This window comes from Rana temporaria, chromosome 3 (assembly GCF_905171775.1).
Source record: "Rana temporaria chromosome 3, aRanTem1.1, whole genome shotgun sequence".
NCBI lineage: Eukaryota > Metazoa > Chordata > Amphibia > Anura > Ranidae > Rana > Rana temporaria.
Genome location: NC_053491.1, coordinates 459,520,155 through 459,581,227, shown reverse-complemented (window position 1 = coordinate 459,581,227; position 61,073 = coordinate 459,520,155). Strand labels below are relative to the sequence as shown.

General features: G+C 44.9%; 1 protein-coding gene across 1 annotated transcript; it reads left to right on the top strand.

The window, feature by feature from the left end:
• The first annotated feature begins 25,606 nt into the window (after nt 1-25,606).
• Nucleotides 25,607-51,839, top strand: LOC120933508 (NXPE family member 3-like). The gene is made up of 5 exons (XM_040346749.1): nt 25,607-26,244; nt 26,331-26,551; nt 43,095-43,165; nt 45,638-45,853; nt 51,210-51,839. The coding sequence occupies exons 1-5, from the start codon at nt 25,798-25,800 to the stop codon at nt 51,740-51,742; spliced, it is 1,488 nt and encodes a 495-aa protein (XP_040202683.1). The 5' UTR covers nt 25,607-25,797; the 3' UTR covers nt 51,743-51,839.
• The last annotated feature ends 9,234 nt before the right edge of the window (nt 51,840-61,073 follow it).

The following is a 61,073-nucleotide window of genomic DNA, read 5'->3' as shown; positions in this document are numbered from 1 at the left end:
ACTTTGCTTTTGTTTGAATCCTCAACGAAACCGCGCCATAAGTTATGGCGGCGTTGCGTATCTCTCACGGTGTAAGGGCGCGGAATTCAAATTCGGCGAGTAGAGGGCGTGTTTCATTTAAATGAAGCTCGTCCCCGCACCGAACGAACTGCGCATGCGCCGTCTGTAAAAACTCCCAGGGTGCATTGCTCCAAATGACGTCGCAAGGACGTCATTGTTTTTGACGTGAACGTAAATGGCGTCCAGCCCCATTCACGGACGACTTACGCAAACAACGTAAAATTTTCAAAATTATACGCTGGAACGACGGCCATACTTAACATTGAGTACGCCACCATATAGCAGCTTTAACTATACGCCGGAAAAAGCCGAATGGAAACAACGTAAAAAAAGCGACAGCCGCTCGTACGTTCGTGGTTTGTCGGAAATAGCTCATTTGCATACTCGACGCGGAATACGACAGAAACGGCACCTAGCGGCAGCCGGAAAATTGCATCTAAGATCCGACGGCGTACTAAGGCGTACGCCTGTCAGATCTAACCCAGATGCTGTTGTATCTTGTTTTGTGGATACCAAAACATAGATACGACGCGCAAAATTTGAAATTACGCAGCGTATCAAGAGATACGCCGGCGTAATTTCTTTGAGGATCTGCCCCAGTGTGTATACTGCCTTAGTCTTACTAGTGATTTATGATATGGAAGGACATTCTCGCCCCATACCTTGTGAAGTACCATGACGTCTGATATGTATATACAGTCAGGGTCGTCTTTAAGGCTGGGCAAAAGGGGAAGCTGCCCTTGGCCCTGTCATTGTTGTGGGGCCAAAAGCAGATGCCTCATACTTGCCAACTATCCCAGTTTAAATTCCCTTGTCCCTTGAAGTTTTAGTCCTGTGATGTGTCCTGATATCTCAGTGTGAAGTGCTGCTACTAATGCTGCCCAGCTCTGCCCTATTGTTGTGTACAGATGACTCACCTGCAGACCCTGGCCCAGATTCTCAAAGAAGATACGACGGCGTATCTCCAGACACGCCGTCGTATCTCTGAGTCTGAGCGGTGGTATCTATGCGCCTGATTCTTAGAATAAGTTACGCATAGATTTGTATTAGATCCGACCGTCGTAAGGCTCTTACGCCGTTGGATCTTAACTGCATATATACGCTGGCTGCTAGGGGCGTGTACGCTGATTTACGCCTAGAAATATGTAAATCAGCTAAATACGCAAATTAACGAACATACGCCCGACCGATGCAGTACAAATACGCCGTTTACGTTAGGCTTTTCCCGGCGTAAAGTTACCCTTGCTATATGAGGCATACATGCGGCGCACCAATGTTAAGTATGGACGTCATTCCCGCGTCGAATTTTGAAAATTTTACGTCGTTTGTGTAAGTCGTTCGCGGAAAGGGCTGGGCGTCATTTACGTTCACATCGAAAGCATTGGCTTCTTGCGGGTTAATTTGGAGCATGCGCACTGGGATACTTTTACGGACGGCGCATGCGCCGTTCGTAAAAAGCGTCATTTATGTGGGGTCACATAAAATTAACATAACACATGCCCACATCTACCACATTTGAATTAGGCGGGCTTACGCCGGCCTATTTACGCTACGCCGCCGCAACACTTCGTTTGAGAATACGGCACTTGCCTGTAAAAGTTGCGGAGGCGTAACGTAAATAGGATACGTTACGCCCGCACAAAGATACGCCGTTGTACGTGAATCTGGGCCAGTGTGTTTACATTTAAATAACCGTCATTCATATGTAAATAACGGGAGCGTTCATATGTAAATAGCGGTCGCATTTATATGTAAATAGCTGAGGACGGTGGTATTCATATGTATATCATGCCCCTCTGCAGTGAAGAGATGATGTGGTGTAACCTCTAGCAACCAATCAGTGAGCAGTATTACTGTACAACCAATCAACAAGAAGAAATCATGCGCTGTAAACTCTAGCAACTAATCAGTGAGCCGTAATGTGTGCTGTAACCTCTAGCAACCAGTCAGTAAGCGGTAATGATATGCTGTAACCTCTGGCAACCAATCGCAATCACTGCCTGATCTGATACAGAAAACTGAGTTTAAGTCTAGCTGATATTTATTGTATGTCTCAGAGCAGGTGGAGAGCGAAATTGCATGGGGGGGCAAGAATTTTTTTTGTAGACCAAATACGGACTGGGACTCGGCTCTATACGGCGCTATACGGCGCCTGCGCACAGACTAGGAGCTGACTGCGCAGGCGCCGTATATAGCCGAGTCCCAGTCCGGCTATTTTCGGAACGCGGGACGCCTCTTCATAGGAACGCCTATTCCCCGCGGGAATCTGGAAAGAAAAAGAAGTATAAAACGGTATACAGCGAAAAAAAACAAAACAAAAAAAAATAGCATACTGTACATGTCGGCAGTATGCTGGATGGAATGGTATATAATTGTTTTAGGGTGAACCTCCGCTTTACTGTAATCTGCATATAAATAACATGATAAAAGCAGTAGGTAACTAAGTTATTTATATGTTCATAATATCACGTTTACATATTAATGCATATTGGATGTTTGAACAGCATTTCACATGAGGTGCACATTTTCTTTTTGTTTTTTACACGTAAGTTTACAAGGCTTTTTTTGCACAGGTACGTATGCACTTTGATAAAAAGAAGGTATTCAGCGCTGAAACATATAGTGAAATACAAAATATGCAATAAGAATGCTTGCCAGCACTTGGGATAAATTCAAATAAAACATCCCAAAAAGACTTGTGATATAAAAAGTGCAGCGCAAAAATTAATAATAATGATAAGAAATAAATAAATAAAGTCCATGGGGTAGATTCAGATAGATTTCGGCGGGCGTAGCGTATCTCAGATACACTACGCCGCCGTAAGTTAGAGCAGCAGGTCATGTATTCACAAAGAAGTTGCGCTGTAACTTATGGCGGCGCAGTGTAACTGGGCCGGCGTAAGCCCGCCTAATTCAAAATAGGCTGGTTGGGGGCGTGTTCTATGCAAAATACTAGTGACCCCACGTATTTGACTTTTCTAACGAACGGCGCATGCGCCGTCCGTGGACGTATCCCAGTGCGCATGCTCCAAATGACGTCATCAACTCGTCAATGCTTTCGACGTGAACGTAAATTACGGCCAGCCCCATTCACGAAAGAGTTACGCAAACGACGTAAAATTTGAAAAATTCAACGCGGTTGCGACGTCCATACTTAACATTGCCTGCGCCATCTTTTTGGTGGTTTATCTTTACGCCTGAAAACCCCTTACGTAAACGGTGTATCTTACATGCGACGGCGAGCGTACGTTCGCGAATAGGCGTATCTACGTCATTTACATATTCTCTGCGTAAATCGACTTACACGCCCCTAGCGGCCAGCGTAAATATGCAGTTAAGATACGACGGCGTAGGAGACTTACGCCGGTCGTATCTTCGCAACATTTAAGCGTATCTCAGTTTGAGCATACGCTTAAAGTTGCGACGGCGCGGATTCGAACTTACGACGGCGTATCTACTGATACGCCCGTTGTAAGTCTTTATGAATCTGGCCCCATAAGTGAATCAGTGTGAGAAAAATCCAATAATTTCATAAATAGGTGCGAATCCAGAAAAAGTGACCAGAGTAAAGATCCTCCACCAGAGAATAAGGATGGCCTCTCACCTCCTTACTTCGACCTCCAGGAGGTCACAAAGCGTGGTATGCAATAACACAGGTCCTGGTATCAAGGGTCAGCAGGTATCTGATATCTCCGTATCAAAACAAACGGCCCCAGGTATGGCAGCAATAGGACATATGGAACAAAGAGGAAAGGGATCTAGTGCTCTCTGTAGCAAAACCAACATTTATTTGAGATAAAAACAATAATAAACTCACATTGTATGGCACTCACAGCCGAGTGCTAGGCTCCAAGCAGTGTAATCCAACAGTGAGCGGGCGTGAACAGCCAGGAACATCATGAGGCGGCGATCGTGGGTGACGTCACACGTAACTCCTCCCCATCGTACGCGTTACGTCCCAGTGGACAGGACTTCCTCAGTGTAGGGTCAGGAGATAGCGTGGATGTCCCGCTGTCTAAGAAAATATATAGCCATGGCAATCCAATACTTTAATGATAACCACTACAATAACACACGTCAGACCAGATGACAGGATTCTTTCTAATTATCTGTGTTATTTTTATGGTTTTATGCATTTATTATTATTATTTTACACACCATTGCACTTTACTCTTATCAGGGTTTAATAGAATAGCGCCACTCCTACTTTTTAACCCAATTTACATTCCTCCTGAAGAACAGAGTCTACAAGTCAAGCCGTGTTTTCCTTTTTATGGAATCATATGGACTGTAAGGACTGATTCATTTCAAGGTGTAAGAAGAAGATCAAGATTCGTCGAGGGACAATGGGAGCATATGACAAAAGAAGAGGGACTGTTGTGGAAAGTTTATTAAGATGCAGTGCTTTTTTTCAGGGGGAACTTGGGGGAACTCAGTTCCACCACCTTTGGCTCAGACCCTTTGGTGCCTGCTCACCACAATCACTTGTAAACACAGAAGTCTGGTTTCTATGTTTACAAGTGACAGCTCTGCACTCTGTGTGTAACCCCCATGAACTCTGCATTATGTATGTAATGCAATCCTGGTATTCAATGCCCCTTTAAGACCCTTCTACTGTTTGTGAAATCTGAACGGGGTCTTGGTTGAGTTCCTGCACCTATTTTCTGAGAAAAAAAACTCTGTTATCCACTTAAGGACCCCCCACTGTATATGTACGTCCTCTTTTTAAACATGGATATCTCAGTAACGGCAGCAGCTGCTGCCACAACTGAGATATCCATGTTTTCAGCTGGCGGCCGTGTAAACGATAACGGCGGTCTCCGCGGCGGATTCGCCGCGAGATCGCCGTTATCGGTGGCGGGAGAGGGCCCCCCCCGGAGCCGTCGGTAGCGGCGGAGGAGATCCGATGCTGCCGCCAGGAGAGTGAGGACTTGAGTGAGGGCAAGATGGCCCCCACCCGTCCTCATAGCTCTGCTGGGCGGAAGTGACGTCAAAACGTCAGTCCCGCCCAGCCTCTTAAAGAGACAATTTTTTTTCTGTCATTTTTTTAAATGACAAATTTTCCTTTTTTTTTTTTTTTTTTTGCATTTAAGCCTAAATATGAGATCTGAGGTCTTTTTGACCCCAGATCTCATATTTAAGAGGACCTGTCATGCTTTTTTCTATTACAAGGGATGTTTACATTCCTTGTAATAGGAATAAAAGTGATCATTTTTTTTTTTTTTTATATTTTAGTGTAAAAAATAATAAAATCAATAAAATTAAATAAGAAAACAAAAAAAAAAATTTTTTAAAGCGCCCCGTCCTGACGAGCTCGCGCGCAGAAGCGAACGCATACGTGAGTAGCGCCCGCATATGAAAACGGTGTTCAAATCACACAAGTGAGGTATCGCCGCGATCGTTAGAGCGAGAGCAATAATTATAGCCCTAGAGCTACTCTGTAGCTCAAAAAATGCAACTTATAGAATTTTTTAAACGTCGCCTATCTAGATTTTTAAGGGTAAAAGTTTGACGCCATGCCACGAGCGGGCGCAATTTTAAAGCGTGACATGTTGGGTATCATTTTACTCGGCGTAACATTATCTTTCACAATATATAAAAAAATTGGGCCAAATTTATTGTTGTCTTATTTTTTAATTCAAAAAAGTGAATTTTTTCCAAAAAAAGTGCGCTTGTAAGACTGCTGCGCAAATACGGTGTGACAAAAAGTATTGCAATGACCGCCATTTTATTCTCTAGGGTGTTAGAAAAAAAAAATATATAATGTTTGGGGGTTTTAAGTAATTTTCTAGCAGAAAAAAATGTTTTAGTCTTGCAAACACCAAATCTGAAAAACACCTGAGGTCTTTAAGTGGTTAAGATGTATTTAATATGTATTGTCACAGTGCCTCCCAGTTAGGGTGACCACGTGTCCCGGATTGCCCGGGACTGTCCCTTAATTAATGCTTGTGTCCCGTGTCCCGGACACACTCATTACGGGACAATACAGAGTCCCGGAATTGGCCTGGGCAGATCTAATGCCCCCTAAAATAGCCTTTGCATACATCCTCTCTGTCTCAGCCTGTGGTGGACCCCTAGCTGACAGAGAGTGAGACCCCTATTCACCACGGCTGGCTCAGTGCCCAAACTGGTTGCTACCTGGCTGCCTCCCGCTTGGCGTGTAGCAACCAGTGACGTCAGAGCAGGAGAGATGCAGAGACCTATCACAGCGGAGGAGAGTTTAACTTCCTCCTCCGCGCCTTCTGTTAAGCTCCACCCACCTCCTCGTGTATGTTCTGGAGTCCAGCCAGGCAGAGGCATGCAGAAGAAACATTGGACTGTGAGACAGACTGCAGTGTAGAAACTAAGGCAAGTAACATTGCAAAGCACTGACCAGCAGATCCATCGGTGTAATAATCCTGTCAGCTCTCCCTCAGCAGTCAGAGTTCAGTAAGAAAGTGGAGTGGGTGTCTGCACAGGACACGCAGAGGCTTGCTCCAGGCTGAGTAAGATAAGGCAGATAAGGGTCGGCAGGAGAGGACACTGACACATGACACCCTGGATGGAAGGAGGAAACATCCTCAGATATCAGGGCAGGGTTCATGCTGGGACTTGTAATCCTTCACTTTTGGGGATGTGACTCCCCCCCAAAAGTGAAGAACTACAGGTCCCAGCATGAACTCCTCAGAGCTGAAGATGTTTCCTGCATCCCTGCACACATGATATCTCCTCACACCCAGTCCTGTCCAGCTGCTCAATGTCTCTTCTCTCCCACTACTTGTTTGCCTCTCACTGCAGCCCCCTCCCCCCTCCTCCTTCACCCTCAGCCTTTCATGTTCTGCCACCTTTTCACCTACTAGTCTTGTTACCCCCTCTGTATACCAAGCAATCCTCTCAGGAGTGGCTCATCAGCGACTATCACAACCTCAGAGTCCTGCCAGCATTCCATTCATTGCTCCTTCAAACTGCCAGAAATGTTTTAGTTACTCCGCTGCAGCGGTGTAACTACAGGGGGCGCCATTGCAACCCAGCCTCATACTCCAGGATGGTCCATGCAGCTTCCCTCTAAACCTGGATAAGAGGGGCGGCATATAGAGGAACCGATGCCCCCCATGTTCTTCTTGCAGCCACTGAATGCCTGCAGGAGGTAAAGGAGGAAAAGCGGGCATTCAGTGGCTGCAAGAAGAACATGGGGGGCATCAGTTTCTCTATATGCCACCCCTCTTATCCAGTTTCCTTCTGCTGCCCACAGGTCCCTCAACACTCTCCTGGCTGATCTTCCCCAGTAACTTCTCTGCTCTCTCCCACCTCACCCCCCATTCACCAACCCCCTGCTGTCCTCTGGTCCCACCTGTGCTGTTCTTCAGTCCCCCCCTCCTGTGCTGTTCTCCAGTCCCCCATCATGTGCTGTTCTTCAGTCCCCCCTCCTGTGCTGTCCTCTGGTCCCACCTGTGCTGTTCTTCAGTCCCCCCTCCTGTGCTGTCCTCTGGTCCCACCTGTGCTGTTCTTCAGTCCCCCCTCCTGTGCTGTCCTCTGGTCCCACCTGTGCTGTTCTTCAGTCCCCCCCCTCCTGTGCTGTTCTTCAGTCCCCCCCCCGTGCTGTTCTCCAGTCCCCCACCCGTGCTGTTCTCCAGTCCCCCTCCTGTGCTGTTCTTCAGTCCCCCCCCCGTGCTGTTCTCCAGTCCCCCACCCGTGCTGTTCTCCAGTCCCCCTCCTGTGCTGTTCTCCAGTCCCCCACCCGTGCTGTTCTCCAGTCCCCCACCCGTGCTGTTCTCCAGTCCCCCACCTGTGCTGTTCTCCAGTCCCCCACCTGTGCTGTTCTCCAGTCCCCCACCTGTGCTGTTCTCCAGTCCCCCACCTGTGCTGTTCTCCAGTCCCCCACCTGTGCTGTTCTCCAGTCCCCCACCTGTGCTGTTCTCCAGTCCCCCACCTGTGCTGTTCTTCAGTCCCCCACCTGTGCTGTTCTTCAGTCCCCCCCCTCCTGTGCTGTCCTCTGGTCCCACCTGTGCTGTTCTTCAGTCCCCCCTCCTGTGCTGTCCTCTGGTCCCACCTGTGCTGTTCTTCAGTCCCCCCCCTCCTGTGCTGTTCTTCAGCCCCCCCCCCCCGTGCTGTTCTCCAGTCCCCCACCCGTGCTGTTCTCCAGTCCCCCTCCTGTGCTGTTCTTCAGTCCCCCCCCCGTGCTGTTCTCCAGTCCCCCACCCGTGCTGTTCTCCAGTCCCCCTCCTGTGCTGTTCTCCAGTCCCCCACCCGTGCTGTTCTCCAGTCCCCCACCCGTGCTGTTCTCCAGTCCCCCACCTGTGCTGTTCTCCAGTCCCCCACCTGTGCTGTTCTCCAGTCCCCCACCTGTGCTGTTCTCCAGTCCCCCACCTGTGCTGTTCTCCAGTCCCCCACCTGTGCTGTTCTCCAGTCCCCCACCTGTGCTGTTCTCCAGTCCCCCACCTGTGCTGTTCTTCAGTCCCCCACCTGTGCTGTTCTTCAGTCCCCCCCCTCCTGTGCTGTCCTCTGGTCCCACCCTGTGCTGTTCTTCATCCCCCCCCCCTCCTGTGCTGTTCCTGATTTGGAGGAACTGTCCCTCATTTAGAGCATTGTCCCTCTGCCCCTCTGTTCCTCTTTCCTCCTTGTGTGTCCCTCAAGGAGCCAATATAAGAGAATAGTAGTGGTAAAAAAGCACCTGTGGGTTTAACCAGTTTTTCTTTGTTTATAATTCTCCTACATATATTTGCTAATAGGTGTCCTTAATTCCCATCTCAGAAAGTTGGGAGGTGTGCCTCTATCCATCCCACTGCCCCTCTGACTACTCTGTGCCCCGACCACTCAGTTGTTTTTCTTGATGCCTAGGGCCCACTTTTGATCTCGCACATGGGCCCGCTGATTTCATACGCCCCTGCCCCAAAAATCTGCAAAAAATGGGGGGGGGGGGGTGTCCCTGAATGGCAGTTTGGAAATGTGGTCACCCTACTCCCAGTGTTACTTCTCCTGCAGCCTGCTCTAAAGAGCAGACTGGGGCAGACTGATGCTGGTTGAGACCCGTAGTGGAAAGTTTCTTGAGGATGCAGAGAAGTGTTTCCAGAGTGGGGACATGCCGGAGCTTGATAGGCTCATTGTGAAGCCATCAAGCTCTATTGTCATCGCTATTGTAAATAAACAAAGCACAGGCTTTTGAGTCAAGTCTGCCTATGGAGCTAAGGATGTGAGGATGGGGGTCATGTCTGTTTTACTCAGGAAGCAGGAGTTTACTAAGATGCATTATACCAAATGGCTGAAAAGGCGCTTTATTAGCACAGGAGACATGGATTATGTGTAGCATATAGTGAAATTTCCACGTCAACAGGCAGCCACACTAAGGGCCAGATTCACGTAGAATCGTGGCGTCGTAACGTATCGTAGATACGTTACACCGCCGCAAGTTTTCATCGCAAGTGCCTGATTCACAAAGCACTTGCGAGAAAACTTCCGCCAGCGGCCTCCGGCGTAAGCCCGCATAATTCAAAGGGGCATGTGCCATTTAAATTAGGCGCGCTCCCGTGCCGGACCTACTGCGCATGCTCCCTTTTGAATTTCCCGCCGTGCTTTGCGCGAAGTGACGTCATTTTTTCGAAGGGCGACGTGCGTAGCGTACTTCCGTATTCCCGGACGTCTTACGCAAGAAGGAAAAAATGTTTACATTTCAACGCGGGAACGACGGCCATACTTTATACAGCACATACGTGTGCTGTGTAAAGTTAGGGCACCTAAAACGACGACTAACTTTGCGACGGGAAACTAGACTAGCAGCGACGTAGCGAACGCGAAAAACCGTCGTGGATCGCTGTAACTACTAATTTGCATACCCGACGCTGGTTTACGACGCAAACTCCCCCCAGCGGCGGCCGCGGTATTGCATCCTAAGATCCGACAGTGTAAAACAATTACACCTGTCGGATCTTAGGGCTATCTATGCGTAACTGATTCTATGAATCAGTCGCATAGATACTCTGAGAGATACGACGGCGTATCTGAGATACTCCGTCGTATCTCCGCTGTGAATCTGACCCTAAGTCTCTGTTTCCACTAGTATGATTTGTCATGCGAATTTGGACACATAAACATGACAAGTCACAGCCCATTGATTTCAACGGCACCTGTTTCCATCTATGCAACTTTAAAAATCAGCGACTTTGAAAAGATACCTGCACTACTTTGATGCAACTTTTGATGCGACGTTGATCCAGAGAGTATAGAGTTGGATCAAAGCTGCACTCAAAGTTGCATCAAAGTCACACTCCATAGTCCCATGATTTAGAGTGTGACTTTGAGTGCAGCTTTTTTATCCAACATTACACTCTGGATCAAAGTCACATTAAAAGTTGCATTGAAATCAGCAGCTTGGCGTGTGTCACACCATGCACACAGTGCCCATCACAGTGCCACACCATGCACACAGTGCCCATCACAGTGCCACACCATGCACACAGTGCCCATCACAGTGCCACACCATGCACACAGTGCCCATCACAGTGCCACATCATGCACACAGTGCCCATCACTGTGCCACACCATGCACACAGTGCCACATCATGCACACAGTGCCCATCACAGAGCCACATCATGCACACAGTGCCCATCACAGTGCCACATCATGCACACAGTGTCCATCACAGTGCCACACCATGCACACAGTGTCCATCACAGTGCCACACCATGCACACAGTGTCCATCACAATGCCATGCAGAAACAACCACGTGTTTCCACACTGTAGAAAATCTGCAGCATGTTGCATTGTAATCTATTTTACAGTTTCTACCAAACATAGCATACTTGCCAAGCCTTCCCCCCTCTCTCTCTCCCTCTCTCTGTCTCTTCTCCCCCTCTCTCTCTACCCCAATCTTTCTCTCCCTCCCCCCTCTCCCTCTCTGTCTCCTGCTCCCCTCTCTCTCCCTCCCCCTCTCTCTCTTTCTCCCTCTCTCCCTTCTCCCCCCTCTCTCTCCCTCTCTCTGTCTCTTCTCCCCCTCTCTCTCTACCCCAATCTTTCTCTCCCTCCCTCCCTCCTCTCCCTCTCTGTCTCCTGCTCCCCTCTCTCTCCCTCCCCCTCTCTCTCTCGCTCTCTCTCACTCCCCCTCTCACTTTTTCTCTCTACCTTCCCCCTCTCTCGCTTCTCTCCCTGCCCCCTCTCTCTCTTCTCTCCTTCCCCCTCTCTCTCTTTCTCCCTCTCTCCCTTCTCCCCCCTATCTCTCTCCTCCCCTCCCTCTCTAACCCCCTCCCCTCCCCCTCCCTCCCTCCCTTTCCCCTCTCCTTCTCTCTCTTCTCCCTCCCCCTCTATCCCTCTCTCTCTCTCTCTCTCTCCCTCCCTCCCCCTCTCTCTCTCTTCTCTCCCACTCTCTCCCCCCTCTATCTTTTCGCTCCCTCTCTCCCCCTCCCTCTCCCTCTCTATTCTCTCCATCCCCCTCTCTTTATTTTCTCCCTCTCTTCTCTCTTTCTTTCTACCTCCCCCTCTCAATCTCTCTCACTCTTCCTCTCATCCCTTTCTAGCTCTCTCTCTTCTCTCCCTTCACCCTCTCCCCCCTCTCTCTCTCCCTTTCTCCCCCTCTCTCTCTTCTCCCCCTCTCTCTCACTTTCCCCCTCTCTTTCTCTTTATCCCTCTTTCTTCTCTCTCTCTATCCCTTTCCCACCTCCCTCTCTCTCTTTCTCTCTCACCCTCTTTCTCTCTTGCTTTCTCTCTCTCTCCTCTTCCTCTACAACCACCTCCCCCTCTCTCTTCTCTCTCTCTCTCCAAAATGGGTGTCAGAGAACTGGGGATACTCAGTAAGACTTTATTGATAATATTGATTACATTAAGCCAATGTCACATCATTATGTAATACAATTTTGAACAGAACATCCATTCCCTTTAAGTGCTCAGCGAGAGGTTGTTAAATGTTAACAAGAGCACTGGGAGTAAGATGCAGTACACAGGTGGGGCTCAGGTATGGTACAATGTACAATGCATAATCCAACAGAGAGCAACAGGTGACATAAGCTACAAGGATGGTGACTTGGAGACACTGTTTGCTCGCCTTCTGCTGTCTTGTCTTCTTTGCTGGGGTGAGTAACATTTTTGAATGGGGACTTTTAGAAGGGCGCTTTCCAATGACTGTGTTGGAGGGATCTAGGTGGGAAAAGGGAAATCTATAATCCAAGACATATTACTGAATACTGACTACATACCGTTTTACTAACCTGAGCTCTGAACTTTCGGTGGGCGCGATCCTGCGTTGCTTTCCAAACAGCTTGTCGGCTCTTTATTAGACATGTGCATTCGTATTCGTCCAAATGCATTTTCGTCCGAATTTCAGGTATTTTCATTATAGTTTTAACAAACGATAACGAAAGCACAGACAACGAAAACCGAAAGATCCGACATAAACAAATGCTTTATTTTTGTTTTTGGTTGCGGTCGAATGTGCCTAACCTTAACTCTATTAGTCCAATATTATTATACATAAAGAGAAAAGATTCGACATAGAGAGAAAAGATTCGACATGATAGAGACATGAAGAAGAGTCGACATAGAGAGAAAAGATTCGACATAGAGAGACATGAAGTGTTGAATCTTCTTTTTTTTTTTCTTCTTCTTAGAACATTCGACAGACACCATAAGCCTTCAATGACAGATTCTACCTTAATTGTGCCTAACCTTAACTCTATTAGTCCAATATTATTGTATATAAAGAGAAAAGATTCGACATAGAGAGAAAAGATTCGATATAGAGAGAAAAGATTCGACATAGAGAGACATGAAGAGTCAATTTTTTTTTTAAAGATTCTGTCAAATTTTTTTTTTCTTCTTCTTCTTAGAACATTCGACAGACACCATAAGCCTTCAATGACAGATTCGACCTTCATTTGGATTTTCGGACGAATGCATTTTTTTAACGAAAAACAAAATAAATAAAAACGAATTTCAGGAGTAACTAAATAAATTTATTTTTCGGACGAAAACGAAATTACGAAACAAAATATTTCAGTGTGCACATGTCTACTCTTCATTGGTTAGATTGATAGCAGTGCAGCCATTGGCTCCCGCTGCTGTCAATCAAACCAATGATGCGGCGCAACGGGGGGCGGGGACAAGTCATACACTCAGCAACTATGGCCGCCGACTGAATCATATGGGAGCGTGCCCACAAGGTAACCCCCTCGGGAGAGAGCTTCCCAGAGGGGGGTTAGCTCATGCGGGGAGGAGCCAGGAGAGCCGCCGTGGGACCCCAGAAGAGAATGTTCAGGGCCACTCTGTGCAAAATGAACTGCACAGTGGAGGTAAGTATTACATGTTTACAAAATTAACCTATAGTACCACTTTAATGCATTCAATCTACTGTATACTGTCTTTTGCTTTGGAATGGATATTTTATAAAAAACAAAATTTAGTGGTCATTAGAAGGCAAGGGCTTTAAACCGACCAGTCAACACCTTTGTTTAAAAGTGGTCACATTGAAGTGACTATCTCAGGATTCTGAAAAGTTCTTCTGATTGTCATCACTAAGGATGAGTTCCAGCGTGTTCGCACAGTACACGTGCAGAGCCCGCCAGTGGTGATTAAATACCACCAAAAGAAAGCTCTATTTTGTAGTGATCTAGATGTGTAGTGCCCAGTACTCCGGTTAGATAATTAATATCTTAGATGTTAGTATGATGACCATAAATTAAGTTGTTTCACAGCAACTCACTCCAGGTTCTCCAGAGAACGCAAATTTAATTAACTTCCAAAAACATACAAAGTCCAAAGTCCACAGATGATACAAAAGTCCAACAGAATATAATTCAAATCTCTTCAGAGCCCTATGTCTCCAAACCCATACAGAGAGAAAACCGTGATCACATTCTCTCTGTGACAAGACTGAACTTCCAAGATTTTTATTGCTTGTTTTACTGAATAGCTGAGCAATTTGATTGGTCATCTTTTATTTGAAAGGCAGGAAACACATCCTGTAGCAGGTAGCAGGTAGCAGGTAAATGACTTCAGCCAAAGTCACTAATTAGTATGCATCCTTGCATACTAATAAGCCCCCCTCTAATAAGTAATTAGATTGCATGTGATCTGAGTAATGGTTTGATATGTAAAAACGACTCCATCCTGTCTCTGCCTATTTGACAATAGACCTCTTTTGACTTGTAACATGTATTTACAGGTCTGATGTGTAAACTAGACTTATCATTTAATTTAATTCAACTGATTGAGTAGTGGTATGAGACCCTTTCTGTCTCCCCACCCATTGACAATGGACACGATTCTTTTGCCTTGTAACATGTAATTACAGGTTATTGAGATCTGGCCTGTATATGTTAGACTTATATAATATAGATACATATATATATAAATATACATATATATATTTATATATATATATATATATATAACACCCAACATATTACCACATATACTACTACATATTTGTGGGAAAAAAGGACAAACATTTTATTTGGGTACAGTGTTGTGTGTCTGGGTAATTGTCATTCAAAATGTGAGAGCACCGAAAGCTGAAAATTGGTCTGGTTATTAAGGGGGTTTAAGTGCCCAGTGGTCAAGTGGTTAAGAAAGGCACCACCAAATTGAGGACATGTGCCATACATGGCACATATGCCAACTTTTCCTGTCTAAGGGCTGAAAGGAGGTTTGTACCATTAGAGCCACCATTCCTGGCTCTAGCTGGCATGGCATGAACCACCTCTGGGTCTGTCCCTACAGAGCTGTAAGAATCTCTGCTACGGTGTGTGTCTTGTCCCCTAGACAGACCAGCTGAAGCACTGCGTGACACCTTTTTGCCTGGCTCATTGAATAGCCCTTGAAAGGTTAGGGGGTATAGGTATTTCATAGTACAATTCAGCAGAGGAAGGCATGGAGGGGGTGTAGCTGACCAATCTCTCATCATCCCCACTAGCTGTATGGAGACATGGCGGCACAACAAGCTGCAGCACTGAGCCCTGTCCTGCATCCTTCTGAGTAACAAGCAGAGTTACCCAGTGTGCTGTGAACTAAATATAGCATCTCTGACCATGCTTGCTGGACCACGTGTCAGCAGTAACGTGGACCTTACGGCTAATGCCGCGTACACGCGACCGTTTTTCGGGTTCTAAATTTTTTTTTTCAACCCGATCATTAAAACGACCTTGCCTACACACGATCGTGAAAAAAAATGCTCTAGCAAAGCGCGGTGACGTACAACACGTACGACGGCACTATAAAGGGGAAGTTCCATGCGGATGGCACCACCCTTTGGACTGCTTTTGCAGATTTTGTGTTAGTAAAAGACGATTCACACTTTTCAGTCTGTTATTGCGTGATGAATGTGCTTACCCCATTACGAACGCTAATTTTACCAGAATGAGCGCTCCTGTCTCATAACTTGCTTCTGAGCATGCAGGGTTTTTTCACGTCGTTAAAGCCCACACACGACCATTTTTTACAACCTTAAAAACGACAAGAGCATGTTCGAAATTTTTAATGCCCATTTTTTAGATTGTGAAAAATGCTCTGGAGCCCACACACGATTGTTTTTAATGACAAAAAAAACGTAATTTTTTAGAACCCGAAAAACGGCCGTGTGTATGCGGCATAATTGTCTTGCCCAACGATGCCATAACATTGCCTTCACATGTCGGTACAGAGCTGGAATGCCCTTACGTGCAACAAAATAGTGACTGGTAGGGATGAGCCGAACACCGCCCCCGTTCGGTTCGCACCAGAACCTGCGAACAGACCAAAAGTTTGTGTAAACTTTAGAAACCTATTAAAGTCTATGGGACTCGAACGTTTGAAATCTAAAGTGCTAATTTTAAAGGCTAATATGCAAGTTATTATCCTAAAAAGTGTTTGGGGACCTGGGTCCTGCCCCTGGGGACATGTATCAATGCAAAACAAAGTTTTAAAAACTGCAGTTTTTTCGGGAGCAGTGATTTTAAATGACTTTTTATCCTTCAGAAATGACACTGTGTGCAGGGACAGTTCTATTCACGGGAAACAAGCGCTGATTTACAGGCATACTTTACACACCCCCTAGGTACGAAATTTAAAGAAATATTCCACTTTTATTGTTTCACTTTAAGCATTATTAAAATCACTGCTCCCGAAAAAAATGCATTTTTTTTAACTTTTTTTGCATTGATACATGTCCCCTGGGGCAGGACCCAGGTCCCCAAACACTTTTTACGACAATAACTTGCATATAAGCCTTTAAAATTAGCACTTTAGATTTCTCCCATAGACTTTTCCAGGGTGTTCCGCGGCTTTTCGAATTAGCCGCGAACACCCCAAATTGTTCGCTGTTCACCGAACACACAATGTTTGAGTCAAACATGAGTTCGACTCGAACTCGAAGCTCATCCCTAGTGACTGGGAACCTGCCACTGTGGTACAGCACATTCTGCTGCAAATTCATGGAAAGGGGCAGAATCCACCAGACGGAAAGGCAGCCGGTTTGACAAGATTTAATCTAGAAGCTGCACATGTGGGTAGCAGTGACTATAAAGTGATTATTGCACTCTTCTTAGTCATATAACAGTATTTTACGTGATTCCACAAGTGCACACCGCTCCGTGTAATAAAAAGGAGAGGGCTTACCAGAAAAGTTTAACCCTCACTTTAGAGTGATCAAACATATCTTCATATTATTTGCCCGGATAATTACTGCTTCATCCAAAAGGCACCAGCATATAACCACAGATAGTACTCTTATCCACTGTTTACATCCACAGCTTGCAAGAGGTTAAATCCTCCAGACTCGACATGCAGGAAACAGACACATTTATTTAAAAAGCGTAAAACAGCGATGTACATAACAGAACCTCAATGTTGCCCACATCCAATATAGCCACCGCTCAGCATGCATGTGAGGTGATGTACGTCCTGGCTCCTCTCAACCTGTTTTATCAAACGTGACATCATTCGGGGTTCAGGATGTACATCTGTCACTGTGCTCTTATATAGGGATACCCTGAACAAAAGATTGGCACTGAGTGGCGTTTCGCTGATGGAAAAAAAGGCTTTTGCTAAGATACCAAAAAGCCTTGCAACAGCCCCCACCATAATATATTCACGGGGCGACTTTTAGTCCCTTAGAGGAGGATACAAATCATAGAGGATATCCATGCAATCGTAATCTAGTCCCAAAAAAAAAAAATTTTATACGGGTAGAAAAAACTTTAATTACGGTAGTCAAAAATTAAAAAAGGACAAATAATTAAATCAAGATCCAATCCTATTCAATCTTTTTTGCCGATCTAATCCTCCAGAAAAATGTACATCATAAATAAAAATATAAACATATAGAAACAATACATTAAGAATTCATAAAACTATTAATGAATTGCATAAAAAAATACATAAAAAATTCTGTCAGCTTGTCATATGTAACCTGGGTGAACCTAACCAATTTAACTATTATTAATGAAGGCATTGATAGTCTATTCTATATTGAGGCCACAAGGCACATATTTTCTCAGGTCATAAATTCATTTAATTTCAGTACAGAATATTATTTGTCCCTCTGTCCCACCTACCACGGCCTCCCTCTGTCCCTCCTCCCACTGCCTCCCTCTGTCCCTCCTCCCACGGGGTCCCTCCTCCCACAGCATCCCTCTGTCAAACAAAAAAAGAAATTACTCAAAAACGGTAATCAATGGTCGGACTTTGGAAGCAAGACAGACAGGAATATCAAAAAGTAATTTTATTACAAAAATTGAAAATATACAAAACAGATCAATTAAAAACCATACAGGTTGTAAAGTATGGAAATTATCCTCTGTGTGTCATCTACGCGTTTCGCCATGAGGCTTCTTCAGGACGGGCAGAAAGTAATAATGGAAAAATACATTTCACTATCTTAGAATAATCCAGACCACATAAATATATGTCACGAAGCTCATAGATAGAAGGATACCATGCATAGTAGAAAGTGGCCAAAAATCTCCAAAAGCTCCAAGGAAAAAAAAAAACTCTACACAGAGTATTACTTGCAGTAGGGTACCATATACTAAACGAGCCAAGCCGGTTCCATTTGCTCTGGAGTAGAGAAACATTTATTCCGGGGGGGATCCAAGGAGAGAACAAAGGAGGCTAATGCCCCGTACACACCATCACTTTATGTGATGAAAAAAAAGACATTTTCTGTGAAGTAAAAAATGACGTTTTTGAAACTTCAATTTTCAAAGACGAAGTTGCCTACACACCATCGTTTTTCTCACAATGTTCTAGCAAAGCGAGGTTACGTTCTCACCACTTTTTCCATTGAAGCTTGCTTCATAAGTAGCTTCTGGGCATGCGCGGGTGAAAAAACGTCGTTTAAAACGACGTTTTTTACTACACACGGTCAATTTCTGTGAAGTAAAAAATGACGTTTTGAAAAACGACACATAAAATTGAAGCATGCTTCAATTTTCTTTGGTCGTTTTTTACAAGACATAAAATGACGTTTTCCCCCACACACGGTCAATTAAAGTGACGTTTTTAAAAACGTCGTTTTTTTTCATCACATAAAGTGATGGTGTGTACGGGGCATAATAAGCGCCCAATGCACTGCAACTAAGTATTTTGATCCTGGATCCAGACATTTATATACTGGAAAGCTGAGGCAATCAAGCCAGAGTAATATGGTGGTATATATCAAAAGATTTCCCCCAGGGGATAGCCTGTGCATCCCTCTGTCCTCATCCCACGGCGTCCCTCTGTCCATCCTCCCACAGTATCCCTCTTCCCATGGCGTCTGTCTGTCCCTCTTCCTACGGCGTCCCTTTGTCCTTCCTCCCATGCCATCCCTCTGTTCCTCCTCCCACAGCGTCCCTCTTCCCATTCTATCCCTCTGTCTTTCCTTCCACGGAGTCCCTCTGTCCATCCTCCCATGGCGTCCCTCCTCCCACAGCATCCCGCTTTCCATTCCATCCCTCCTCCCACAGCATCCCACTGTCCTTCCTTCCACAGCGTACCTCTGTCTTTCCTCCCATAGCGTCCCTCTGTCCCTCCTCCCACGGCGTCCCGATCCTCCCACAGAATCCCTCTGCCCTTGCTTCCACGGAGTCATTATGTCCTTCCTCCCATGGCATCCCTCTGTCCCTCCTCCCACGGTGTCCCTCTTTTCATTCCATCCGTCCTCCCACAGCATCCCTCTGTCCTTCCTTCCATGGCATCCCTCTGTCCCTCCTTCCACGGAATTCCCCTGTCCTCATCCTATGGTGTCCCTCCTCCCACGGCATCCCCCTGTCCTCATCCTATGGCGTCCCTCCTCCCACAGCGTCCCTCTGTCCTTCCTCCCACGGCGTCCCTCTATCCTTTCTTACACGGCGTCCCTCTGTTCCTCCTCCCACGGTGTCCCTCCTCCCATGGCATCCCTCTGTCCCTCCTTCAAAGGTATTCCTCTGTCCTCATCCCATGGCATCCCTCTGTCCCTCCTCCCACGGCGTCCCTTCTTAGGAAATTACATAAGACCAATAAAAAAAAAGGATTTTTAATACAGAAATGTTGGCTTACTGAAAAGTATGTCCATGTACAGGATAGTATGCACACAATACTTGGTGGGGGCTCCTTTTGCATGATTTACTGCATCAATGCGGCGATCAGCCCATGGCACTGCTGAGGTGTTTTGGAAGCCCAGGTTGCTTTGATAACGGCTTTCAGCTCTTCTGCATTGTTGGGTCTGATGTGTCTCATCTTCCTCTTGACAATACCCCACAGATTCTCTATGGGGATTTTTTTTTGTTTAATCAGATTTTATAAGGTATTTTTATGGGGTTTAGGTCAGGCGAGTTTGCTGGCCAATCAAGCCCAGTGACACCATGATCGTTAAACCAGGTATTGGTAATTTTGGCAGTGCGGGCAGGTGCCAAGTCCTGCTGAAAACGAAAATCAGCATGATTTTGGACTTGATAAAACACAATGGACAAACACCAGCAGATGACATGCCTCCCCAAATTTTTTTTGCATTTAATTTGGAAATCAAGGTCCCAGAGACTGGTCCTGGTCTGGAAAAGTGATGATTTGGGGAACCATGTTATCTGCTGGTGTTGGTTCACTGTGTTTTATCAAGTCCAAAGTCAGTGCAGCCGTCTACCGGGAAATTCTAGAGCACGTCATGCTTCCCTTTGCTGACCAGCTTTATGGAGATGCTGTTTTTATTTTCCAGCAGGACTTGGCACCTGCCCAAATTGGCAATAGTACCAATACCTGGTTAATTAATCATGATGTAACTGTGCTTGATTGGCCAGCAAACTCGCTTCACCTATACCCCATAGAGAATCTGTGGGGTATTGTCAAGAGGAAGATAAGAGACAACAAACCCAACAATACAGACGAGCCGAAGGCTGCTATTAAAGCAACCTGGGCTTCCATAACACCGCAGCAGTGCCACAGGCTGATCGCCTGCAGTAATACTACCCTGTACATGGACATACTTTTCAGTACGCCAACATTGCTGTATTAAAAATCCTTTTTTTTATTGGTCTTATGTAATATTCAAATTTTCTGAGATGCTGAATTTCTGTTTTTCACTAGCTGTAAGCCATAATCATGAAAATTAAAAGAAAGAAATGCTTGAAATATATCACTCTGTGTGTAATGCATCTATAGTAGGTGCATGTGCGCTGCCGGAGGCGCACGCCCGATGCATGGCAGGGGACCCGATGCACGCGGCTGGCGGCGTGATCGACGCTAGCCACGCACGATCGCGGGCATGAGAGCCAGAACCGGGATTTGTGTAAACACACAAATCCCTGTTCTGACAGGGGCGAAGAGACACATCTGCTGTTTGTAGTAGTTATGAACAGCGATATGTCCCCCAGTTAGTCCCATCCCCCCACAATAAGAAACATTATATTTTTTATAGCAAAAAGTAAAAAATATAGTTTTTTTTTTTCAAAATTGCCACTCATTATAATATTCATTGTTAAATGTTAAATGTTTAAATCTGATAGGTGATTGTCATTTAGTTTCTGATAACATTTGTACAGGAAATAGCATTTCAAAGTGTAAACTTGAGATCACTATGTACATTTTTTTTCATCTCATTAAAGCGGGGGTTCACCCTATAAAAAGAAAAAAACATTTTTTTTTCTTCTAGCATAAAATTCGGCATAGTAGCGCGAGCTACAGTATGCCTGTCTTAATTTTTTTATCCCCGTACTCACTGTTATATCGTACATAGAAGATTCCGACTGCCCACGGGGAATGGGCGTTCCAATCCAGACGGAAGGTGATTGACGGCCGGCTCTGGCGCGTCACGCTTCTCCGGAAATAGCCGAAATAGGCTTGGCTCTTCACGGCGCCTGCGCATAGTCTGTGCGCAGGTGCCGTGAAGAGCCGAGACCTACTCCGGCTGTCTTCGGGGAGCGTGACGTGCCAGAGCCGGCCGTCAATCACCCTCCCTCTTGAAAGGAACGCCCATTCCCCGCGGGCAGTCGGAATCTTCTATGTACGATATAACAGTGAGTACGGGGATAAAAAAATTAAGACAGGCATACTGTAGCTCGCGCTACTATGCCGAATTTTATGCTAAAAAGTTGTTCTGCAGGGTGAAACACCGCTTTAAGTAAACGAGCTACTGGTTTAATCAATTCTGGTGTATTTACTTACCTCTTGTCATTTAAAAAGGGAAAATGTATGAACCCAGGGTGTCAGAGGTGGCAGAGGACTCGCAGGGTCAGAGCAACCTGGGGGGTATTGGTAATACAGAAAAACAAATACTCCTGCGCACGAGTGGATTGTCCAACCAGGGCCGATCCTAGGCAGGGTGCACGGGGTGCTCCGCACCCAGGCGCCGCAGAGGTGGGGGCGCCGAAGCTCCAGAGAGCTCCCCTCCCTCCTCCTTGTGTGTGTCTAGAGGCAGAGAACATGTAGCGGGTGCTGCGGTTCCCCATCCTGCTTGCTCTCTCTGCTGGCAACTGACAAGAGTGCATACCTCCCGCTGTCCCCAAAATCTGGGCTGGGTACTGCAGCAGAGCCTAGTACTGGAACACGTTCCGGTACTAGGTTCCACTAATTATTCTGTCCGGTGCGCGTGGAGCAATCTCTGACTATCTTTTTTAGTTTGTCTGCAGTCCCCCCTCCAGGCCCCTATTAGTGTACTAATTTTCTTTATTGTTAAAAGATCATGGGAGGATCCCAAGGTAATGAAGACTTCTTAGGGGAGCATCTCTGTGTTTGAGTCATAGCCATAGAAACATTTGTAAAGGGGAGGAGTTCGTAAGATGACCACGCCCATGTGGGGCGCCAGAAATATTTCTGCACCCAGGCATCTGTGACCCTAGGATCGGCCCTGTGTCCAACAGTCAGTGTTCCATAGAAAAAGTGCCAAAAACGGTAACAAAGGCCTTGCTGCCCTTCATGGATGAGGAATATCCTGGTAGTAAGAGAGAGAGAAGAAAAGGAAAAGGCGCACCAGCCTAGTGTGTTACCGTAATAACAATTTAATAGAATAAAAATGTAATAAAAAACTACTCACAAAGAAAGCAGCATAATAGGCTTGTCAACAACGCTGTAGTAAATACCCCTCGAACCACACTCCAAATGGGGGGATGAAGGTGTATCACTGCCGGCTGACGCGTTTCGAGGCTCAAAGGACCTCTTCATCAGAGCCCAGCCGGTTATTGGTATTACTTGCGACCCAACGTCCTTTATTCCCACTGACTCCTCCGGTATGCGGAGAAGCTGCCCAGACCCACCACCGGTGTTTCGTCAGATTAGACGACCCATTAGAATAGAGGTTTCATTTTAAAAGCAACAAACTGTCTAGCAAACCTATGGGATGAGCACGCTTGCTGCTGCTTTTAAAATTCAACATCTAACCAGTCAGACAGAGTTCTAAGTTCTGTATTTCACTTTATAAACTCAGTGTACAGTAAAAAAATAAGTGTAGAATGCAAAACTCAGTTGGGTGTACCAAGATATCCGCTTTCCCCCTTCTCAGTGTATCCTTACTATGGAGGCGTGTGGGGTGTGGCAAGATGGCGGTGACGATATGTCACTTCTGTTACACATTCTGACTGGTCACCTAATTGACAAAAAACTGGTTCAAAAACTGTTGGCTTTCTATCCGACGGTGCAGTGCTGGGTTCACCAAAATGGCGGTGAGAGACATACCACACACCTGGCTTCAGGACCTCTACAGCTCGAGCAGCAAACACAGGCTCAGAAGATGCTGTAAAAATAGGTGAGCAACTGCAACAGAACACCTTAGAAGTTAACTCTTCATCTCCTACTACTGTACAAGAAGTCCAGTTAAGTCTAAACCCTGTATAGACTCTGAAGACCCAGACAACCCCCCCCCCCTCTTATGGATGTGGCTAATCCTTCTTCACCACAGCACTCTCCTGATGCTTTCATAGATTCCATTGCACAATTCCCTACCACAGGTCAGCCCATTTCAAATGTTACTATGAAACACATGCTTATGTGTACTGTAAATGTGTCAGAATAAGGGTACTCACAAGGCCGAAATGCCAAGAGCTTTTCGCTGTTGCGACTAAGTGCACTCCGCCCCCTGGAGGTAATACAGAGGGTGGATGGCATAAAGAGGCGCAAGCTACCAGCCAGCAGGGTAGAGCTTGCATTGAGGTCCTGTAGAACTGGAGCAGGAACCGATGGGTATCAGGATCCAGCAGGAGAAGTCGGGTAGAATGTCCGGAGCAGGCTAAGGGTCAAACAAAGGTAAGCAGACAATCCAGGTCACAGGCTGGGGGTCAAGGCACTGGAGAAAGGAGGCAAGACTGGGTCACAAGCAGAAGGTCAAGGCACAGGAGACTGAAGGTGAATCAGGGTCACAGGCAGAGGGTCAAACAAAGGAGACAGGAACAAAGTCCAGGAGAAGATCAGAGTAGGTCAGGGTCAATCCGGGTCGCAGCAGGTAATCAATCAACAGGAAATAGGAACTTAGGTACAGGAAGCTGAAGACAAACCAGCAATTCCTCTGAGCACTTGCTCAGCTTTTATAGGCAGCCAGGAAGTCATGCGGAAGTCATGTGGTGTGTGTCATGTGACAGCCAGTCTGCAGCTGAAGGTTTCTCTGACACAATGGTTGTGGAACGAAATTTCCCCATAAGAAGTAATGGAAACGTCTTCTTATGGGGAAATTTGCTTTGATATACAAGTGCTTTGGATTACAAGCATGTTTCTGGAACTAATTATGCTCGCAGTTCAAGGTTTTACAGTATTCACTTATTCATGTATACATATTGAGTATTCAATAATGAGTTGGCCCACCCTTAGCAGCTATAACAGCTTCAACTCTACTGGGAAGGCTGTTTAAGAGTGTGTCTATGGGAATGTTTGATCTTTCTTCCAGAAGCGCATTTGTGAGATCAGGCACTGATGTTAGACGAGAAGTCTCCACTCTAATTCATCCCAAAGGTCTTCTATCGGTTTAAGGTCAGGACTCTCTGTAGGCCACCCCAAACTCACTCATCCATGTCTTTGTGGACCTTGCTTTGTGCACTGGTCCAAATCATTTAGTGGAGGGGTTGTTTGTCAGGGGTTGGGCTAGGCCTATTAGTTCCAGTTAGGGAACTTGTAAGGCGTCAGCGTAACAAGACATTTTGGGCAATTTCATCTTGTTGGACTGTTCAACTTTGTGGGAACAGTTTGGGGATGGCCCCCACCTGTTCCATCATGACTGCACACCAGTGCAGAATTACAGTAAATGTCCATAATAACATGGATGAGCGAGTTTGGGGTGGAGGAACTTTACTGGCCTGCACATACTGTGTTTCCCTGAAAATAAGCCCGGGTCTTATATTAATTTTGGCAACAAAAAACACGATAGGGCTTATTTTCGGGGTAGGTCTTACCATGTAATGTGCTGTCTTCTCTCCCACTCCCTGCCTGTCAGGAATCCCCAGTGTGAACTGAGTTAAAATGCTTGTAAAATCCTATAATCCACTCTATTACAGTATTACATAATGTACAATGTGCGCATTTCTGTAAATTTTAAAAAATGGCACAATAAAAATTGTGCCAAATACCTTCGTTATAGAGCCGCTCCGTGCTTCTGTGACCCGCCGGAGCTCTCTTCCCCACAATTATATTACAGAAACACACACATTGTACATTATATAATACTATAATAATACTGTAATAGAGTGGATTATAGGATTTTACAAGCATTCCAAACTAGGGCTTATTTTCGGGGTAGGGTTTATATTGCAGCCCTCCTAAAAAATAGCGATAGGTCTTATTTTCGGAGTAGGTCTTACTTTCGGGGAAACACGGTAGTCCTGCCCTCACCCCGATAAAACACCTTTGGGATGAATTAGAGCGGATACTGTGAGCCAGGCCTTCCCATCCAACATCAGTGCCTGACCTCACAAATGGCTTCTGGAAGAATAGTCAAACATTCCTATAGACACACTCCTAAACCTTGTGGACAGCATTCCCAGTAGAGTTGAAGCTGTTATAGTTGTAAAGGGTGGGCCAACTCAATATTGAACCCTACGCACTAAGACTGGGATGCCATTAAAGTTCATGTTAGTGTAAAAGCAGGTGTCTCAATACTTTTGGTAATAAAGTGTATATCTTTGCATGAATTTTTTGTTTGTTTACATATTATGTTATGTAAAAATTACCCTCGCTGGTACATTTAAAAGACTTTCGCCAATGGTAGATTTTAATCTATAATGTTTAGTCTTAGCGAAGTGTATTCATTCATGGAGCTGTTTAATTTTCTTGTTTCATTGACCTTTTTGATGATTTATGATACTGATAGTTTATTTACAGATTCCTAACAGCAGATTCGTCATATAAATACCGACCACCCTCTCCCAAGATGAAGCAGCATCAGAAAATGACCTCTCCAACCTCCTCTTCTACTGTTAATCCTAAAATTAAGAAACTTCTCCAAATGATTGACTGGCCAACACCTCCATCTACTGTGGAGCATTTCAATTTTTCAACCAGTCCCAAGAAGTCCGAATACCGTCTGTGGAATCCTCAAGAATCTTACAAGGTTGGAGAAAAACTACAAGTGGTCATCACAGCTCGGGATCATTATGGTCACCCAAAAGAGTACGGTGGAGACTTCTTCAGGGTCAAGTTGCATAACCCAGTTTTGAAGGCTGGAGTCACTGGACAAGTAAACGACTATGGCAACGGCAGCTATCTGGCTACCTTCTTGCTTCCATGGCCAGGAGAAGCCCACATCCACATCATACTCTTCCACTCCAGTGAAGCTGTGGATATTTTAAAGAAGAAAAGGGAGAATTATCCAGAAAAGGTGAATTATGATCATTTAAAATTAAAAGCATTTTTTTTTATTTTGGCCAAAAAGATCTAACACCTGCACTTTGTCTTACTTTGAAGGTGTATTTTAAAGGCTATTTTTACTATAATGGGAGCGGCGAGGTAGTGGAATGCAACCTGGAGATTAAAGGAAAGGATGTGTGCAAGTACCGAGACCCAGTTAGTGGTGACACATGGCAGTGTGTGAGGCCAAAAAAGCTCCCCTGTGACTCCTGGATCCATCACTCAATGGGTGGGACGCGAACAGTGACCAATGCCCAGGAAGATTCTCTTCTAAGTGGGTAAGCAAGACTATAACCATTTATATATTTTATGCCTGTACATTGTATAATTTGTTAAATGCATATTAAGTCTGCAAATATACTAAATAATGAAAGAAAAACCCTAGAATAACAATAATCAAATAATGAAAAAGGGGTATTGCTAAGGCAAATCCTTAACACAAAAAGTTCTTATATGACAACGGTTGAAAAACCAATCCAAATCTGTCAATGTGAATGGTGCATACACAAATACTGTAGTATCAACAACCATCAAGACAATAATTATTCATCAAGGAAAATGAATCAGTGAAAAACAGTGAAATTGGAATATCAGTCCGTGTGCAAAAAAACGAAATATAAAAATGAAAATGAAAACACAGAAAAAACCTCAGTGATCACAGTAAAGTCAATATCAGTGATTGGAGATTATGAACAAAAAATAGGAAAAAGTCCATGTAAGTCATGGGTCTTCAAACTATGGCCCTCCAGTTGTTCAGGAACTACAATTCCCATCATGCCTAGTCATGTCTGTGAATGTCAGAGTTTTACAATGCCTCATGGGATGTGTAGTTCCGCAACAGCTGGAGGGCCGTAGCTTTAGGATCCCTGATGTAAGTAATAGCCTTGAAGCATCCACGGTGACAAATACTCCACAGCACTCAAGGAAAAGTGATAATAGAAAATGCCTCCACCTGAGTACACACTGCCGCTTACCGAATAGATGTGATCTCTTAATTACAGATCAATTACGTATCTCTGCGTCCAGCCGATTGTATCTATGCGCCTGATTCTTAGAATCAGTTACGCATAGATATCTATTAGATCCGACAGGCGTAAGTCTCTTACGCCGTCAGATCGTAACTGCATGTTTACGCTGACCGCTAGGGGCGTGTATGCTGATTTACGCTTCGAAATATGTAAATCAGCAAGATACGCAAATTCACGAACGTAGGCCCGACCGACGCAGTACAGTTACGCCGTTTACGTTAGGCTTTTCCCGGCGTATAGTTACCCCTGCTATATGGTGGCGTAAGTGCGGCGTACCAATGTTAAGTATGGCCGTCGTTCCCGCGTCGAAATTTGAAAAAGTTACGTCGTTTGCGTAAGTCGTCTGTGAATGGGGCTGGACGTCATTTACGTTCACGTCGAAACCAATGACGTCCTTGCGGCGTACTTTGGAGCAATGCACACTGGGAAATTCCATGGACGGCGCATGCGCCGTTTGGGAAAAACATCAGTCACGTCGGGTCAAGCCTGTTTTACATAACACACGCCCACCTCTTCACAATTTGAATTAGGCGGGCTTACGCCGGCCTATTTACGCTACGCCGCCGCAACTGTTTTTTGAGAATACGGCACTTGCCTGTAAAAGTTGCCGAGGCGTAACGTAATGGGCGCTTGGTCCTGCCCACATACTGCAGGCCGCATGGACACTGGAGCATATAAACCACTCCCACCGTGGAGTAAGTAATGAAAGGCTCGATAGTGAAACTCTTATGCCCTGTACACATGATCGGATATCTGATGGAATCTAATCCGATGGATTTTTTCGTCGGATATCCGATGAAGCTGACTTTCATCAGTCTTGCCTACACACCATCAGTCAAAAATCCGACCGTGTAAAACACTACGACGTGGTGAGAAAAACAAAGTTCAATGCTTCCGAGCATGCGTCGACTTGATTCTGAGCATGCATGGATTTTTTTCCGATGAAGTTCCACACAGACGATTGTTTTTTTTCTATCAGTTTTTTATCACAGGAAAATTTTAAAACACATTCTATTTTTTTTTACCGCTGGAAAACAAACCGATGGGGCCCACACACGATCGGTTTGTCCAATGAAAACGGTCCTTTTTTATCAGACAAACCAGTCGTGTGTACAGGGCTTCAGAGGTGCAACTAGAGCTAAAGTTGATGGTTCTTCTAGTCCTGCAGCCATTTAAAGAACAAACCTGACAATTCCTACATTGGTAGTAGCCAGTAAGTCCTGGAAAGAACATAGATCTTATAGCTGGGGGGTTGAGGATGTTGGGGGCTAGTTTCTCTTTCAAAGAGGGAGCCCCCCTGAAGACCACCTGGGGTCTGTCAGGTAAAATAGTTTTTAAAATGTTATCATTCTTTAGAATATGCCAATGTTTATTCACAATTAGCCAGATTCAGGTAGATCGGCATATCTTAGATCGGCGTAGCGCATCTCATTTGCGCTACGCCGACGTAACATAGAGAGTCAAGTACAGTATTCTCAAAGCACTTGCTCCGTAAGTTACGTCGGCGTAGCGTAAATTGGCCAGCGTAAGCCCGCCTAATTCAAATTAGGAAGGTAGTGGGCGTGTTGTATTAAAATTAACTGTGACCCCATGTAAATGAATGGCCGAACGAATGGCGCATACGCGCGCATGCTCAGAATCACGTTGCATATACTCCCTAAGATACGCCGGCTCAATTCATATGACGTGAACGTAACCTACGCCCAGCCCCATTCACCTACGACTTACGTAAACAACGTAAAATCCGACGGCAGTTCCGAGGTACATACCCTAACATGACTTAGACCAGCTTTTTGGTGGTTTATCTTTACGCCGGACGTACACCTTATGTAAACGGCGTAGCTTACTGTGACGGGCGCAAGTTCGTCCGTGAATCGGCGTATCTCGCTCATTTACATATTCAACGCGTAAATCAATGGAAGCGCCCCTAGCGGCCAGCGTAAATATGCACCCAAGATACAACGGCGTAGGAGACTTACGTCGGTCGTAGGAAGTCAAAATTCAGGCGTATCTTGTACTGTGAATTAGGCGCATAGATACGACGGCACATCCGTAGACTTACGCAGCGTATCATTAGATACGTCGGCGTAAGTCTTTGTGAATCCGGGCCAATATGTTTAATATTGGAATGCTAACAGGAATAATTAGTAATAAATGGATTACGAAATGCGTTACTCCCACAGCCATCAGTTTTTTGTTTTAGTAAGTTAGCTCTATCAACACTTTTTACATGATCAAGGGTACTAGTAAGGAACTCTAGAGAGTAATCTTTATCCACAAATCTTTGTGTAAGAACCTGTGCTTGTGCCAGAAAAGTTGTCTGTTCCGTGCAATTACGCTTCAATCTCAAGTACTGGCTTTTCGGCACTGACTTAAGCCAGGAGGCATGATGGCAACTATCATTCGGGATAAACGAATTCCTGTCGGTGGATTTGAAAAAAGTAGATGTGACAAAACTATCTCCACCGACAGAAATCGTCAAATCCAAAAAAACTTTTTTTTTTCTGGCTGGCTTCATAACTTAGATGGATACCTCTATTGTTGATATTAAGAGAGTCCATAAACACAGAGAGATCACTCTCGCTGCCATCCCATAGGAGGAGGATGACGTCTGTGTGCATTTACCCATGCACCCACATATGTCCTTTCAGATTAAATAGCCTTACATATATGCAGGGGAGGGCTGGCAGCCTTAGGCCTGGGGGGCAAGTCCAGTCAAGTGGCCCATGGAGAGTGGAAAAGACCACAAGAGTCCGCACAGAGCCTCCCCTTACATCAGAGTCCACACAGAGGCCCCCCTTACATCAGAGTCCGCACAGAGGCCCCCCTTACATCAGAGTCCGCACAGAGGCCCCCCTTACATCAGAGTCCGCACAGAGCCTCCCCTCACATCAGAGTCCGCACAGACCCCATATACATCAGATCTGATGTAAGGTGTGTTCTGGGAAACTTGATTTAAGGGTGCATGCTGTGGACTATTGTGTAAAGAGGGTCTCTGCTCACCAAAGCCTGCCCCCCCTCCCCTTTAACAAAGTCCACAGAGCACCCCTTTTTATACACTGGGAGGCAGGAGAGACTAGAGAGGGTGAGCTTTCCAGGATGGAGGCTGAGGGGCAGGCAGGCTGTCTGATGCTTTTTTGGGTTCAAACTTCCTGTGCAGTGCCCACATATGTCCGGGGAGTGTGTGTGGGGCAGACTCAGAAGGAGGAGGAGCAGATGAGCTCTATCTCTCCTCGTGTCTGTGCAGAGAGAGAAGGGGATGTCAGCGCTGGTGTGCGCTGAGGCAGAGCTATGTGTGAGACGAGACATAGCTCAGCTCTGCAGCCATCTACCTCGGAGCTGACACAGGCAGGGCTGCACAGCGGGAGGTGAGCAGCGGCCGTAACCTGTGTTAACAGAGCTCCAGCAGGCATATTCCTGCTCTGCAAAAACAGCATTTGGTAGTGGCAGCCAGTGGCTGTGCATAGTGTCACCAGCCCAGGGGGAGATTTCCACCCTGCCCCCCCTGCCAGCCCTCCCCTGCATTAATGCATGTATTCATGCACTCATGTATACATATTTTTGATAATTTATTTTGATAATTCTATATATATTTTTATTCAATATATCTGTGCATTTTTGTTCTTTGCTGTTAGTCGACTTTCAATGGTGTTCACTGTCGTGACCCAGCTTGAATTTGCATGAGATATACAGTTTTTATTACTGGGTAGGTCTTTAGCGCCGGTTTTAAATGTCCTATATGGATTTTTTGATGACTTCAGTGCATGATCCATATGAGGCTTGATGATTAATTATTTTCTTGGTGGTTGTTGATATACTATTGTATTTGTGTATGCACCATTCACATTCTCATTAAAAGATTTTGATAGGTTTTTCATCCTTTGTCATATAAGAACTTTTTGTGTTAAGGATTTGCCTTAACAATACCCTATTTTCATTATAATATTTGACTGTGAGTTACTTAATGGTAACATATCACACAGGTTCAATTTATAGCACAGCTTTTTCCCGTTACATATATGTTCTTTGGTGTTTGTATAACATTTCAGTTGCCGCTTGTTACCTCCATTTAAATAGCACAGTTTTTAATTCTTCCAAACAATAAATAATAACCTTCCTTTACTGAAAAGGATTACCAGAGCACTATGTTTTTTCTTAGGGCTCGTTCACAGTATGGTCACCGCTATGGCATATAGAAAAACTTGTTTTCTATGTGCCCCATGCATACCACAATGCAGCGGTGATGTGTGATACAGAAAAAAGGAAGACATGCTGCATTTCTCAGGGTCACACGGCTTTAGATGCAACTGCAGCACATCACAATATACTGCTCTGCAGAGGACTGAATTAAAGGGATGTCCGCCCACCGCTGCAAAAATTAAAAGCCAGCAGCAGCACATACTGCAGCTGCTGACTTTTAATAATCGGACACTTATCTGTCCTGGAGTCCAGCGATGTCGGCACCCCAGCTGATGTTTCCATCAGCTGTTGTGTGCAAGCCGCCTCCATTACGAGTAAGGGAACCTGGCAGTAAAGCCTTACGACTTCAAGCCGGGAACCCTACTGCGCATGCGTGAGGCTACGCTTCTCTTACCTACTGGCCCGGCGGACGTGGAAGGAGGAGGGAGTTCGGGCGGTGATGTCAACACCTGCGGCTGAGGCTCCCAGAAGTGGAAACAGGATACCTGTGAAAGACAGGCATGCTGTTTCCCCCTCCCCCGAAAGGTGCCAGATGTGGTACCGGAGGGGGGGGGGTACAACAAGCAGAAGTTCCACTTTTGGGTGGAACTCCGCTTTAAGTGTCACTTTGTGACACGTCAATAAAAAGAAAAAAGGTATACAGTGCCTTGCATTATAACAATGCAGGGCACCACATGTCAATTCTGCAGCGGACACCAGCCTTTAGTATGTAGCTGGTGTGAGCAGGCCCTAAGGCTCCATTCACACCTAGGCGTTTTAACGCCTGAAGCCCATAGCTAGTGCAGCCTGCAATACGCTGGAGGGGTGATTTAACATTGTCGGCTATGGAGATGGTTCACGCCGTACACCTGAAGCTCAAAACAAGTCCCGGACCCTTTTTTTCAGGCGGCTTTCGGCGTTCGGCATAGCCGACAATGTTAATCACCCCTCCAGTGTATGTTAGGCTTAAAAAACGCCGCGTTTTGTCGCGGCAAATCGCGGTAAAATACGCCGTGTTTGTCGCGACAAATTGTGGCGTTTTGTCCCGCGATTTGTCGCGACAAAACACGCCGTTTTTTTAGCCTACAATACGCCGGATGGGTGATTTAACATTGTCAGCTATGCCGAACGCCGAAAGCCGCCTGAAAAAAAGGGTCCGGGGACTTGTTTTGAGCTTCAGGCGTTTCGGCGTTCGGCGTTAGGCTGTGGAGATGTGACCCATCTCCATAGCCGACAATGTTAATCACCCCTCCAGCGTATTTCAGCGTCAGGCGTCGGGCGCCTAGGTGTGAATGCAGCCTAGAGAGGCAGCACAGTAGTCACTACTTGCCTTGGGAGGTCGCTTTGTTTGACTCTAGGCCTGCATTCATACTGTAACGCCGCGTACGAGGCGTATTTTGCCGCGATTTGTTTAACTTTTTTTATTTTTTCTCACAAATTATTTCCATTGCCGTCTATGCCGAACGCCAATGCCGCCTGAAAAAAGGGTCGGACTTGTTTTCAGGCGGCCAGGCGTACGGAAATTCACCCCTCCAGCGTATCGAGCGTCGCGCTTCAGGGCGTTTTGTCGCCTATTTGTGAATGCAGCCTTAAACTTCAGACAAGGGATGAGTCACTGTGATGGGCCATTCAGTTTTGTGTAAATTTCATCTTGAGCTGTTGAAGTTTGTAAACAAGGTGCATTTTTCAACAAACAACACATGTGAGCTAATCTTAGGCCAGATACTCCCACCATCAAATTGTCTCTTGTGGTACATTTATCCAGACACCACTCTTCATGAGATATTTGAAACTGAGGATAGATAGGGTATCCTCCACTTATTATACATTTTTTTTTTTTTTTTTTTTATAAAATATTAGATTATTATAGTATGAAAACCTTACCTTTACATAAACAAAAACCTAAAACTGACCTCCATGTTTTGGTGAACTTTAAATAGTTATTTTGGCCAAACTGGTTCAAACAAATGAGTTTGTTAACAAACACATGCAACCACTGGCCCAGATTCAGGTACGACTTGCGCGGGAGCAAGTGTGATTTGCGCCACGCAAGTACGGATTTGCTCACAGGCAAATTTGCGGGTGACCCAGAAAGCAAGCTAAGCCTGAAATGTGGCATTTTTGCACGGAGGCAGTTTCTCTGCCCCGGCGCAATTAAGGGGCAATTTTGCTCAGGGAGCAACTTGCGCTCTCATGGTTTTCCCTCAGCAAATATGCAAATGAACTGCCACTGATTCATAAACTTGCGTGGTGAGGAGCATTTTGCTCCCAAAGCGCGCAAGCTGTTTGGCCGGGGCAAATTTGCACTTTATAAAAGCAGGGGCAAGTTAGCAACAGATGGCCACAGGTCAGCTGGAGAGCAACTACAGCACTCCTCACCGTGTGTAGGGACTACAAACAAACAAAAAAAAAAAAACTTTGAGCATAAACTAAATATAGAAAAGCTCCTAATCTGAGCAAAAAAAAAATATCCCCCCAAAAAAATAATATAAGAATAATCAAAATAAATTTAAAAGGCTCATTATATGAGCAGCAAGGGATAGGTAAAAAATACAAAAAATAAAAGGAAAATATATATATATATTTTTTTGGACATCCTTGTGCCAAGGGTGCCCCGGCTCTGGCTCCTCAGTCTGCAGGGTTGAGCCTGTGGTGGGGATGGAGCCTGGGCTTAGGATGGAGCCTGTGGTGGGGATGGAGCATGGGGTGGGGGAGCATCAACCCCTACTTCCTCACTCCTGGCAGGTGGTGCCTGCATGCCCTCCATGGCGTTGGCCAGGCGGGTGAGCACGCTGTTGGTTTGGGCCAACATCCGCAGCTGCCGGGTGGTATTGGTCCTCTGCTGCCGCCGGGTTAATCTCCCCTCCTCCCGCACAGCAGCAGTGTTGGCCTCCACCGCACCTGCCAACCTGCTCACCTCCGCTGTTAGCAAAGCGATGGCACCCTGCTGCTCGACCATGCAGGTGACCATGGCTCCACAGTTGGCACTGACTTCCTCCAAGCTCTCAGTATCTCGTATCCCCCGGTCAGCATGCAGGGTGAGGGCCTGCTACAGAGAGGAGGAGGAGGATGCCTGGCTGTCCGCCACCCGCCTCAAGTCTCCCACCATGTCCCCTATATGGCGGGTCTGCCGGGCCTGCTCCTCCTGCAGACCTTCACGGAGGCTGGAGGTTACACCCCTCGTTTTACATAGAGCCTTCCTTGGAGGAGAGGCTGGGACACGAACTGAGGGAGAAGGGGAGGGGGCCACACTGGAGGGGGGACACTGGAGGGGCTTGCCCTGGAGGGGGATGACGTTATGGTCGGGGGGTGGTGGGGAGGTCAGGGATGGTGGGATCCCCCTGGAGGTACACAGATTCATCCAGGTTGAGGATAATGGACTCCTCCACCACTTCCTCCTCCCTAGATGGACTATGGGCGATATCCTCCTCCACCAACATGCCCAGTATCTGCAGGGGGCCTGACTGGACCCCATGATGTTCTGGGGATGGCGTGGGGTGCCCTACAGCTGACGATGGCCCAGCCTCATCATCAACAATATGTTGCTGGAGCACCACACTTATCACATGTTCCCTTCTACCCCCTCCCATGATACACAGCATATATGAGAAATAAAAACTTTTTACATCTTCCCTTCTACCCCCTCATGTGTTCCCTTCTACCCCCTCCCATGATACACAGCAAATATGAGAAAAAAAACTTACCAGTCCCCAAGTCCCCAACAGTGGAGTCATAGCCTGGGAGTCCCTCCACCTGCTCCAGCACTAAACTCTGTGCGATAACCTCCTCCTGTGGATTTAATCGTAAAGAGCAGGCTGGTCCTCCTCCCTTGCCCCTGCTATGCTTTCTGATTAGGACAATTTTGTCCCTGACTCGACGACGCATGTCAGTAAAAATTTTTTGGATGTCCTCCCAGGACCTCTCCTCAATGCCCAGGGCATTTATGTCCAATGTAATAGCCTCATATATTGCCCTCCTTTGGGCTACGGTGGTATTCTTCCGCTCTGAATCAAAAAGAACGGCAGTATGGCGCGTCAGTGCCGCAAGCAGTATATCCATCTCAGCGGAGACAAAATGTGCTTTTCTTTTTTTTTTCTTATCAGGAGGTGCCATCTCAGAAAAAAGGGCAAAATTACCTTGCTCAGGGGGGGGGGGGGGTGGAACAAGCAGGATGTAATTTTGCACAGGACCTGCGCAGGTCTGCCCCTATTTATTTGCTCAGTGCAAGCAGGTGGGCAGAATTTGCCCTGAAAATAGGTGCAAACCACTGCTGAGTGGAAAAAAGATCATTTGCATAGGGCACACCCACTTTCACTTGCGCTGCCTTAGGCCCTGATTTTTGCCTTACAAAGGAGCAAGTTAGCAGACAAAAGGAATGCTGAATCAGGTAGCAATCTTTCCAATTTGCCCCAGCGCAGAGCAAATCAGCTGCTCTTCACATGTGCAACTAATGGGCAAATCTACCTGAATCTGGGCCACTGTGTCCAACTGGATGTACCCTCAGCTACATACAGTATACGGTGCTTTGTTCTGCCAGTGGGACTGGGACTTCCTGTCATGTTTCCAGAACAACTTCAATTTTGGTTGAGCGTTTGCCTAGCTTTTCACAGGATCAAATTGTCTCGTATTTGTATTTTTTGGATGAACACAAAGCTTCCTCAGATTGGCTGAGGTGGAGAGCATGATATCATCTGCCTGCTTCAGCCAGGGAGAAAAGGTGATTTTCAAGGCACTGTGTGAATTAATTCCATATGGTAATAAATATTTTCATTAGAAATAATTCCTAAAGGGAAAAAAAAACATACGTTTTTACCTTTGTATCGTGACCATCAATGGCCATGAACCATGACCATATAGTATCTTGGTAGGTCAGGACATACTCCAGACCAGTCCATCCCCGTGTGATATGCGCAAAAGCCTGAAGGTGGGTTAGAGGCATTATGATTTATGTGATGCCAGTGGACCATTTAGATTGCATTGCCTGCCGACTTCATCAACATGAAGAGACCACCCCTTCCTCCTCAGGTGGGCAATGACAACAACAGAAACAGGTAGCCAATGCAGTAAATCAACACTATTTTCTCTGTACTATCCTTCATCGGAGTCCGATTGTCCGTGGATTACGACACAATGTAATGCCTCTTAAAGCAGGGATGCCAAGTCTGAGGCCCTATTCACACGTCAGTGTTTTGTAGCTGGAAGCTTAAAGCTCCAAAACACTTGAGGAGAAAAAAAAAAATTCTATGAAGACGGTTCACATCTCCACTCCAGGTCGCCTGAAGCCAGACGCCTGAAGCTCAAAAAAGTTCTGGAGCTTTTTTTGTCGCTCGAATTGGGCAGATTTAAGCTTTTGTGGCGCGTTTTTATTTAGATAGAAATTAATAGAAACGCGCCATTCGCAAATAAATAAAAATAATCATAAATAAATAAAATAATTTAATATAATGTAATAAGTAAAAATTTATGTAGCGGCCTGCTACTTTCATAGCTGGCGCTGCCTTAAATTTAGAGGGTAGTCAGAGATTTAACTACCTCCGACTGTATTGTTTTACCAAATTTGGGCCTCTGTTCCAGCCGTGGCTTTACTGTGAGTGACCACTATTGTTGTCTGGGGTGTTGGTCCCACCCCAGGCCGAGGGTGGCAGCAGTCGTGTCAAGGTGTATTGGGTGTTTTTCCTCGGCAGCCAATCAGTGGGGGTTGATCACCTCGCTGTGCATGCTGGGGGAGAGTACTTAAGGGACAGACGTCATTAGTTCTGGGTCGTCGTGGTCCGTTCCTGGTCAGTCGTCTCACCACCCCCCGAGTGTGGCCCTCATGGTCGGGGGGTGCGTGTTCAAGTGTTCCTGGCTCTGGGACCACGTTGGTCTGGAGCTGTATTCTATCAAGTAGGTCCGGTAGTTAGGCTGGGTCTACGCTTGCAGAGTGGTCCTGTGCTGTCCGTCCTAGAGGGAGAAAGCCACAGAATGAAGCACCTATTCTGGAGAGCACTGAGCAGAAGGCTGGTACACTCAGGAGAAGCCTTGAACTTCATTGAGGGACGCACTAATACTGAGAGGCCAAGTGAAGGTCGCCTGTCAGCTCTGATTTCACAACAATCTATTTCAAGAGGAGATCAGGGTGCTTAATCCTATGCTGAGAGGATTCTGGACCGAATATATCTCCACCTTTGGGAAGGTCTGTGACAGAGACTTTGCTAAAGTTCCGTGTGACACCCTGGCTGCTAGGCTAGTGAGAGAGGTGCGCAATACCCAATCTGGTTAGAGTGGCGACGAGAGTTGCGTTGCTGAAAGCAGGAGTGCTTCCGAACAAAAGTTATACATATGTACCTACTACCCTTCCACCTCTTCAACTATTACTTTTATTCCTTTTACCACGTTGGGTAAATAAAGCACAGAAAAAGAAGACTAAAGTGTGGACATTGAACTCTTTTCTCAACTCTCATCAAGTACCCTAGGCTAAGTAATAGAGGTAACATGCCACTCAAAACAAACCAGCAGCTCCTTCGGGGGTAGTGCTACATATGTAATATGTAAAAAAGGAACAAAGGCCCAGATTCAAGAAGCAAGGGCGCCTGCGTAACCATAGGTTACACAGCGCAATTGCTTACTTGCTCCGGCGTTACGAATGCTCCTGATTCAGGAACATCGTAACACCGACTGCAGCCTAAAATCTGCGTGGCATAAGGCTCTTATGCCACGCAGATTTTAGGCTGCATTCTTGCGATGACCGCTAGGGGGCGCTCCCATTGTGCTCAGTGTATAGTATGCAAATTGCATACTAACACCGATTCACAATGTTGCGCGGGCCCTGTGTACGCAAGTTACGGAGTTTCCGTATGGCGTCTTTAGCCGTTCCCGCGTCGTGAAATTTGAATTTCACGTCGTTTGCGTAAGTGATTTGTGAATGGCGCTGGACGCCATTCACGTTCACTTGGAAGCAAATGACGTCCTTGCAACGTAATTTGCCGCAATGCACGTCGGGAAAGTTTCCCGACGGAGCATGCGCTCTACGCTCGGCGCGGGAGCGCGCCCAATTTAAATGATTCCCGCCCCCTACGGGATCATTTACATTAGGCGCCCTTACGCAGGGCAATTTTAAAGAGCGCACACGCAATTTACGGAGCTACTGCTCCGTGAATCGCGCGCAGCGCAGATAATTTGCGGGGGCGCAGGGCAAAAACGCTGCCCGGTGCCTCCGTAAAAAAGGGGCAAATCGTACCTGAATCTGGGCCAAAGTCTTTACCATGTAACTATAGACCTGTTAGTTTAACTTCTATAGCTGGGAACATACTGGAACGTTTAATAAAAGACCACATAGATGAGTTCTTGCTGGAAAAAACTATTTAAGCAACAGACAGCATGGATTCATGAAAGACAGAAGTTGTCAGACAAACCTGATTTCTTTTTATGAGGTAAGTAAAACCTTGGACAAAGGCGTGGCAGTGTACGTGGTATACTTGGATTTTGCAAAAGCGTTCGATACAGTTCCGCACACACGGCTCATGTGTAAGGTAAAGTCTACAGGAATGGAAATATCAGTTTGTAAATGGATAGAAAACTGGCTAAAATACGTAATTCAGAGAGTCGTGGTTAATGATTCTTACTCTGAATGGTCCAATGTTATCAGTGGTGTACCCCAAGGTTCAGTGCTGGGACCCTTACTTTTTAATATCTTTATAAATGATATCAGGTCTGGGATCAAAAGTAAAATTTCTGTCTTTGCAGATGACACCAAGCTATGCAGTGGAACAGGGCTGGACTGGGACAAAAATTCGGCCCTGGACTTCATCCAGACTGGCCCACTTTGACAGGTCTCTCTCATGGCGGCCGGACAACTCCCGCACCCGCCCCCCCCGCCACCCAAGCCCCCTCTCCACCTTCACTAGCCACTCTGCTTTATTAGAGTAGAACAGCTGGTACTCTTACTCTTATAGGCAGTACCAGTGGGGAAGCTAGACATTATTTCACCCGGGGCAAAGTATCAGTTTGGCGCCCCCCCTTATGGGACAAGATTAGGCAGAAGTGAGAAACTCCCAGGCCATAGCTGTTGAGTCAGCTGTCTGTCCCCTCCCCCATGCTCCTCTGTCCCCCCTGCTCCTCTGGTCCTCCCCCTGCTTCTCTGTTCCCCCCAGGTGAGCGCTGCAGGGATGGAGAGGAGGTGAGCGGAGGGGGGGCGGCGGTCCGCTGTCACTGAAGCTGGCCCACTGAGCCATCGGCCCACCGGGAAACTCCCTGTAGTCCCAATGGCCAGTCCATCCCTGCAGTGGAATATCGTCCTTACAGGATGTCTCCAATTTACAAGCCGACCTCAATGCTCTGTCTAATTGGGCGACTATGTGGCAGATGAGGTTTATTGTTGATAAATGTAAAGTTATGCACTTGGGGGCTAAGAATATGCATGCATCATACATACTAGGGGGAGTACAACTGGGGGGATCCGTAGTGGAGAAGGTTCTGTTTTTTTTTGGTAGATCATAAGCTCAATAATAGCATAAAATTCCAAGCTGCGGTTTCCAAAGCGAGCAAAGTCCTTTCTTAAAAGCGGTATGGACTCCAGAGAGAGAGAGAGAGAGAGAGAGAGAGATAATTTTTCCCCTGTACAAATCATTAGTAAGACCTCATCTGGAATATGCAGTTCAGTTTTGGGCACCAGTTCTCAAAAAGGACATTGGGGAATTGGAGAAAGTGCAGAGAATGGCAACCAAACTGATAAGAGGCATGGAGGAGCTCAGCTATGAGGAAAGATTAGAGGAACTGAATTTATTCACTCTTAAGAAGAGGCGATTAAGGGGAGATATGATCAACATGTACAAATATATAAGGGGTCCATATAGTGAACTTGGTGTTGAGTTATTCACTTTACAGTCAACAAAGGACTAGGGGGCACTCTTTATGTCTAGAGGAAAAGAGATTTCATCTCCAAATACGGAAAGGTTTCTTCACAGTAAGAGCTGTGAAAATGTGGAATAGACTCCCTCCAGAGGTGGTTCTGGCCAGCTCAGTAGATTTCTTTAAGAAAGGCCTGGTTACTTTCCTAAATATACAGAATATAACTGGGTACTGACATTTATAGGTAAAGTTGATCTGGGAAAAATTCGATTGCATCTCGGGGGATCAGGAAGGAATTTTTTCCCCGGCTGTAGCTTGTGTCTTTTTTCAACCTGTGTAACTATGTAACTATGTAATAATACATAAATAAATGATAATTAATCCCTAACCTTAAAAAATATTACATACATTATTATTTATAATAATAATTTATTTATTTATTTTGTGCTAGGCTTAGGGAGTTTTTGATATTTATTATTATTATTATTATTATTATTATTATTATTATTTTAAGTGTTAGAGGTTAAGTATAGGGGTTAATTATTTATATACTATTCCTTAGCTTAGGCTGCACTGACACATAGGCTTCTCCTGACCACCCTGTTGTCCTACCGTGTATGACCCCGACTCACCTTGAAAACTTCCATGACTGTGGCAGTCATCTGCTATCAAGCTACCTACACCTGTGCTTCTTTGAGCCATGTACCTCTGTCACCACATTCAGGGGTGCTCGGACCAGAGCCGAAAGGGAAGCCCTTCAGTCAACTCGGCCTCCAACCAAGGTACCTGACACCTTAACCCCTAACCCCAACCCTCTAATCTGAATCCTAACCTTAACTCTAACACCTTAGGCCCCATACACACCATAGAATCTATCCGCAGATAAATCCCATCAAATGGGTTTCTGCGGATAGATTCTATGGTGTGTACACTCCGTCGGATATTTATCCGCAGATAAATCTCCCCTGGGATGGATTTCCAGCAGATGGATATTTGCTGACATGCTCAACAAATCCATCTGCTGGAATCCATTCCAACGGATGGATCCGCTCGTCTGTACAGACTTAACGGATCCATCCGCCCAAAGGGATTCCCCGCACGCGTCGTAATGATTTGACGCATGCGTGGAATTCCTTATATGACAGCGTCGCGCCCGTCGCCGCGTCATAATAGCGGCGACGGCGCGACACGTCATCGGCAGAGGATTTCAGCGGGGATTTCAATGCGATGGTGTGTACACGCCATCGCATAGAAATCTTCTGAAATCCTCGAGAGGATTTATCCGCGGATACGGTCCGCTGGACCGTATCTGCGGATAAATCCTCTCGTGTGTATGGGGCCTTACTCTAACAAAAAAAGTAATAATAAAATGAATAATAACAAATAAAAAATAAATAGAAGCTAATGGAAAAGCAAATAAATAAATAAATAAAAAAAACTAGCAAGAAATGATGCAACAAATGATAGTTTTCACTATTGGCTAATAGAAAAACTGCAAAGCTCAAAAATGTGTGCAAGTCGCGCATAAGAACGTGTGAAAAAATTCCGGAAAAATGTCAAAGGTGCTACTCTCAGGTGTGAATACAGCCTTAAAAGAGGGGAGGGTTCTGGGCATGCTGTGCAGACGAGGACACACTCATTCTGGGGACTGTCCTGGAAACTAGGCATGTGAAAAAGGGAAAAATGTGTTTTGTTTCGTTTTAATTCGTTATTTAATTAATTTCGTTAAGTTAGATTTGTTACATGTGTTAAATTCGTTTTCGACCGAATTTCGAAAAATCCGGTCGAATTCGATAATATTTCAATCGGATTCGAAAACAAATTCTATTTGAATCGAATTCGAAAACAATTCGATTCAAAAACAAATTTGAATGAAAATTGAAAGCAAATTTGAATCAAAATCTAAAAAATATAAATCGATTTCTAAAAAAGAATACAATAAAATAGAATATAAAATAATAAAACAATAGAATGAAAATCAAAGAATAGTAAAGAACAGAATGAAATTTAATAGAATGTAATCAAATAAAATAGAATATGACCTGGCTTCTTCTATTTATCTTCTATCTATCTATCTTCCATTTTCTGAAATTCGAAATTCATATAGAATGAACTCAAATTCGAATAGAAAAATATTAGAATAGAGTAGAATAAAAAAAAAATATATATATATATATATATATATATATATATATATATATATATATATATATATATATATATATATATATATACACATATACATATATATTATTATTCTACTCTTCTAATATTTTTCTATTAGAATTTGAGTTCATTCTATATGAATTTCGAATTTCAGAAAATGGAAGATAGATAGAAGATAGATAGAAGAAGCCAGGTCATATTCTATTGTATTTAATTACATTCTATTAAATTCCATTCTGTTCTTTACTATTCTTTGACTTTCATTCTATTGTTTTATTATTTTATATTCTATTTTATTGTATTCTTTTGTTTTCGAATTCGATTCGAATAGAATTTGTTTTCGAATTCGATTCGAATAGAATTTGTTTTCGATGTTCGATCGAATTTCGTCCGCGGGTTTTCGATTCGAAAACGTTCGTTCGGATTCGGTAAAATTCGTTAATATTACAATTCAGGAATTCGTATGCATCCGAATGTCCGAATAATGAAAAATTTGTCCGAATTTCGTTTCGGAACGAAACAAAATGCACATGCCTACTGGAAACCAGGGACATCTTCTCACACTACTAATAGGTGTTAATTTGCCATTGCTAAAATTCAAACTCTTGTTCTTTTTCAGCTCTGTTACATTCCAGGTAATCAAAGGGTCAATTCCTCCTATCAAGGTGAATTCAGATAACAGTTCAGTGGGTAAGAATTTTAGGGTAATCTTAATTTAACTAAATGCTAGAAGGTTGCAGTTATTTTACCTATTGTATCTCAGCTTTCCTGTTGTAGGACTGCAGTCTTAGCAGGTGTCAGATAACGCTACAGTAAACCCTTTTTCACACAAATAGTAGGTGCCACCTTGTGTTTTAAAAGAAACACATACCATTTACAGTATCTGTTATAGAAATTCTGACCTTAAAGGGGTTGTAAAGGTTTGTTTTTTATTTTCTAAATAGGTTCATTTAAGCTAGTGCATTGTTGGTTCACTTACCTTTTCCTTCCATTTCCCTTCTAAATGTTTTTTTTTCTTTGTCTGAATTTCTCACTTCTTGTTTCTCCTCAGTAAGCTTGCCCCCATCATCCATTGGGGTTAGTCAGCCAGAACAGCTTACTGAGGAGGAACAGGAAGTGAGAAATTAAGACAAAGAAAACAAAGAAACATTTTTTAAAAGGGAAATCAAAGGAAAAAGTAAGTGGACCAACAATGCTCTACCTTAAAGGAACCTATTTATAAAATAAAAAACAAACCTTTACAGCCCCTTTAAGAATTAAGAAATGTCTGTGACACCCACTGCCATGCCAACAGAGTCTGTGGCTGCATATAGGTGTACCTGTCTTTGTACTTACCAGGGTCTCACCCAAGAGCCCAGGATCTCATACTAACGATGGGGACCCGGAATGGCTCCGAGTGCTCGCCTAGTGTTTCAGAATGTCTCTGGCGCCCCCCCTCTGGTTACATGAAGTACTGCATACACTAGCAGTGCCATTGGAACCGATTATCTGAGTTTCCATTATTTCCTATGGGAAAATTCGCTTTTATAAACAAGTGCTTTGAAATACAAGCACTCTTTTACAACAAGTTATGCTCGTAATTCAAGGTACCACTGTATAAAGTTACATTTTAAAAAAAAAACATTTTTTTTTGGACTATTTTGGCTCTTTGATAATTAAAAAATCAGGAGATACCTAATACTAGTTACCACCAAATACAAGCCCAATTGATCCTGAAAAAAACAAGGTATAATCTACGTGGATACACAAAGTAGTTGTGATGATATGTACAATTTTACTAAAACATGTCAAAATTGAAAATTGTGTCTTAAAATAAAGTATTGGAAAAAAAAGAGTAAAAAAATTTAAAAAAGTTGCAAAATTGTGCTTAGGCAATATTTGTTTTACCCTTAGACATGAAAATGAATAGCATCAAAAAAGTACTTGTTGGATCTTTACTACTGTGAATCCTTTCATCCAAATTTCGTGATTAACATGAGATCCTTTCCAAACTTCTAGCGTTCTGATTGAACTCAGTCGTGTCTAAACGTATTCATCCAAACTCATACCTGGTAAATCTACTTATATAAACGTACGCAGATTTCGTTATTTTGGGGCTGGATACACACAAGGCATTTGACTCAATTGAATGGCCCTATATATTTCAGGTTTTGCAGAAATTTGGCTTTGGAGAAACATTTATCTCCTGGATTAGAATTCTATTTACTGACCCGCAGGCCCATATACAAGTCAACGGCTGTATATCTGACCCATTTAAAGGGGGACTAGGCAGGGATGTCCGCTATCACCCCTGCTATTCGCTTTAGCAATTGATCTCCCAGCAGAAATTCTTAGGCCCTGTACACACGACCGGATCGATCCACTGGGATTGATCCGCGGATCAGTTCCAGCAGATAGATCCGGTCCTGTGTACGGCCTAGCGGACATTTTCAGGCGGATAAAAATCCAGCCGACGGATTTTCAGAGGATAAAAATTTCTTAGCATGCTAAGAAATCTATCCGCTGGAATCCAGTCCAGCGGACTGATCCGGTCGTCTGTACAGACTCACCGGATAAGTCCGACCGATCCCCATCCCTCGCATGCGTCGTAATGATTCGACGCATGCGTGGAAGTATTTACCTTCCAGGGTCGCGCACGTCGCAGCGTCATCGTGTGTACAGCCATCAGATCAAAATCCGCCAGAGGATATCCTCTTGTGTGTACAAGGCCTTAGGGGCTCACCTCTCCTCTGGGGCATACTGAACAGTACTTTAGAAGAACTGCTGCTGGGTGGAGTTTGCGTCCTTTTCTGCGTCGGGTATGCAAATGAGCTATTTCCGACGATCCACGAACGTATGTGCGCCCGTCGCATTCTTTTACGTCGTCTCTAGTCGGCTTTTTCCGGCTTATAGTTAAAGCTGGTGTTTTGCGGCGTATAGTTAGACTTGCCATGTTGCCGTCGTATCTTTGTTTGAGAATTCCAAATAAAGATACGACGCAGCAAATTTGAAAGAACAGCAGATTCTCCGGCGTACTTTTTCTGTGAATCTGGCCCACAATTATTCCTAAAATAGCACATGTAGTGAATGTACTAGCACATGTGAAAGATTTGGGTTGGAGTGACCTTTTCATTTGACCTTTTCCCAAATTGTGTATTTTTTTCTCCCCCCACTCTTTTGCAGCCCTCACAGCCAACCTCCCACCCTGTAAGCCTGGCCTGGAATCTCCAACACCATCTGGATATTACTATTTGAACTCCTGGGTCAGTTTGACTTGTTCAGCTAGACATTTCCCTCGTCCAGCTGATGCCTTGGCATGCCTTAAAGGAAAAGACATCCACATGTTTGGAGACTCCACACTGCGTCAGTGGTTCGAGTACCTGGAAATGTTCATTCCAAGTAAGGTTTTATCTTCTTCACCGTATTTGTATTTTGTTTGCAATTTTGTAAGGCGTTTCCCAACATTTCCGTACCAGACCAAAGTCTTCATGATGCTGCAGTTAACTTTTTCACTGTCACTGATGCATGATATTAGTCTGCAGCAACTCGCAACTTTAAACGTATGCTCAAACTGAGATACGCTTAAATGTTGCTAAGATACGGCCGGCGTAAGTCTCCTACACCGTCGTATCTTAACTGAATATATTTACGCTGGCCGCTAGGGGCGTGTATGCTGATTTACGCCTAGAATATGTAAATCAGCTAGATATGCCTATTCACGAACATACGCCCGGCCGTCGCAGTAAAGATACGCCGTTTACGTAAGGGGTTTTCAGGCGTAAAGATAAACCACCAAAAAGATGGCGCAGCCAATGTTAAGTATGGACGTCGGAACCGCGTCAAATTTTTCAAATTTTACGTCGTTTGCGTAACTCGTCCGTGAATGGGGCTGGCCGTAATTTACGTTCACGTCGAAAGCATTGACGATTTGCCGACGTCATTTGGAGCATGCGCACTGGGATACGTCCACAGATGGCGCATGCGCCGTTCGATCGAAACGTCATTTACGTGGGGTCACACTTAATATACATAAAACACGCCTACAGCTTCAACATTCGGCTGCAAAATCTTTAAGAATACCATACTCGCCTCTCAAAGTTACTATGGCGTAGCGTATAGGAGATACGCCACGCCCGCCTAAAGGTATGTGAATCTAGCCCACTGTGTGTAAATCCGAAAAGCCGAATGTCAGGTGGAAGGGATCGGGTGACTGTACAGCCACTCAATCACTTCCACACACCTCTTGTGCATTTTCCCTTCCTCCTGCGTGTGCCCTCACCTTGTTACCCGGTCTCTGTGCTCCCACTTGCAAACCTTCTACTGGCATGGTGGGTGCCACCACATAAAGGTTAGGGTAGGGGTGCCCAACCTTTTGAAGTGCGAGGGCCACTTAAGCGACTTAGTAACCAGTCGCGGGCCACAATGAGTGGAGTGGGCAGATGACAGGTCTGCATATGCAAAACGGACATATAAATCTCCTGCACCATAAAGGTGAATGGAGGTCCAATTGGGTCGGACCGATCGGGAGAAAGGGGCCTCGGGCTGCTTTTATATTACCCACACCACGGGTGCAGTGCACCTGTGGCTTTTCTGCGGGTTAGCTGTACTTTGCCATAGAATTCTATTATACCCTACAGGTGTGATACACTTTCAGAAAGTGCACCAAACCCGCAGGTAAAACCAGAAGTCTATTGCCGCGTACACACGACCGTTTTTAATGTCAATGAAAAAAACAAAGTTTTTCTCGACGTGATTCTTGTCAAGCCTGCCTTGCATACACACGATCGTGAATAAAAAAATGCTCGAGCAAACACGTACGACGGCACTATAAAGGGGAAGTTCCATTCAGATGGCGCTACCCTTTGGGTTGCTTTTGCTGATTCGCGCTTTTCAGTCTTCATGCTTTTCAATCTGTTACAGCGTGACGAATGTGCTATCAAACGCTTCTATTACAAACGCTAGTTTGCTCCCGTCTCATAACTTCCGTTATGAGACGAGTGCTCCCGTCTCATAACTTCCTTCTGAGCATGCATGTTTTTTTCCCGTCGTTAAAGCCTACACACGACCGTTTTTCACGACGTGAAAAACGACAAGAGCATGTTCTAAATTTTTAATGCCCATTTTTCACGTCGAGAAAAATGCTCTGGAGCCTACACACGATCGTTTTTAATGACCAATTTAAAAATGGCATTTTTCTCGTCATGAAAAATGGTTGTGTGTACGCGGCATATGGCTCAGTGCAGGTAAGCCGCAGGCGACTCTGCGCTACAATTGCGGATCAATTTGAAATCAGCCCAGTAACCACTGCAGAACAGATATGCCCATATATAAACTGTGATTTTAGTTCTAAGCTTACCTTTATTAACAGTCTTCCATTCAGGTATCGCCGGCTGTTGCTGTCCCAGGCGGTGTGCATTTGATCTCTACCTATGACAGGAGTCTGCAATATACAGGAACCAACGGCTTATGTGGCTTTGCTCTGCAGCTGTTTGCTTCCTCTACCGCTTGCTTCATTCACAACACTGATGCTCTGGAATAGTGGGTAGGCAACCTTCAATCTGGGTGCGCCAACCCGTCATTCCAGAGCAGGAGGTCACAGGTCACATCAGAGGGCTCCACAGGCCACAAGTGGCCCCAGGGCCACTGGTTGGGCACACCGGGGTTAGGGAGACCAGTGAATGAATGTAAGTAACTGAAAGCAAAATGTATTACATCTCTTCCAAGTTCTGTTGTCGCTTTCCCTGTCCACTGTGGCTGGGGAAAAAGCTAATGGAGCATTGCCTGCACTCAATTAGCTTCAATAGAGGGAAGGTGAGACATCAGGTGTCAAAAATCCATGATGCCTCATTAAACAGGACCTATCATAGCATATCACATAGGGGACATTTGGTTCCCTTATATAATAAAAAAAGTTTAGTTAAAAAAACTATAAAAAAGTTACATCCAAGCATTTATACCCCTTCTCCCAAAAAAATTGGATCACCTCCACATACACGCATATATAAATATAAACACATGTATCAGCAGCACCTAAGGAGACATACACTATATTACCAAAAGTATTGGGACACCTGCCTTTACACGCACATTAACTATAATGGCATCCCAGTCTTAGCCCACAGGGTTCAATATTGAGTTGGCCCAGTCTTTGCAGCTATAAGAGCTTCAACTCTTCTGGAAAGACTGTCCACAAGGATTAGGAGTGTGTCTATGGGAATGTTTGACCATTCTTCCAGAAGTGCATTTTTGAGGTCAGGCAATGATGTTGGACGTGAAGACCTGGATAGCAGTCTCTGCTCTAATTCATCCCAAAGGTGTTCATTCGGGTTAAGGTCAGGACAAGGTGCAGGCCAGTCAAGTTCCTCCACCCCAAACTCACTCATCCATGTCTTTATAGACCTTGCCTATCCTCACAAATGCACTTCTGGAAGAATGGTTAAACATTCCCATAGACACACTCCTAACCCTTGTGGACAGCCTTCCTAGAAGAGTTGAACTGTTATAGCTGCAAAGGGTAGGCCAACTCAATATTGAACCCTACGGACTAAGACTGGGAGGCCATTAAAGTTCCTGTGCATGTAAAGACAGGTGTCCCAATACTTTTGGTAATATAGTGTATGTTGATTGTGCAACACTTTACATATCACAACGCACGATAGAGAGTGAACAATAATTCTAAGCCTATTATTCATGAATATTTATAAACTGATGATATGTAGGGGCTAAAGTGTTGCCTATGGAAAATTTAGGATATCAAAGTTTGCCATCATTTGCCTGGCACATGCAATTTTAACTGTTTCTCATCCACCCACAGTACATTTACTGCAGGCAGGTAGCACAGGACATGTACGGCATCCAGCCTGTCATGGGCATCCATGCCCATGTGCTCACCCCCTCTTAATCCACGCTGTCACTGGCCACAGCTGGATTTTGTCAACAGATCTCGGGCCAAAGATTTATGGCTGAAACCTGCGGATCGGCTGTAGCCAATCGCAGCACAGAGTCCTGCCGGAGCAGGTAGAAAAACAGCCAGATCTGTTAGTAAGAGCAACACACATTACACACTGTTTTGCCGCCTACAGCCGATCGCACATGCCGACTAAAAAAACATGGATTTTTTTTCTGACGGATGTTTGCTCAAACTTGTCTTGCATACACACGGTCACACAAATGTTGTCGGAAATTGCGAATGTCAAGAACGTGGTGACATACAGCACGTACAACGAGCCGAGAAACGTTCAATAGCCAGCAAGTTTTGTTCTTGGAAAATTTGAGAACCAGCTCTCAAATTTTGTTGTCGGAAATTCCAACAGCAAATGTCCGATGGAGTCTACACACGGTCGGAATTTCCGACAACAAGCTCCCATGGAACATTTGTTGTCGAAAATTCAGAGCGTGTGGACGCGGCATTAGGCACACAGTTAACCCCTTGATGGCCCAAGGATGTTAACTTGGGTTGTCCCGATACCGATACTAGTATCGGGACTGATACCAAGCATTTACTTGTACTCGGGCAAATGCTCCCGATGCTTCACCTGATACTTGTACTGTCAGCGGTGATCAGTGCGCGGGGAAGTTACAAGCACCGATCACCGCTGTATAGATTTAAAATAAATTTCTCTGCTTCTCCCTACACCCCTCCCCCCGCGCGGCTTTCAGCTGCTTTAAAATCAGCGGTGATCGGTGCTTGTAACTCCCCCACACACGATCACCGCTGACTGTCCCGTGTCCTCCTCCAGCCCCCCTCCATTTTGCTGCAGTCTCCATGTATCCCGCCGTGTATCCCGTGTATGCCACCGTGTATGCCGCCATGTATCCCGCCGTGTTTCTCTCCCCTTCCGTGCTCCTCCTCCACCCCCTGGAAATGTCAGGATGGAGAGCAGGGTAGGAGCCGGTAAATCCGGCTCCTTACTGCTCCGAATGAACAGAGTCAGTGATCACTGACTCTGTCCATTCACATAACTGAAACATTGTAACCTGTGTTTACAAATGTTTCAGTTTATGAATGAAGAGAAGACGCTGTCTTCTCTCCTTTCATTTTCAGCGCAGCTGATGCTGCTGAGAAAGGGACAAGGGGAACATGTGTCCCTAGTCCCTTTCCCTGTCTCAAAGGGAAGATGTCAGACGTCTGTTAAGACCCCTGATATCTCACCAAAGCCCCCCCAACAGGGCTGAAAAAATAAATAAAAAAATAAAGAATAAAAAAACAAAATAATACAAAAATTATTGTAGAAAATAAAAAAAATTAAGAAAAAACACACTGACACGGTCCACCCCCCCCCCCCCCTAAAAAAAAGAAAGCATTATAAATAAAAAAAAATAAAAAAAATGTAAAAAATTAAAAACAAATTGTTAAAGATAAAAAAAAAAAAAAACATACTGACACATGTGCCGCTGTTACATGAGATTTAAAAAAAGAAGGATCGGTATTCGGTATCAGCGAGTACTTGAAAAAACGTATCGGCACTTAAAAAAGTGGTATCGGGACAACCCTAATGTTAACCCCTTCCCAGCCAAAGTCATTAGTACAGTTTCAGTGTATTATCGCTGATTGCTGATAGTGACTCCAGTGTCAACAAAAAGGAACCAAATAAGTGAAGTTCAATTTAAAGGTTTACATTTGCTTTAACATGTACTTTGCTCTTCATGGACAAAGCACAGGGTTTTTTTTTTTACTCTCATTCCCTGGAAAATGGAAAAATATTCAATAATTGTATCCAACATCTACTTTTTACCAATTTCTTTTTCTGTTTAGGTCTTAAGAGGATTGATTTACATGGAACTTATAAATCAGGTCCTCTGTTGGCGGTGGAACCCAATGCTGGTGTGGCCTTACGAATGCGCGCTCATGGACTCCCTCTGAGGACCAGTAAGACCATGGTGGCTGACCTGCACTATGAATCAGCTGACCTGTCTAGGATTGGTGGAGGACCTCAGACTGTAATTGTGATAACCTTATTCGCTCATTTCACTACCTACCCTGTAATGGTCTACTTGGAAAGGCTGGAGAGAGTTCGTCAAGCAGTTGAGTCTCTCCTTTCCCGTAGCCCTCAGACCACAGTAATAATAAAATCTGCCAATACAGGTTCTAGCGCAGTACATATCAGTGACTGGTTGTTCCTTCAATTGGACATCTTATTGAGGGCGACCTTCAAGAGAATGGCGGTCACCATTATAGATGTGTGGGATATGACATCATGTCACTACCTGCCCAACAATCTTCACCCAGGTCCAGAAGTCATTAGGAATGAGGTGGACCTTTTTCTGTCTTATATATGTCCAAAATAAGACATGGCCTTTACAGGTAGTCCCCCCTGCGCGTCGGAATTGCATACAGACTAGGGTTGTCCCGATACCACTTTTTTTAAGACCGAGTACAAGTACCGATACTTTTTTTCAAGTACTCGCCGATACCGAATACCGATACTTTTTTTTAATCTCATGTGACAGCAGCACATGTGTCAGTAGTTTTTTTTCTTTTTATCTTTAACAATTTGTTTTTAATTTTTTACAATATATATATATTTTTTATTTATAATGCTTTCTTTTGTTTAAGGGGGGGGGGGGGGGGTGGACCGTGTCAGTGTGTTTTTTCTTTTATTTTTTTTATTATTTTCTACAATAATTGTTTTATTCTTTTTTTTTTTTATTCTTTTTTTCTTTTCTTTTTTTCAGCCCTGTTGGGGGGCTTTGGTGAGATATCAGGGGTCTTAACAGACCTCTGACATCTCCCCTTTGAGACAGAGAAGGGAACTAAGGACACATGTTCCCCAGTCCCTTACTCAGCAGCATCAGCTGCGCTGAAAATGAATGGAGTGAAGACAGCGTCTTCTCTTCATTCATAAACTGAAACATTGTAATCACAGTTTACGATGTTTCAGTTATGTGAATGGACAGAGTCAGTGATCACTGACTCTGTCCATTTGGAGCAGCAAGGAGCTGGATTTACCGACTCCTACTCCGCTCTCCATCCTGACAGTTCCAGGGGGTGGAGGAGGAGCACGGAAGGGGAGAGAAACATGGAGGAATACATGGCGGGAATACACGGAGGAATACACGGAGGAATACACGGCGGAATACACTATATAGCGGTGATTGGTGCCTGTAACTTCCCCATGCACTGATCACCCCTGACAGTACAAGGATCGGGTGAAGCATCGGGAGCATTTGCCCGAGTACAAGTACTCGGGCAAATGCTTGGTATCGGGACAACCCTAATACAAACAATCGAATTTCCTCCAAGAACTATACGGAAAATTTGAGAACCAGCTCTCAATTTTTTTTGGGGTGGAAATTCCAATGGAGCCTACACACAGTTATAATTTCCGACCAAAATCTCACATCTGACTTTTCTTGTTGGAATTTTCGATCGTGTATGCAGCATTAGAGCTTTCTTTTGGTGGTATTTAATCACCACCATTTTTTCTTTTTTTTTGCCAAACAAATGAAAAAATAGCAAATCTTGAAAAAATAAAATGTATTTTCTTAGTTTCTTTTTTAAAATTTTGCAAATAAATAAGTTTTCTTCACCACTGATTTGCACTGATGAGGGTGCACTGATGGGCACTGATAAGCTGCACTGATGGGACTGCACTAATAAAACTGTACTGATGGGCACTGATGAGGTGGCACAGGTGGACACTGATAAGCTGCACTGATGGGCACTGATGAAGCAGCACGGATGAGGCTGCACTGATTGGCACTGATGAGACTGCACTGATGAGGCGGCACTAATGGATACTGATAAGCTGCACTGATGGGCACTGATGAGACAGCACTGATGAAGATGCACAGATGAGGCGGCACTGATGGTCACTGACAGACAGCACTGATGTGGTGGTAGGATAAAGGAGCACCTGATATCCAATTAGAAGCAGAATTAAGTTTAATATGTCTTTGTTTTATTGAACGATCTTCAGAGTTATCAGAGACAAAATATAGAGACATACAGAAACATATATATTTATATATATATGTAGCGCTCACCCCTGAAGGAGCCGCTGGTTATAGATTGGGTGGCATGTTACCTCTGTGACTCCGCCGTCTAGGGTAGTCTAGGGTAGTTGATGAGAGCCAAAGCAATGGAATGTCCACACAGCAGGTGTCTTTTCTTGTGCTTTTATTTTACCCAACACAGTAAACAGTAAGATAGATGGATGAGGAGAAGAAATAGCAGATTCAGGCTTAACAATACGGAAACAGTCCTGTTTCCAACGATACTTTACTTTCGTCGCCACTCCAGCCGGAGTGGGTATAGTGTACCTGGACAGGCCTCTCACACCGACCTGGCAGCCAGGGTATCACTCGGAACTTCGAGGGAAAAGATCTCTGCCACAGACCCTCCCTAGAACTTAGATTATGGAGACAATCCTCCTTAGTAGAATTTGTGTTAGAATCGCCTTCAGGTAGTATTTTCCTCAGGTTACCGACTGACAGGTTGCTGACATCCAACCTTTCAGTGTCCGGTTACCTCGATCCCCGATGGATTGTCTGGGCCCTATTGGATTGCCAGCCTCTCTTGGCTCTCCTCAGACGTACTCTCCACCGAACAGCTATCTTGCTTGGGATCTTCTCAGTATTGAGGACCCAGTCGAATACTGGGGCCCCGCCACAGCTTTAAATGATCCGGGCCAACATGGTCCCGGAACCAGGAACACCACGTGGCACGCGCACCCCGGCCTGGTAGGCCATCTCGCCGGGGGCCGTGATGTGTGGTCACCCTAAAGGTGGGTGCCACCTCAGGAAAAGAATCCCGCCTTAATGGCGTCTGCTCCAGAGGTACCCTCCCCCAGCATGCCCCACGAGAGAAACTCCCGCCCAGCTGAAACAGAGACCCTTTGTAGAATTGCAATCAGAATCAGAGTCAACTACACTCTGATTATCCCTTAACTTTTAATAGCACTGGTACCTGGAAGTACACAGGCGCTACATATAGCATGATGTAAATATGTGAAAATGAAGGTTAAAAAATAAAAAAACAAAAACAAAACATTTGCATGTCCTATATAACAGAACATCATATAAAAGGGTGAAGCGATATTTAAAGCGGAGTTCCACCCTTTAACCACTTAAGCCCCGGACCAATATGCAGCTAAATGCCCAGAGGTGTTTTTACAATTTGGCACTGCGCTGCTTTAACTGGTAATTGCGCGGTCATGCAATATTTTACCGAAACAAAATTTGCGTCCTTTTCTTCCCACAAATAAAGCTTTCTTTTGGTGGTATTTGATCACCTCTGCGGTTTTTATTTTTTGTGCTATAAACAAAAATACAGTGACAATTTTTCAAAAAAATTCTATATTTTTTACTTTTTTCTATAATAAATATCCCCCAAAAATATATAAAAAAAACTATTTTTTTTCCTCAGTTTAGGCCATTTTGTATTCTTCTACATATTTTTGGTAAAAACAATCGCAATAAGCTTTTATCGGTTGGTTTGCGCAAAATTTATAGCGTTTACAAAATAGGGATAGTTTTATTGCATTTTTATAAAAAAATTTTTTTTTACTACTAATGGCGGCGATCAGCGATTTTTTTCGTGACTGCAACATTATGGCGGACACTTCGGACAATTTTGACACATTTTTGCAACCACTTTCATTTTCACAGCAAAAAAATGCATTTAAATTGCATTGTTTATTGTGAAAATGACAGTTGCAGTTTGGGAGTTAACCACAGGGGGCGCTGAAGGAGTTATGTTTCACCTAGTGTGTGTTTACAACTGTAGGGGGGTGTGGCTGTAGGTCTGACGTCATAGATTGTGTCTCCCTATAAAAGGGATCACTTGATCGATGCGCCGCCACAGTGAAGCACGGGGAAGCCGTGTTTACATACAGCTCTCCCCGTTCTTCAGCTCCGGGGAGCGATCACGAGGGGGCGGCTAGAAACTAATAGCCGCCCCCTCATCCTGGATCGCTCCCCGACGATTTCCGACCACCGCATGTCCCGATCGGACCCCCGACTCACGTCTAGGCAGCGACGTGCGGGCACGTCGTTCTGCCTGTCCGTGCCATTTTGCCGACGTATATGTACATGCGGTGGTCGTTAAGCGGTTAAGCACTCCTCGCCCCTTTACATGCCACATTTGGCATGTAATTTTTTTGGGGGGGGAGTGGGTGCTTACTTTTCAGTGGGACTTTCTGTCCCACTTCCTGCTTCTGAGTACCTAGGCGACTCCTCCTCCCCCCCCTAGGTGGCCCCTCCCTCTCGGCAATCTTCTGGGACACGTCCCAGGTCCCAGAAGATTGTCTGTCCAATCGGAGAGCGCATCGCGACTCGCGCACGGGCAGTGCGAGCCTGGTCGTGAAGCCACAAGCAGCCATTGTTGGGTGCCCACAGTTTCAATGGAGGTGCGGCAGAGAGGAGGGGGAGAGCAGCGGGGCTCCGTGTGGGACCGTGGGACAGGTGAGTGTCTGTTTATTAAAAATCAGCAGCTACACTTTTTGTAGCTGCTGACTTTTAATAAACAAAAAAAAATCTTTATCCTTCTGTTACTGCTTAAAGAATACGTAAACCCGACATTTCATATTCCTGATATGTGCCTGCTGTATGGAAAAATGTCCTGTTCTCTATGTATTGCTTCTTTTGGTGAAATCCCTGGTGTTCCTGCCAGTCCCTCTGCTTTACTATAAAAAAAACTGACCACACTAAGCAGGAGAGCACATTGTGGTCAGTTCTCTAGCTATTCTGGGAACTCAGCCTGTCTCCTCCACTGATCAGACTTGTCCTGCCCCCCCAAGAAGATCAAGGTGCTGCTGTTTCTCCTCCCCTAGCTCTTATATAGCTGAGAGCAGAGGGAATGTTATAATTTATACACATGGGGGGGGGGGGGGTATTTATGTATTTTTTTTAAATTCATACACAAATGCTTTGCCTTTCATCATTTAAAAACTGAATGGGTTTACAATCACTTTAAAACTGGAACAGGTATGCAGACTGTAAGGTCTATCTCCATTGGTTGCATGGACAGGATCAGGATGAGAATCATGGCATTGAGATCTGCACTGTTGGAGTGTCCGAGTTACTGTATATAAGAAGACATGAGTTTCATCAGTCCACCAAACTCCACCTATAACCAAAATATCAATGTTGATTGGACTGGGCCCTTAAAGTGGAAATTCACCCTCTCAATCAACATTGACTATTTATAATCCCTATGGGGCCAGCATTAGTAAATACATAGTAAAGCATATCATATTTAATGGATTGAATTTTTTTTTTTTTTTACATTTCTTTAGTTAGGCCTCATGTACACTGCTGCTGGTAAACGAACGTTTAGGAACAGTTGGAATTTTTTTTCAACTGCTTCCGAACTCTCCTCTATGTTATCTTATCAGTACATGTATATTGCGTGAGTGAGAACGTCGTTCACAGACGGTAGAAAACATCGGAAAAACGATCGTGCAGTACGACAATACGAAACTTGATTTTTGAACTTTATGATCAGTGGATGAATTTGTGGGTTAGATATGGGGAGAAAGCTAAGGCTTGACCGACATTAGCTTTTTTTGCTTAATTTTGACTTGCAGAAATAATGGAGGCCTTCAGAGAACAGGAGTTCTTTACAGAATTTGTTCAAAGGGGGGCCCCGGATGGCAACCCCCCTTTTTTCTAGAATTTTTCTTTCCCCCCCAAAAAAATTTTTGAGCCAAGATCTGGCATTGTAATGCCCCCCCAACCCTAAAATAATCGACATATTGTTGCCACACAGCACGTGCGCTTTGGGGGGCCAAGCCTGCATGGACAGTCTCACGGGCCACCACCACTGGAACATCAGTGGCCTCATCAGGCACAAGTGTCATGTAGTTTGTTGAGGGTCTCTTTAGGAAATTGTGCAATATGCAGCAGCAAAGTCTGACATGGTTCAGATTCTACTTAACAAACCTACAGTCCTTATCTTGTTTGCACCGCCTGTATACTGCTGTTCAAAGTATATAGGGCCAAAGGTTCTTGTTAGGGCCGATCCTCACTATAGGCTCACTACGCAAGCCGCTTAGGGCCCCGCAATGCTGCAAAGGGCCCCCCAAATTACTAGAGGCCCCGCCTGGTGAGAAGTCATTTTCGCCCCCTCACCCTGCTTCCAAACTCGCTGGCTGAGTCATTTTTTACAGCAGAACACCGCCTCCCCCGCTTCTCAACTTTCTTTAATGTGACATGTCACTGTCGTCAGCGCCCTCCGCTTCTCATTTTTAATGTGCCAGGTCATTTTGCTTAGGGCCCCAGGGAGGTCAGGATCGGCACTGGGTCTTGTAATGACCTGGGGGGAGTGGTGGCGGGGAAACTCATGCTATTTTTTTCAATGATTTTTATACATATTGCAGGGACCAAACATTACATTAAAGCCGCAAGCAGTATTAAATTACTTTTTTTAATACCGTGTTTCCCCGAAAATAAGCCCGGGTCTTATATACATTTTTTCGACAAAAGACCCAGTAGGGCTTATTTTCGGGGTAGGGCTTGTCGTGTGCTGTCTTCTCTCCCCATCTCCTGGAATGGAGTTAAAAGTGCCTGTAAAATCATAAAATTCACTGTATTACAGCCCCCATACAATGTAAAGTGTGCACCGTACCTTCCTACAGCACCTTCCTCGGTCCTTCTGTGACCCGCCTGATCAGTCTTCCATGCTCTAAGCACTGCAGAGGGAGGGGGCCCCGAGATCCCCTGCTGACAGCAGGCAGAAGGAGAGCAGCGGAGAATCCGCTGAGCGACGATTGGCGCTTCCATGTACCGCCTGAATGGTCTTTTCCTGCTCTGAGCACTACAGAGGGAGGGGGGCCGAGATCCCGCGCTGACAGAAGAGGAGGAGAGCAGCGGGGATCAGCTGAGCAGCGCCGCAACGAAGGTATTCACCAAAGAAACATACACAGTCTAGACCACACAACCCCAAACTAGGGCTTATTTTTGGGGTAGGGCTTATATTGCAGCCTTCTCCAAAAATGACAGCAGGGCTTACTTTCGGGGTAGCTCCTATTTTCGGGGAAACACGGTAGTAATCTCATGTTGTGCAGGGACATTTCTAAACACGTGCCACTACTATAGACACACAGCAGGTACGATATTTAAAGGAATTTTTCATTTTTTTTTTCACTTTAAGCATCATTAAAATCGCTGCTCCAGAAAAAAACTACAGTTTTTAAAACTTTTTTTTCCATTGATACATGTTCCCTGGGGCAAGACCCGGGTTTTCAAAGACGTTTTCCAACAATAACTTGCATATTGGGCTTTAAAATGAGCACTTTTGAATTTGAACGTTCGAGTCCCATAGACTTCAATGGGGTTCTAAATGTTCGCTCGAACGTTCGGTCCGTTCGAAAGTTCTGGTGCGAACCGAACGCGGGTATGTTCGGCTCATGCCTACTCTACAGCCGCATAACTTTTCGCTGGAAGCGACTAAGGTGGGCTTCGTCATTTCCTTACTGACTGGAGAACCCCAGGCCTGGGCCCACCATTTCGTGGAACAAAAGGCTGCATCTTTGGAGACTCTAGCTGCATTTTTTGCCGCTATGTCTCAGCTATATGAGGATCCGCAACTTTTGGAAAAAATTACATGTTCAAAATACTTCTAATGCCTCAGACTATACATTGGGGTGTTTGCTTTCCAAAATGGGATCAATTTGTGGGTAATTCCATTGTCCTGGTACTTCAGGGCCTTAAAAAATGTGATCGTCATTAGGAAATTAGGGGCCAGATCCACAAAAGGGATACGCAGGCGTATCTACTGATACGCCGTTGTATCCCTGTTTCTATCTATGCGGCTGATTCATAGAATCAGTTACGCATAGATATTCCTAAGAACCGGCAGGTGTAATAGTTTTACACTGTCGGATCTTAGGATGCAGTACCTCGGCCGCCGCTGGGGGCATTTCTTGTCGAAATTCCGCGTCGGGTATGCAAATTAGCACTTACGGAGATCCACAAAGCTTTTTCCCTTCATTTTTTTTTCCGTAAGTGTTAGTTTGCCGTCGCAAAATTAGGGCTGCTTTTACAAAGTGTAAACTTAGTACACCATGTAAAAGTATACCCTTCTTTCCCGCGTCGCTGTCAAATTTTTTTAAAAATTTTTTTTTTCCCGCCGCAACTCTTTTTTTTTCTTTTACACCCGTCGCGATTCTCAAAACTCGGCACAACGTAACTTCGCGCAAAGCATGTCGGGAAAATCGTGTCGGGAGCATGCGCAGTACGTCCGGCGCGGGAGCGCGCCTAATTTAAATGGGACTCGCCCCATTAGATTGGGCACGCCTTGCGCCGGACAGATTTAAGTTACACAGCTGCAAATTTCTAGGTAAGTGCTTTGTGGATCGGGCACTAACTTGGACAATTTGCAGCAGTGTAACTTAAATGGGAAAAGTTAAGTTACGCCCGCTATTTGTGGATCTGGCCCTAGATGTGTAATTTATGCTCCTAGAACGCATGACGGTGCTCCCTGCATGTTGCACCACTGTATATGGCCACGCTGTGAAAAAGTCTCATACATGTGGTATCACCATACTCAGGAGGATTAGCAGAATACATTTTGGGGTGCAATTGGAAGTATACATATGCTGTGTGTGAGAAATAACTTGTTATTACGACAATTTTGTGTAATAAAAAAATAATGAATTTTTTCACTTTCTCAAAAATTGTGGGAAAAAATTACAACTTCAAAAACTCACCATGTCTCTCACTGAACACCTTGGACTGCCTACTTTCCTAAAAAAAACATTGTACTGTCCTGACATTTCAGGGCAAGAAATGAGATAGGCCGTCAGTACATCAGGTGTGATCAAGTTTTAATGACATAGCTTGTAGACTATAAATTTCACACAGACATAATAATATACATTCATTTGGGTTATTGTTTTACCAAGGATATGTAGCAGTATACATTTTGGCCCAAAATTATGAAAAAAATTACTTATTTGCAAAATTTTATAATAGAAACTAAAAAAAGTGTTTTTTTTAAATATATTTTTTCACTTATATCGCAAAAAAAAATCTAAAACAAGTGGTGTTTAAATACCACAGAAACATTATCTATTTGTATGAACAAAATTATAAATATTTTGTTTGGGTACAGTGTTGCATGACTGAGTAATTGGTATTCAAAGTGGGGGAGCACTAATACTTGAAAATTGGTCTGGACAGGAAGGGGATGAAAGTGCCCAGTATTGAAGTGGTTAAAGCGGGAGTTCACCCAATTCGTTTTTTTTTTTTTCTTCCCCTAGATTCCTGCTCGTTTTGTCTAGGGGAATCGGCTATTTGTTTTAAAACATGATCCGTACTTACCCGTTTTCGAGATGCATCCTCTCCGTCGCTTCCGGGTATGGGTCTTCGGGAGCGGACGTTCCTTCTTGATTGACAGTCTTCCGAGAGGCTTCCGACGGTCGCATCCATCGCGTCACGAGTAGCCGAAAGAAGCCGAACGTCGGTGCGGCTCTATACTGCGCCTGCGCACCGACGTTCGGCTTCTTTCGGAAAATCGTGACGCGATGGATGCGACCGTCGGAAGCCTCTCGGAAGACTGTCAATCAAGAAGGAACGCCCAGTCCCGCAGCCCCATACCCGGAAGCGACGGAGAGGATGCATCTCGTAAACGGGTAAGTACGGATCATATTTTAAAACAAATAGCCGATTCCCCTAG

What these genes read in the sequence shown, in the direction of transcription:
- LOC120933508 (XM_040346749.1), top strand. Translation starts at nt 25,798, where the DNA reads ATGAAGCAGCATCAGAAAATGACCTCTCCAACCTCCTCTTCTACTGTT. An exon ending in GAAGATTCTCTTCTAAGTGG is followed by an intron (nt 26,552 to 43,094) that starts GTAAGCAAGACT and finishes GTTCTTTTTCAG; the next exon opens with CTCTGTTACATTCCAGGTAA. An exon ending in CCTGGAAATGTTCATTCCAA is followed by an intron (nt 45,854 to 51,209) that starts GTAAGGTTTTAT and finishes TTTTCTGTTTAG; the next exon opens with GTCTTAAGAGGATTGATTTA.